This window comes from Leiobunum rupestre, chromosome 10 (genome assembly GCF_980474605.1).
Source record: "Leiobunum rupestre chromosome 10, qqLeiRupe1.1.hap1, whole genome shotgun sequence".
NCBI classification, from domain to species: Eukaryota; Metazoa; Arthropoda; class Arachnida; order Opiliones; family Sclerosomatidae; genus Leiobunum; species Leiobunum rupestre.
Genome location: NC_143393.1, coordinates 31,269,485 through 31,341,573, shown reverse-complemented (window position 1 = coordinate 31,341,573; position 72,089 = coordinate 31,269,485). Strand labels below are relative to the sequence as shown.

The window sequence follows — 72,089 nt, the reverse complement described above, 5'->3', positions numbered from 1 at the left end:
AAGACCAAGTATAAGTATAGCAAGACCAAGTATGAATATAACAAGACCAAGTATGAGTATAGCAAGACCAAGTATGAATATAACAAGACCAAGTATGAATATAGTAAGACCAAGTATGAATATAACAAGAGGTAAAGTATGAATATAGCGAATGGTGAACGAATTTTGTCCGGTTTGGCGTGCCATATCTAAGGCTCTAGCCGACACCATATCGTGGGACTCTAAAAAAAAACAAAAACTTCGCTGAGAGATTTCGTGTGATGAGTGTCATAAGTTTGATTAGTCGTAACCTGCAAAGAAAATTACAATACTTTTTTAAAAATAACTTCACATCAGTAAAGGTGAGCAAAATTAAGCTTTTCAATTAGTTTCGTTCCACCGGAAGGAGATATACGAAGGTTTTTTTATTTAAGTATTTGGAGCTAACCCTCGGTCATAATGAGAAAGGCCTTTCTTAGGAACTTCCCGTTGGTAAGCCTAGTTGATGTCATTTTGGCGGGAAAAGATAGGCTTAGTTGTCCCACGGCCAACTTCGATTGCGCGCTGTTCGCGCTATAGCGGCCATATCATTCGCGTAAGTTCCAATGTAATCGAGTGAGCAGAAAAACTCCCGCTAGGGCGTTCAAATCATACACAAATTATATCTTTTTTTATATTGGATAAAGGGGGGAAATTCGAACCTTTCGAATCAAAACTGTGTTTTCGTCGTTTTTACCCAAATTTCAATCACAAAAATTTTATTATTACTAAAGTAACATATTTAACATATTCTACCGAAATATTAACGCCAAAATATACCGAATTTTTTAATACCGTGAGAAAAACGCGTTAATAAGCCAAGTGGATTTTTTTTGGGCGGTGTTCTTGGCGCTATTTTTAAAGCATGTATATGGGAGACGCGTTTTTTATTTACCAAACATTAATATAAATTATGTAAAATCTTAAAGTTTTTTGGTCCACAGTTAGGTAAGATTAATTGCTGAATAATTGAAAAACTTTAAAAATGTTTTTTAATGGTTTTTTTTGCATACTAATTAGAGAAAATGCCATCTTGTTGTGTGCCAAAATGCACATCCAACACGCGAAACAGGAAACATTTAGCATTTCATTATATTCCCACGGATGAAAATCTTCGCAAATTGTGGCTTAACAACATTAGAAGAAAAGACTTCTCATTAAATGATAAAAGTGCATCAGATGTTGTATGCAGCTTGCATTTCTTGCCTTCTGACTACTGTGAAGGTTTGTGAATATTGCTTTATCCTACCTCTCTCCGTGAACCTTTATACCTGAACCATTTTATTATAACATTTAGACATTATAATTTTAAAATTTTAATATAAACATTTACATTAGCTAGATAAATATCATATTTATTTTAGGTCTCAAAGTGCCTAGACTGAAAAAAGGGAGTATTCCAAGTAATTTCCTGGGATATCCTTCTTATCTCCAGCCTAAGATTCCAAAAAAGAGAAAACCGTTACATTGCGGTTCAAATCCAATACCAAAGAAACAAGTAAAACCTTCTTTAGCCTCCTCAGAGCCAAGTTCTTCTGACATTCCCCAAAATTTAAAAGACCCAAATTTAGATGCTGAGCAAGTTTCACAACTTCAGAAACAAGACTATGTAGTAAAACCTTCTTTAGCCTCCTCAGAGCCAAGTTCTTCTGACATTCCACAAAATTTAAAAGACCCAAATTTAGATGCTGAGGAAGTTTCACAACTACAGAAACTCAAAATTACAATCCATAATCTGCAAACAAAAATATGGCGTCAAAATAAAAGGTTGCAAGACCAACAAGATCAGATTGACACCTTAAGAGAGAAAATTATAATATTTCAAAATAAGCCATACCAGAAACTATCAGACATAATAGAAGATGCTGAGCAGTCTGGGGAAGACGAAGCGATAGTTTTATTAGATCTAATTAAAAATTACAAAGCTAAGCGTCCTTCATGGAATACAACTACTGTGAGACTATGTGCTGTCTGGAATATTGGGTCTCCGAAAGGTTATAAAACACCTAGAAAACTGGGATTTATGAAACTACCTTCTAAGTCAACTTTACAAAGATATGTTGGTAAAATTGATGGTCAAACTGGTTTTACTAAAGCGATAAAAGAGAGGCTAGTATCTGAAGCAAGCAAGTTAGACCTACACGAGCTCTTTGTATCGCTAATTATAGATGAAATGGCAATAAAGTCTCAAATTATCTATGATAAAAAATTGGATCAAATATTCGGATTAAAAGACACTAAAAAACACATAGAAGACAAATTTGCTTTTGAAAACTGATGAATTTCAAACTGAGCAGCAAAAAGAACCTGTTGTCGCAAATCAGCTCTTGCTTTGTTTAATAAATGGTTTAGCAACATCTTTCTCTATTCCAGCAGCATTTTTCTTTTCGAAGCAACTAACCGGGCATGACCTGTATTTGTTAACTCTTTCTGTGATTAGAGAAGTAGAAAATTGTGGCTTTTATATTATTAGAATTGTCACAGACAATCACAAGTCAAATGTAGCTATGATGAGAAAGCTCGGAGGATCAAGAGATCTAAAACCAGAAATTCATCACCCATTGGACAATCAACGCACATTATTCCTTAGCTTTGATCCCAGCCACATTATTAAGAACTGCAGAAACAAATTAATGGACACAAAATCAGAAGAAGGATCAAAAGAAATTTCAGGGAAATATGTCAACCAACTTTATGAAATGCAGAACCACGAGAACATCAAAGCCGTGAGGAATTTGACCAGGAAATGTGTAGAGCCAACAAATTTCGAGAAAATGAATGTCAAAAGAGCTATTGTCATTTTTTCACCAGAAGTCATTGCAGCTCTAAAATACTTAGAAAAATACAGTTTTAGTCACCCTAAAGCAGCACATTTCAAAACCGCAGGACCTACCATCGAGTACATGGAAATAATTCAAAAATGGTTTGATATCCACAACGTTTGTAATAGGCATCACGGCATTGAATCTAGGAACCCCAACAAAAATCATTTTTTCTCCCTCAATGATGAAAGACTTTCATGGCTTCAGACAACCTTTTTGGAATATTTAAATCAAGTTATATGTGTTCACCAGCAACAAATATTAACTAATGAAACTTACCAAGCAATTAAATTGACAACCGAGTCTACAGTAGCCTGCACAAAATATTTACTGAAACATGGATTTGAATTTGTGTTGACTCGGAAACTAACAAGTGACTCTGTAGAGATGTTTTTTAGTATTTTGAGACAAATGTCAGGAGCCAACGACATGATAGATGCTAGGGCAGTCGTTTTCTCCATAGAAAACATTCTTAAAAAGGGAACCATTATGTCATCAGTGATTTCTTCAAATGTAGCAGCTGATAGTTTTTGTGCAATTGAAGCCTACAGAGATAACTGCGTGGATTCGAGGATTGACCAAAGACCACTTGAAAATTCTAATAGGCAGATTTCTGAAGATTGCCTAAAAATTTTAGACACCCTTTTAGTGTACCCCGAAAACCAACGCTCTACCTTGAAATTAGCTAGTTTAGCTTACATAGCTGGATACATTTTGAAAGAACTGGAGAAGAAGGATTTATGTAGCTCTTGCATAGGTAACATTTCACAACCATGTGGTAGCTCTCCTCTTCTTAACTTAATCAAGGATGTAGACAGAGGAAACCTTCGATATCCCAGTCATCAATTTGTGTTGGTCATATCGACAATTGTTACTTTTGTAGAACATGCGTTTCCATTCATAAAACATTCTCAAGGTATGTACTCTGAAATCGAGTCGCATGTATTACCCAAACTAGAGATATGCCCTATATTAACTTCCCTTCACGAAAACCATGCCAAAACCATTGCCAAAATAATCTGTAAAAAATTAATTCTACCCATATTAGATAACATCACACGTACAGTTTCAGCACGATTTGAAAAAGTTAAGGAAGTTAAATACAAACCTCTTTCAAGAAAAATTCATAAATTGAATTAATTATTTATTTTATATTTATAATTCAGTATCCATTATTTATTTTGAGAAACATGTGGCTTAAGATGGTTTATGTTACCATGATGTTACTGTGCAATAAACTTTGAGAGCATCATCTCGTGACTATACACATGACTATTTGTTTTACTTTTTAAAATTATAAATATAATAAAAAAATTACAGGAATATAAAAACTATTTCAACGACATTTAAAAATTAACATTTACTTTGTTTTAATAAAATATAATTAAAAACGTGTTTTTAAATCTTGTTTTGGTGGTTTCGACACCAGTTTTTATATAGACGCCAATGTAAAAAATGTGTATGAGTGCAGCAAAAAATTTCCCTAGCGGGAAAATCCTCGCTCACTTAAAATACGCGAATGATATGGCCGCTATAGCGCGAACAGCGCGTGATCGATCGAAGTTGGCCGTGGTTGTCCATAGAATATGAATAGGTCAACCAAAGATAATTTAAACTAGTACCCTAGATTCGAATACTGAGAGCTTTCCCATTGACGGCTTTGTTCCGAAGCGTTTACCCTTTTCCGGCACGTGACCTCAGAAAAATCGGGCTCCATCGGTTGTGGCACGGCGCGGCAGCGCGTGATCGAAGTTGGCCGTGGTTGCGGTAAGGCGCAAACCATGGAGCGAATTTTTTTCTGAGTTCCGGCGGGAAGTGGTTAAACGCTATCGGCAACGCGCGAGAGAGTGATTTCGAATCTAGGGTACGAGTTTAAATTATCTTTGGGTCAACCAAGGAGGATAGGAAGGGAGGCGAAGTAGGAGTATGGCACGCCAAACCGGACAAAATTCGTTTTACTCTCTTTCGCTCTCAGAAAGGTAAATAGGCCCTCTCTCCCAAATTACGAATATATCGCTCTCTCTCTGGCATCCTCTAGCGCGCTCTCTCTAACATCGTCGTTCACCCTCTCTCTAATATCCTCTAGCGCGCTCTCACCCTCTCTCTGACATCCTCTAGCGAGCTCTCACTGACATCCTCTAGCGCTCACTCTAATATCGTCTTTCACCCTCTCTGACATCCTCTAGCGAGCTCTCACTGACATCCTCTAGCGCTCACTCTAATATCGTCTTTCACCCTCTCTGACATCCTCTAGCGAGCTCTCACTGACATCCTCTAGCGCTCACTCTAATATCGTCTTTCACCCTCTCTGACATCCTCTAGCGAGCTCTCACTGACATCCTCTAGCGCTCACTCTAATATCGTCTTTCACCCTCTCTGACATCCTCTAGCGAGCTCTCACTGACATCCTTTAGCAGGCTCTCTCTAACATCGTCTTTCACCCTCTCTCTGACATCCTCTAGCACGCTCTCTCTAACATAGTATTTCACCCTCTCTGACATCCTCTAGCGAGCTCTCACTGACATCCTCTAGCGCTCTCTCTGACATCGTGTTTCACCCTCTCTCTGACATCCTCTAGCGCACCAAAGCGGACAAATTTCGTATTTGGTCTCTTTCTCTCAGACTGCATTTGCTACGTAAAATCGCCCGTTATTTGACGTCGTATTTTTTTTCTCAATAAAAAAGCCTTTAATTTTTTAAGTATAATTTTCTTCAATTACTGTAGGATATTTAATTTATTCCAACTTTTTCAATTGTCTTTTTAATTTGTCTTCCGATATTTCAAATATTTTCTCCATAATAAAAAGGTCTATTGTATTAAGGGTCATTCCATGTCAATTCGACTAGCGGAAAATTTGCCTAATTTATAATTTTAATAATATTTTTTCTACGAGTATAGTAGCTTAAGAAAACTAGTTTCCCAAAGTTTTAGACTTGTAATTAAATTATTTGAAAAGTTATAATTTTTTTTAATTTTGGGTTATTTTCGATTTTAAATCTTTAAAATGAGTTTTTCTCGAATATTTTGGTATCTAATAGACACATACCAAAGATAATAAGCGAATTAAGTAAAATTTAGTGCTGAATCCGAATATGGGAGTCAAATTTCGCTAAAAAAATTACGAAACGAAATAATTGACTACTTGAGGGGTCCAATAGACTCCCAGATTTCGACTTGTACTCCACCTTCGAAAATTTTATATTTTTGGCCCAACAGGCTAGTCACTTTAAATTATAAATGGCATCAATGAGAAATTATTTTAAAGCAGAAAAAATAATTATTATAATGTTAAAAAAACACGAAATTAAATACTTTACTATTTGGGGGATTCAATAGACTCCCAAATTTCGACTTGTACTCCACCTCAAATTTTTTTCAAAATTTTATATTTTGGGCCCAGCAGGCTAGTTACTTTAAATTATAAATGGCATTAATGAGAAATTATTTTAAAGCAGAAAAAATAATTATTATAATGTTAACAAAACACGAAATTAAATGCTATTTTTTATTAAATATTTCGAGGCTTTCTGGAGATATAGAAAATTTCAAAGTGTCCGTGGGAAGTAAAAAAATAATGGAAACATCCGCACTCACAGAATTAACACTTGGGAAATTTGTTGCCTGCGTTTACGATGGAAAGATATACTTCGGTGTTTTGGTTGAAATTTCAGATGAAAATGACGAAACTTTCGTAAAATGTGTGCACCCTCCTGGTTTAGTAACATCATACCACCGGCCAAGAAGAGAAGATTTGTGTTAGATTCCTGAATGCAATGTTCTTTGTGAAGTGCAATGTCCATCAACTTCAAATGGGCTTCAATACAAGTTCCTAAGAAAGTCTACAAATCTCATCAGGGCCATCTTTACCTTTCAGGTGGCCCGGGGCTAATAATATCAGGCACTCTTTTTCATATCACCGCGTCTTTATTGAATACTTTACTTTAAATTATAAAAAATATAAAGTGCCGGACGGCGCCCTAGGGCTTAGCCCTTCCAAACCCAATGGTAGAGATGGGCCTGAATCTCGTGGAAAGGGTACTAGTAAAGTACAATATCCAAAAGAAAGTTTAAATAATTTTGTTTCCTACTTTCCTTTTAAATATTTGATTCTTTATTGGAATAATGAAATAAACATTCTGGTTTAAAATAATTTCTCATTGGTGCCATTTATAATTTAAAGTAACTAGCCTGTTGGGCCCAAAATATAAATTTAAAAAAAAATGAGGTGGAGTACAAGTCGAAATTTGGTAGTCTATTGAACCCCCCAAATAGTAAAGTATTTAATTTCGTGTTTTTTTAACATTATAATAATTATTTTTTCTGCTTTAAAATAATTTCTCACTGATGCCATTTATAATTTAAAGTAACTAGCCTGATGGGCCCAAAATATAAAATTTTCAAAATTTTTGAAGGTGGAGTACAAGTCGAAATCTGGGAGTCTATTGAACCCCTCAAGTAGTCAATTATTTCGTTTCGTAATTTTTTTAGCGAAATTTGACTCCCATATTCGGATTCAGCACTAAATTTATACTTAATTCGCTTATTATCTTTGGTATATGTCTATTAGATACCAAAATATTCGAGAAAAACTCATTTTAAAGATTTAAAATCGAAAATAACCCAAAATTAAAAAAAAATTATAACTTTTCAAATAATTTAATAACAAGTCTAAAACTTTGGGAAACTAGTTTTCTTAAGCTACTATACTCGTAGAAAAAATATGATTAAAATTATAAATTAGGCAAATTTTCCGCTAGTCGAATTGACATGGAATGACCCTTAATTAAGTATATTTTTCTTCAATTGGATATCTTTCAATTTCGTGTCTTATTTATAGGTTACGAAAGACAATATTTGAAATCATACGTCTTAAATAAGTTATTTAAAATAGAAGAATTGCACAATTTTAAAAACTTAAATGCGACGTTTGTAAAATAATAATAAAATTTTCGGAGAAGCTTTCGAGCTCGTGGCTCTTTGTCAACTCTATTTTAAATGATATATTTTAAGGCGAAACCCGTCAAATGTTTAGTACTGAAAATAATCACTAGATGGAAACAGCGTTTTAAATTTAAAATTAGTTTTTCTTAGCGTCACGCTCTACAGACTGATACTGAGTGAAAAATTTGCTACCAGAAATAAATTGTACATATTTTTCTTCAAATTGTAGTATTTTTAACTTATCAATCTCGGCCAAAAAGGACGCAAATTATTTAAAAAATAAGAGTTGCTACGTGTTTTGAAGTGACAAGTGTTGAAACTGTAATACGTCATACATAAACAGAATTTATTAGGCGATAAATGTATCGAAAATGATGATTAAAAAGTTATTTAAACTCAGTTTTCAGTGTAAACCGATTTTTGATTAACTCTTTTGTTAACGTAATTTTTTCACAATTTTACGGACAACGTGAGATAAAAGTATGAGATAGAAGGCTGTGGTTGGTTTTATTTTTGATAAATAATTAGACCAGGTTTCAGAGTATTTCGATTTTTAATTTAGGGCATTATTTATTGTCTAACAAATATTTTATACCAAAGTTTAAATAACTTTTTAATCATCATTTTCGATACATTTATCGCCTAATAAATTCTGTTTATGTATGACGTATTACACTTTCAACACTTGTCACTTCAAAACACGTAGCAACTCTTAATTTTTAAATAATTTGCGTCCTTTTTGGCCGAGATTGATAAGTTAAAAATACTACAATTTGAAGACAAATATGTACAATTTACTTCTGGTAACAAATTTTTCACTCAGTATCAGTCTGTAGAGCGTGACGCTAAGAAAAACTAATTTTAAATTTAAAACGCTGTTGCCATCTAGTGATTATTTTCATTACTAAACATTTGACGGGTTTCGCCTTAAAATATATCATTTAAAATAGAGTTGACAAAGAGCCACGAGCTCGAAAGCTCCTCCGAAAATTTTATTATTATTTTACAAACGTCGCATTTAAGTTTTTAAAATTGTGCAATTCTTCTATTTTAAATAACTTATTTTTAAGACGTATGATTTCAAATATTGTCTTTCTTAACCTATAAATAAGACACGATATTGAAAGATATCCAATTGAAGAAAAATATACTTAAATAATACAATAGACCTTTTTGTTATGGAGAAAATATTTGAAATATATGAAGACAAATTAAAAAGACACTTGAAAAAGTTATGAATAAATTAAATATCCTACAGTTATTGAAGAAAATTATATTTAAAAATTAAAAGCCTTTTTTTATTGTGGAAAAAAATACGACGTTAAATAGCGGGCGATTTTACGTAGCAAATGCAGTCTGAGAGAAAGAGACTAAATACGAAATTTGTCCGCTTTGGTGCGCTAGAGGATGTCAGAGGGAGCGCTAGAGGATGTCAGTGAGAGCTCGCTAGAGGATGTCAGAGAGGGTGAAATACAATGTTAGAGAGAGCGTGCTAGAGGATGTCAGAGAGAGGGTGAAAGACGATATCAGTGAGAGCGTGCTAAAGGATGTCAGTGAGAGCGCGCTAGAGGATATTAGAGTGAGGGTGAAAGACGATGTCAGAGAGAGCGCGCTAGAGGATATGAGAGAGAGAGAGAGTGCGCTAGAGGATATGAGAGAGAGAGCGCTAGAGGATATTAGAGAGAGAGGGTGAAAGACGATGTTAGAGAGAGCGCGCTAGAGCATTTCAGAGAGAGGGCGATATATTCGTAATTTGGGACAGCGAGAGAGCTAACGATATAAGAGAGAGGGCCTATTTACAATTCTGGGAGCGAAAGAGAGTAAAACGAATTTTGACCGGTTTGGCGTGCCATATAGGAGGGATGAACGCGCCAGCATCCTTGTAAGAAGCTTAGCGCGCGCTCGGCGGGAAAATGGCGGCAAGATTGCGGCCGCTACGCTACGTGTTGCCGCCATTTTTCCTCTAAGCTTCTTACAAGGATGCTTGCGCGTTCATCCCTCCTACTTCACCTCCCTTCCTATCCTCCTTATGTCCACGTGACGATTCTACTGTTACAGTGATGCCAGATGACAAAATTTAAGTTTCTTTTTCACTGCGATAAAATTTCCATTTTCGGACCAAATATTCCTTAGTTCTCATAAACCCGAGAAACATTGCTATTTAGTATTTACATAAAACCATGGAAAGTGTTTTTATTGTTTTCGAAATAATTATCGCTGTAGGCCCATAGTATAGAGAAAAGCGCCATCTATACTCTCAATAATTAAGCTCTAATAGTTTGATTTTTCAGTTAAGTTCTTTAACGAAAGCTTAAATAAAATGCCAAAGCAAGATTGCCGGGGTGTCGACTTAACCATATTCGGCCAAAGCCTCAAGTTCCCTAGATCTGGCATATTTTGTTAGCGGTATAGAAAATGCGCTTGGCTCTAAAAGTTTGAAATATATAATTTAGTTGAATTTTAAGTTGGAAAGTCTACACAAATCTATGCCAAAAAAAGTAAATATTTTAATTAATATATCTTGGTTTTTGAACTTTTTGTTAATTTAGGATTGAGGAAACATTTAGCTTCATGGGCTTAATGGTTTTGAAACTGACATACAGTTTATCAGTTTCAGAACTTTCCATTTAAAGCTCAATTAATAATATAATATATAATTTTCACGCATTTATGGCTATGCCAATCAATAGCTGATACGCACCCTGCGATCATGACATTATATTGGTATCCATGGTTACTTTTTCAATTAGACGCTGATGAATAGAATTGAGGAAACAGATGATATTTTAACGGTAAGTTCATGAAACCCTGTAAAAAATAGTCTGCTTCCCCAATTCTATTCATCAGCTTCCAAAATTCGCCACTTGGAGGAGATAAGAATAACGCATATTTATGGTCCCCTAATGTATGTTCCTTCTGAAACAAATTTTCATAACATTTTTTCTTGGAAATATTATACAGAGGCATACTTAATGAGTGATTATGTTACATATGGTTCGGAATTCTAGCAGATTGACGATGGCTTAAAAACGCGAACGAAAATGTGAAATAAAAACGAATATCAATTTCAGGAACCACTTTTTGAGTCGTGATTGGTTGAAACTTGTCGATCGTCTGCAACGGCACTCTCAGTTATATGAGATCATAAGTAACATAATAACTATAAGTATGGCAAATCGCCTAGATTATCACCGAACTTTCAGCACAGAATCCCCTAGTGTTTAAAATACGCCCAAATAGAGATAATACTAATGCCAAGGACGATAATTCAGTTGCGAGTCCAAGTCGGACCTAGGCGGGATGGTCAGTGTTGAAAGTAGGTTCGGTTAGAAAATTAGAAGCGATAGGAAGTGTCATACTGATGGTTATTTTAGAAACAATTTATTATTGCTGATATTGGAATAATTATAATAACAAATTAACAATAATAATCAGCTGTGTTAATACCCTAGGCCCAAGTCATCAAGCGACTTTTAAAGCCATTAATTCAGGTGGCTGGGTTACAATGCGTAGAAGGGTGGTGGCAAGCCCTTCACGCCACGCAAACCAACAGCTCCCTATACTAACTATTAACGTTATTTAGTCCTTTCCAGAAGTGGTTTTCATCCACGAGCAACGCTGATGGACACTAGCCGTATTAGCCAGAAAAGTCTTCGAACTGAACCAATTGCCAAGCGGAGAAGTGCATAGAGAGTGCGTGTACGCCAGGATTCACAAGGCTCATTGCATTGAACGTGAAATAATTACGCAGAGATAATCCATCTACGTGTGAATGCACTGATCACCACTAAGTGGTCCCTTTGTCTTCAGCACCAGAGATCGCATTCGGGGAAATGCCCTTTAAATGTAACGAGTGCGAGCGTTTAAAGGGTTTTCATTCTCTGGTGCTGAATCAAATAAGATGAACGTACAGATGCGTAGCTGCACTGGTCACATTAGAAAGGTTTTGCCAATAAGGGGCGGCTTTAGCTCTCCCAGGAATTAGAGCCGAGGCGCGACGAGAACTTCGTAGCGAAAATAACCATTCAAGGTCACCTTCGAATTTCCCGCAAACCTATGTGACTACGACCAGTCACCACCCAGAACCAAGGTATCGGACACCGTCACGATCACTGCTACTCACTAAGCCTCGTCGTTAAACGGAAGTTATGTCTTTGGCGCAACTACGACGTCTGATCTTTCAATATTTCTCCAGGGTTGCCACACGTCAGGGAAAACAGGGAAATCAGGGAAAAGTCAGGGAATTTAAAAATGGGCCTAAAAATTCAGGGAAATGTCAGGGAATTTTAAAAATTGGTAAAAATTCAGGGAAAAGTCAGGGAATTCAATTTTATCTGGGCACTTTTTTAAGGTAATTTAACTCTAGATCTATGACAAATTCCACGATTATCATTTATTTCCTTGAAAGTTTGGCTAATTTTTTCAACATTGCAATAACCTTTTTACTGAAATATAAGTCCATATAAATTTATTAACTTCTGATAAAAGTAAAATATAAAAGAAAAAATTTGACCTTAATAAGTCAGGGAAAATCTCTTAAAATGGTCAGGGAAAACAGGGAATAGTCAGGGAATTTGCATCTGAAAATTTTGTGGCAACCCTGTTCTCGGACAAATCGGACTTCGTCCACGTCTTAACAGCCGATGTTCCAGGACATGTCGAGATATCATACAAGCAACTCATCGAGGGAGAAATGCTATTCGACATACCTCAAAGCGGATTTCAGCTCCATCAAAGAGCCAACCTGCCACTTCATAGAGCTAGTTCCGATCTCGCCAATAGTGAAACGCGAACAGTTTTAAGATCGCCATTTATGGGGTAATCAAGATCGAGTTCTCTACAGAGGAAGATAAAGACTGATTACTATAAGAAGCGCTCCAGCTGTTAAGATATATATTACGAAATATTGTTTTCTATTCATTTTCGTATTTGGTTTTGTTCTTAATGAAATTAACTATATTTGTGTATAACCACCTTTATATCATATAATTTTTTAACTTACGTGATTATCGCATTCGACTTAAGAACCGTCGAGATGGCGTGTGTCAAAAACACGCTAAGCCGACATGTCATTCGATGTATAAAAAGGTTGCCACCTTTCAGGGATTTTAAAAGTAGGCCTATATGGCCCCGGAAATTTTAGAAAAGGCAGGGAATTAAATTATAACCTGAAGAGTCACATACTCTAAAATGAAACATTAAGTAAAAATATTAAAATCTGATAAAAGTAAAATATCAAGTTCCAAAATGCCAAATTTTGCCCATAAAAGGTTCAGGGAAATTTATAAAAGTGGGCAGGTAAAAGTCGGGGAATTTGAAACTGAAATTATTGTGGCAACCCTGTATATACTTTTTTCTCTCGGCAAACGAACGAGTCTGAGTTGTATTTAGATATTTTATCTTCATTAAATGTATCGTTATTTAATCCGGAAACGTAACTAACTTCAACACTAAAATTAGATAATTAGAGGATGACTATGCAAAATACACCTCCGAGCTCGGGCATCTCCAAGGCATGTTTTTATAAGCATAACCAGTAGTTTGTAGGGTTAGCAATGCTATCCTCAAGGAAGACATATTAGGCGTTTTTAAAATTTGACGAGATTTTACGTTTTTTTCATGTATTGTTTAATTTCATTTTTACTAATTAAAAAGTGATTTCCCACAAAGTTGCCCTCTTATTCTTGTTACAGTAGGGGGACATAAATTTATAAACTTCTGATGCAAATAAAATGTAAAATAAAATTTTAGCCTTATAAAGTCAGGGAAAATCTCTTAAAATAGTCAGGGAAAACGGAATTTGAATCTGAAGATTTGGTGGCAACCCTGGAATTTTGTCAGTTCGTTAGATGGTTTATACGGTCGATCGGTATAGAAATTCCAAATAAAGGATAACATAGAAATTCATTTCTGGATATTAACATATACTAGCTGGGGTTTCCGGTATTTTCTGGGGGAATGTACTATGTAGCTGTTAGTTAAGCCAATCAAAATGCACCAGTGACAACGGTCTGGCATTTAATAGGTATTAGTTTGCATGTTCATAAGATATTTCCATTACTAAAGTATCTATTAAGAAAAGGTCCATTTCGCTGTGAATAACGTTTCATTATGGATATGACACATGGAAGATAGTAAGTACATCGACATTTTTGAAATTAATAAAGCCTAAATTGAAAATGAGATTTGAATAGATCCGAAGTTAATCCCTATTGGACAAAGTGAAAGAAACTCCAGCAATAAGATAGTTTCAATAACAGTACCGCCATAAATCAGCTTTAAAAATAAATATTAGGATGGCACTTTTTCATAACAAAGAGAAGCCTTAATTGATGTCTTGATGAAGTCACCGAGGTCACGCTGAGGTATGACGTCAAAGAACCATCCTCGTCTGCTTTTTCGTCTAACTGCGCATGTGTAAGATGTTATTGCTACTTGCTTATTTGTTTGGTGAAAAAATATTTATCTGTAGATGGCGCTTCACAAAACTAGAGGGCTTCGGTGCTTCTAGTTAATGACGGAGCGCCACGCTTTATTGATGGCACATGTTTTTACAACATGTCATCGATCGTGAGTAGCTCTCCGTTACTTAACATAAGCGCCATCTACAATAGAGTCAATTTTTGAGTTTGTACGTCATATTAAATAATAAACAAAAATAAGTAATTGAAACAAAAATATAGATTTCGCAGTTTGTAATATTTGAATGTTGCTACTTCACATGAGTACCTCGGTGATTTAATTCAAAGTCCAAAAGAGTAAATTTCAATTCACGGCTTCAGAATCGTGATTAAGTAAATTAAACTTTAAAATCATTAAATAGACATCGAATTGATTAGAAAATCAGAATTTTTTTAAAAATTCAGTCCAAATTTCTGGTAGCTTCCGTACGTTGTGATAGCAAACTCAACCAATCATAACTTGGCGGTTTTCTGGCCAAATTTAAACGCTTCTGTGGCGGTTTAAATATCTATCGAAATAAACCAAAGTGGTCAACTTTAAATTATAAATAAATGATGGAAAATGATTGAAATAAAGTTATTGAAACGATCAAAAATGATTGAAATAAAGTTATTGATACGATCAAAAATGATTGAAATAAAGTTATTTAAACGATCAAAAATGATTGAAATAAAGTTATTGAAACGATCAAAAATAATTGAAATTATTAAATCCGCAGTTAAAAATGGTTCAATCATGATTTGGAAATGATCAAATCGTGATTGAAATATAAAATCGAAATTAAAATATAGAATAGTCATTGAAATAATTCTTAAAGCTTTTAAATTAAGTATTTGAATACTATTTTTTAGGTGAAATAACTTACAGCTCAGTACGAAAGATTAAATTATTTTTGAAATTAAATTAAAATAAATTTAAATCAATTAAATTGAAAAATTTGCGTTTTTTCTTGTGTATATAGATATTTAAATAATAATCGACTTTTTCACAATAAAAATTACTTTATTTTTAACAATAAAGCACTACACCTGACGACGACGTGGGTGCACGTCAAAACATTTAGTGCTTTTTTGTTAAAAATAAAGTAATTTTTATTGTGTTAAAGTCGATTATTATTTAAATAAATTTAAATAATTAACTAAAGCTTAGGGTTAAAAGTGAAATTATCCTTTTAATTCAAACACGCGTAACTTAAAAATTATTTTAAACCACAAAAAATGTCGAACGTTTCAACTTTTAACTTCAATAATAGATTATGGAAATTACGCTAACACAATTTGAAAACAGAATAATCTCTTCAGGGTTATTTCATTCAGTTTAAGAAAGATTACCTCAGGCAAAAAGGCGTGTGCTTTGATAACATTATGTTGGGTTTTTTTATAGCCAAGCTATTACTATTACTTCGATTGATCACTACCGACTCTGAAAAAGTTTTAAGAGCATCAACGAGTTTATCAAAGTTGACCGTGGCGAGACAATTAAATTCGAATTAAGCTTTTTATAACCGAGTTAATTTACGAGATTTTTGTTTGAGGCACTTGCATTAAACTCTGCTAGTATCGCAACCGATTGGGGTAGCTTAACTTTTCTAATATACTATCACTAAAGAGATTAGAATCGGGAAAGTACAAATTACTTTACAAATTAAACGAGAGAGAAAAAAATGTACAGAAGATTTTAGAACACATGTCACCCATTCAACCTTATATAAATAAAATCTGAACTATTTAATAATTGTGGATTTAAAAAAAAAAATTAAAATATTTCCGCGATATATGGACCGATCGACCTTCTAAGCGACATCAATCGGGACCAGTAGTTTCAATAAATTTAGTTATTAAGTATGGCTAATTACGTAGTTTTTATAATTTTTATCTGATTTGTTTGAAGAGTTTCTTAGAACTGAAAGGCGAGCCCGTTAATGTAAATAAGTATCCGTTAATGCAAATTAATCAACTCTTTTTTTTCTGTGAAAAAACGTTAAGAACTTTATTCTTTAGTCTGTTTAAGGAATGGGCCAATCGGTACAAATGTACGGCAAACCTTCCAATGACGTTGTACTGAAAAATTTGCTTAATCGAATTAAATTGTTGTCCGTTGGCATTTGTGTTTATTTGTTGAGACGTAAACAAAACAAAAGTAAACAACTAACTAATTTAATTATTGTAAACATTTAGGTAAAAACGTTAATTCATTGACAGGTTAAACCACCCTCAAAAACGTGTTGAACAAACTTGTAGGAATGTAGACGAAACCTTAACCTGTACAACATACTATCACAAAAGAGATCAGAATCGCGAAAACGTTAATTCATTTGCATTCACAAATATCCATTTCCATTGACTGGCTCGCTTTTCAGTTCTAGGAAATTCTTCAATCAAATCAGATAAGAGCTATTAAAACAACGTAATTACCCATAGTTAATCACTAAATTTATTGAAATTACTTGTCGTTTAGAAGGTCGATCAGTTCATATATCCCGAAATATTTTGAATTCCATTTTCAAAAACCACAATTATTAAATAGTTAGATTTCATTAATAGTAGGTTGAATGGGTGACACGTGTTCAACAATCTTCTGTACTTTTTTTCCTGTTTAACTTTAAAGTAATTTAGTTCTTTCGTGATTCTAATCTCTATTTTTTAATAATGCGTAGAATTTAATTGCTGAGCCTTTTGGAGGGTTGAATGGCTCACGTCTGAGGTGTGACTGTCAGCGGTAGGGTCCTCCCGCTGCCCATGGCTATTGGTCACCAGTCCGAGCTGTGGACGCTTGCGCGGGGCACTTCTATGACTTGTAACTTCGCCTTGAAGGCCTATCGGCCGAAGTACCGCGTATCGGTTTTTTAATAAATTAATAAATAAATAAATATATTTTAGTTTCCACAAACGCTGTTGATCTTTTTTACCTTTTCGGCGTTGTTTATTGTTAACTCTAGACCAACGGTGGTTCTCGTTTTCTTGCATTATGATGAGACTACCGGTGATATAAGATGATATGATATCAATGCTGACCAACAGTGGCTGTCGTCTTTGTCTCACGAACTTTCTCTACCAGTCCAGAAATTGTGCCGTCCTTGTTAATATTTTTTAAAAACTGCAGCAGCTAACTAATACGTTTTGGTGATGTATCCGAAGTTAGGAAACATTTAATTACAGTTTGTCAGGGTTGGAAAAATCTGTGTTTTTTTTCAAAAAGAACAAAAACACTGTTTTTTATTGTTTAAAACAGAATTCGTTGTTTTAAACTGTTTTTAATTTAATAATCTGAATTAAAGAAAAATTATAGAAGCATCTAATTTTTATAAGTTTCATGAAGAAGTTAATAATATAAACTCCAGCTGCAGGAAAAGTATCTCACTCCAGCTGCAGGAGTTGTAGTTTTGTTTCTTGGTTTTGTATACGTAGATCCTACGGTTGTTAGCTAGTCTGACGTACTATCGGAATCAGGACCTTTTTGCATAACTCTCCTTTTTGAATTATAATTATCACGGAAATGCGCTGGAAAAAGAAAAGTTTGTTTATGGGTCCACGTACTATTTTTGACTTTTTTTATTTGGTCTATTCAAACATGGACGACCGCGAGTCACAACTCGTCAAAAGGATGTGAAAATGTTTAAACTATAATCTTTTGCTAGTGTCTATATCTTTTTAAAATTTTATGGCGTCATGAATATTTTACACAATGTGACTATCAAAATGAACCAACATGTGGCGTATTGAAAACTATATTACTTCACAATGTTACGAAAGACTTCATGAATTTTATTCTAACAAAAACCAGAATCTCTGGAATTCAATAAAACAATATATCTATATAGGTTTTAAACGAGAGCCAATTTAATAGCAGACCTTTGAATCAAACTCTTTATTATCACGTCCTTTACCTTTTTTGTCACAATAGCAATACATCAATCGATCAATTTCTTTTCTTTATTAAACTTCATTACTTTAATAAACCTTCTAAAAGAATGTAAAATCTTCCTTGAGAAAAATTATGTTTAAAACGTTTTAAACATATTGTGTTTTGTTTAAAAGGTTGGTATAAAACCAGTTTAAAACACTTGTTTTAAACATTTTGCTTAACCCTGCAGTTTGTTTAGTAATATCCTTTTATATTTTAATTTTAAAATTTCGTGGGAATATTTTATCGGCTCTAATTTTTACGATAGCTTCGTAATCAGATCAAATTTGAATATATATAGGTTAAATTTTAAAGCACACCGAATGAAAATAAAGTTCGTCTAGTGGTTTATCTTAATAAGAAGGTTTTATTTCATCCTTTTCTCGTATATTGAAGGATTTAGATAATTAGAGAGACGATATCTAGCAAAAACTTGTTTTTAAATATCGATCTTTGTCGCACTTTCTTAGACCTTTGACCTATATGCGTCGTATCCAAAATAAGCGATAAATAGATCATTCGACGCTTTGCTCGTTAATTTAAATTATTCAAGGCTAAGCCGCAAAGTTACTTCGTTTTTCTAGCTATGACCTACATAACGCGGGACCTATACCTTCCTTTTACGGCTATATTAGAAAGCAGGCAAGTTTTACGTTTCCTTTGAATCCTTTCAAAGAGAAAAATCGTCTCCAAATGTTATTTTCTTTAGATTGAAACAAAGATAAGGGTTTTTACTAGTTATTTTATGCATAAAAATAATGAATATTTTTTTTTTAAATGTTACGATGGTTTCTACGATAAAGGTTTTTCTTTGGATTTTAGTTTGGAACCTACCGTAATAAATTTAAATTTAATTGATACGCTAAACATTTATAGTACGATGTACGTTTTACTTGAGTTTTTTGGCTCTGTCGGTTTTAGTAAAAGTGTATAATATATATTGCGCTTCGGTAAAACACGGGGTGAACAGGGTGTCGCCTCCATACATGTATCTACTAAAATTAACTAACTAACTAATAATCAGCTAGGCTAATACCCAAGGCACACCTTAGGCCTAAGTCATCTAGCGACTTATAATGCCTTAAACAGGTGGCCGGGTTACAATGCGTAGGAGGGTCGTGGCGAGCCCTTCATGCCACGCGAGCCAAGAGCTCCCTACACTCACTATTGCCGTTAATTAATTCTCGCTTGGATGTATTAGTCCGCCTGACGATGGATTAAATAACCTTACATGGATAGTTCTTTGGGGTACAATATTTGCCCTGGTGGCCAGAATTGTCAATGACCGGAAGTCTTGATTATACCGACACACGGGGGGGGGATTTCAATGGGGATGCAATATCGTTTTAGTCTGTTGTTATTTGTATCATTGATGGTACATTTTAGGTCGCATTTTCGTTAACAAATTTAATAAACCTCAGACAATGTTTTCGGCCTATACGTACGAAACCTGAAAATACGGATGATTTATGATAATATTATTTTTGTGGGCCAAGGCCAATGTATTGATGAAAGCCTATAAACAATTAAACGAAAAATTTGGTGAAATACAAAAATGGCTGAAAAACAATATCAAAAAGGTCGCTTACCGAATGTATTTCCCACAATTAACCAGGAAGATACAGAGCCACTAAGGTACTGACCACGATTGAATATTTCAATTTCAAATGATATTAAAACAAACCGTTGGGAAAATATTAAATTCGCCGAAAGTCACCGCCAGATGGCGGCGTGTCATGAAATCTTGTTCCGGATTTATATCGGTAAAGGAGTTAAAATTGAGGGGACGGCAAAAATATCTGGCAGCCTCGTTTGAAACAAACCTCTTCAACTCGTAGTATAGTAGACAGTGTAAAAATTATACTTTGGAAATAAATTTTTAAGTTCACTACCGCCATGTCTAGATTCGTTGTTGTACAATCATTTATCAGAAGACCTTTCAATAATTCAGAGATTAATTTAGGGATGGTGATCGGTTAGAGGTTTCCATGACACGTGGTAGTCTTATTTATCGATTGAAGAGTCACATAATACATCAACTAGTGAAACCAAATATGAAAGGTTTTCATAAAGCACCATTGTTCGGAAATCGCGTGGTGTCCGTCATTTAAACGTCTTTTCAGAGCTATTCTTACATCTGGTAAATAACACGAAATAACGACAGGAAATATATTAAGAAAAATACACTCGTAAAATTGCACCTTGGCAAACTAATCAATGAAAATAAGATAAAAAAAATATCGCCTCCGAAATGAAAACGTCTACAAAAGGCAGTTCCATTTTCGCTATTTACGCTTTTTTGACACAATAGTTTGATGTTCGTTACACGAGAGACATGGACTCTACTACCGCGGAAAATAAAGACATTTAAACGATCTATATTAAATATTACTTTAACCTTGTAGCCACTGGAACACGCGAAGAGTCGTCACGAAAGCGTCGTTGTCCACATCCAGTTAATATATATTTTTATATCATGCTTTCTACGTATCCCAAAGGTTTTAATAAAACTTATCGCGAAAATTCAATGAAGCAATGCTATATGAGTCAATATCTCGAAAAGGATTTCAAAAGTTTCTTGAGGTTAGTAGTTTTTGCAAATAAGCAACGGAAAGTTATTTTTAAGACCCAATTTCGTTGAAATAACTCGGTGCTTCTGCACTTAATGCTTTCAAGGCGAGTGAAAGACATTGATACTAGGTTTTTTTTCACCTTTTCAATGTTTATTTTTAGTATTTTTATTTTAAATGATTAACCTTTTGCTACCCCAGTCAATACTTTGCCAAATCGGCCCCAAACATTGGGCCCCGAGGGACGGAATGCCTCTTCCGTAAATATTACCCTTGCTACGACACTGAATTCACTTACTCAGGGCGAATAGAGCACACTTTTTGCTATTTTAAGACTATTTGTTTTCCAATATAACACTGACTACACTAACAACACTACACTGTGTGTAGTTGTTAAATTATTGGTCGAAATCCGGAAAGGCAGCCTCCATAAGTTGCAGAATTAATAATAATAATAATAATAATAATAATAATAATAATAATAATAATAATAATAATCAGTTAGGCTAATACCAAAGTCATCAAGCGTCTTTTAAAGCCATTAATCCAGATGGCCGGGTTACATGCCCTTCATGCCACGCGAGCCAACAGCTCCCTACACTCACTATTTCCGTTTACCTCGAAAAGTTTCTATTGAATGATTTTAATTTTATTTGCATATTTATTTTAAATACGTTTTGTATAACTCAACCAACTAACATCTAAAGTATAAAACGGATATATAATATTGTTAATTTTTTTCCTTGTGTGTGTTTACTGGACATTTCAATTAAGATTTTAAATTACAAATGTAACAAAAAAAACTTGATTTGCTTTGATTTTGACAGTGAAAATCAACCGAACGATAGTGCTGGAACCAATACCAACAACAGAGAAGACGCCTCCAAGGCCAGATGGGTGCGATGGGGAAACGTAGCCATTCGTCTGATAATGGTGGCCTCGTTCCTGTACTACACCATCAATTTCTTGAACGACTACTTTCAGTACCCGACCGTTATGGCTGTGCATAAGGATAATCGCGAGCCAGCTGTTTTTCCCACTGTTAATTTCTGCAATTCCAACAGGTAGGTGACGGGTTATATTTCAAATCTTCCTCGGTCTAAGCCAGAGTTCCGTCTTTTCAGAATTCGTCGGTCCTACGTGTGCGACCACGCTTCGAGACCTACTTTTGAAGACTACAAGTGGAAGATAATAGAAGGGAGTTCGTGGATGTCAAGAAAATGGTGCAACCGAAGTCAAAACTACACGGTAATTCTGTGCCTGCCAAATAAAATAGAAATGTATTATTCGTAAAAAGCTCATAAATGATACGTCGGTTACAGTTCGAAGAGTTTGACGATAATGATTTCCTTTGTCCTGAATCGGGAAATAAAATCTTGAACATGTACCTGGCCTTGATCAATTTCTATGTGACCCTTACTCCCGAGGAGAGAAGGGATGCTTCCCACAACATCTCCCATTTCCTCAAAATGTGCCGTTTCAATTCGTACGAATGCACTGAAAGGTAATTTCGACCGGTATATGACAATTGGGATTTTACGAGGGGAAATTATAAGGTGGATCCACTCCAGAATACTTCTTTCCATAAAATACCCCCTTAATATGTCTGGCTTCTCCAGGGCCGTGCTTAGGGGGTGGCGAGCCGGGCGGTCGCCCAGGGCCTCTAAAATTTTACCATAGTGATGTATATACCGGAGGGCCGCTACAATCAGTTTCGCCCATGCATTTCGCCCGGGGCCGCGAGACCTCTAAGCACGGCCCTGGGCTTCTCTGACGACCGTTGCTGCATGGCAGCTAGGAGGAACAAACACAGCACCCCACACAAAGAGAACGCAACCCGTCAAAAGTCGTGCATTTTCTTGTGAACAACTTTCATTGGTTAGACGCTTTAGCGCCTGCTGCCGTCGGAAGGGGAAAATTTGGAAATTGTCTTCCCCCCTGCCCGTAAAAAGTTCAGCGTCAAAGTTCGTTCAATGGAATTTGTAAACAACACTGCGTTAGCGTGTTTAAAGGCTAGCTGCGTTCTCCTTGTGTTTGTTGGTCATTACTGCCAGCTAGGAGCAACAAACACAGCACCCCACACAAAGAGAACGCAACCCGTCAAAAGTCGTGCATTTTCTTGTGAACAACTTTCATTGGTTAGACGCTTTAGCGCCTGCTGCCGTCGGAAGGGGAAAATTTGGAAATTGTCTTCCCCCCTGCCCGTAAAAAGTTCAGCGTCAAAGTTCGTTCAATGGAATTTGTAAACAACACTGCGTTAGCGTGTTTAAAGGCTAGCTGCGTTCTCCTTGTGTTTGTTGGTCATTACTGCCAGCTAGGAGCAACAAACACAGCACCCCACACAAGGAAAACGTAACCCGTCAACAGTCATGCATTTTCTTGTGTACAATTTTCATTGGTTAGGCGCTTTAGCGCCTGCTGGCGGCGGAAGGGGAAAATTCGGAAATTTTCTCCCCCCCCTGCCCGTAAAACGTTCAGCGTAAAAGTTCGTCAAATGAAATTTGTAAACAACACCGCGTTAGCGTGTTTAAAGGCTAGATGCGTTCTCCTTACGTTTGTTGGTCATTGCTGCCAGCTAGGAGGCTAGGAGCAACAAACACTGCACCCCCCACAAGGTGAAGCAACCCGTCAAAAGTCGTGCATTTTCTTGTGTACAGTTTTCATTGGTTAGACGCTTTAGCGATTGCTGCCGTCGAAAGGGGAAAATTCGGATATTTTCTTCCCCCTTTACGTAAAACGTTCAGCGTAAAGGCTCGTCGAAAGAAATTTGTACACAACACTGGGTTAGCGTGTTTAAAGGCTAGCTGCGTTCTCCTTGTGTTTGTTGCTCCTAGCTGCCAGTGACAACAGCTCAGGCAGTACAGTGAAACATTGGTTTTAAGCAAACTCTCTATTTTACTTTTATGGAATGTTTATGAAAATATTTATTGGTTGGTCGACTGTTTAGATCTCAACTTTCAAAATGCCTAACTCGAAAGTGTATTTAAATCTTATAAAAAAAATTCACTTATATAAAAAGAAGGCGACTTTGACCTTGAAAATGGTGATCTCGACCTTCAAAATTACGATCTTTTTAATTATAAAATTTGGACGACATTGGTGTTGGAAATGCGCATTATTATGGACATTATTATTAATATATTATTGTAGGGAAATCTAATGTAATTACCCTAAAGATATTATCGGTTTATAATTTAAAATGACTAGCTAAAGGTATTTAAAGCTTAATTATTACCATAAATCCGTGTCGAAATTTTCCAAGACAAGATGTACTACATCTTGTCCGTTTGTGTCCCTAGTCCCTAGGGAATCAGTTGCCTTGTCCCCTCCAACTTCTCGAAACACCCATTTCATTCAGTAAACGATAACTAGCAGATTTTTGAAATAAAATTGATTTGTTTTCCTAATTTAAAATTAGTGTTTTACAGTTGTAAATTACCGCGTCAATTATTTATCTTTCTATGAAAATAAATGTTATTTCTTTAGAAATTTCACGGTCGTTTTCAGTGGAATTTCTGGATCCTGTTACCGAACCAATTTTAGCGAATATTTGACAAGTTTCGGTTTAATTAGCGGTAAGTTTTAACCACTCATTATATCAACGAAATCTGCGTTTATCAATTTGTAAATCAATTTATGACGTAGGACTGACCTTGATTTTCGATTTGGAAGTCGAAGAGTACTTGATTGACCCTTTGAACAATATCTACGGAATGACTCTCGCGACCAGCCCTGATAGAGACCACATTCCTAGAATTGGCACGGATCTCTTTGCAATCAAACCTGGACGGAGAACAATAATCGCTGTAGAACAAGTAGGCTATTTTGAGATTATCAAAAGTCAAATTTAGGTCAGAGATTCTAACAGTAGACCGGTTTCGCCCTTTTGGGATTCATCAGTACTGTGTAGGAACTCTGGCTATCCTCGGAAATCTGCCGATATCAGCAAAACTAATATACATTCAGCAGTCCATTGCAACTTATAGTGAAATTCTTCACCAATTATTGCATGGCGGTCGCTATTCAGCAGACATCTTTTACGCTCGGGCTTCCGTTGAATACCAACGTTAAGATATTTATATCAAAAGTCCAAATTTAGGTCAATAATTGGTGAAGAATTTCGCTATAAGTTGCAATGGACTGCTCACATATAGGGCACTCTGAATGTTTATTTATTGAGATTATTCGACCCCATCTAGTAGGTCAAAACGTTATTAAGAGAGGAGAATTGCTATAATGAGAGTATAAAGTGTTTGTAAAACGCTCCTATTTCGCACTCTGTCAAATTATCACTCGTATATGAGTATAAGTTGGGTGGCGGAGAGGTTACACACTCAAAACTTACTGTTGAAAAAACAGCAAATACGGTTTATAATTTACAGCAAGGTGCAGTTGAAGTGGGTTAACAGCAGTTTGTAGTAAAATTTACAGCTTTCTGCTGTATTTGGAAGAAAACAGTAGCGACTATAAAAATTCATATTCGTACTGTTTTTAAAATGACAGTTATATTAAAATAAACAATATGAAACCGTGGTTGACGTTTTACTTCAAAAATGCGTAAAATTTACCACACGTTGCTGTTATAAACGGGAAGCGCTAGTATATAAAACAACTAATTATTATTTAGTTGTCAAAACATTTTTAAAATCGCACAAGTTTAATTTTAGTTTTAAATACATGTATAATAATATCTGATAAAAATATTTTTATATATTCTTTTGTATAAGTAGCATCCCACGCAAAATGCTATATTAATTACAACCCTTGTTCATCGTGTGCTTAATAATTTGAAACCAAGTTAATAGTTTACTTTCCTTTGGTTTTCCCTATAACTCTAAAGTACAAAGGCTCGAGCTAAACATGATCAACTAGAGTTGTAGTCAGTTTTGATAATATCGATTCAATTTTTCTTTTGCATATGACAATATTTTGACAAAGTTATTGTTATAATTTTTATGATAATTGATAGTCTTTTAAATATTTCTATCATGAATTAATTATTATAATATTTGTAATTTATTAAATTAAACCAATATGATCCGTAAAATTATGGATGAAATTTTAAGGTTAAGAGTAGGTTCTGTACTAAATACGTTTGATAACTAAAACTACTGCAAACACTGGAATTTTACAAACATTGGATTTTACTGTAAAAACTGCATGCATTTACCGTATTAAATACGTCTGGAATGAAGGTTAAATAAACAGCAATACTCTGTAAATATAACTTTATCTTGCTGTATTTTTAAACAGCAGAGTGTCCAGTAAATTTAACAAGAAGCATGACAATAAAAAAACCAGTCAGAGTTGGTTGTGAAATTAACAGCATTCTGCTGGCATCTATGCTGACCACAGCTTACTGTAAAATATACAATAATATTTTTCTGTGTGTAGCACTTTCGCCTCACAGCAAGGGGAGCCGGGTTTGATCTCAGCTTAAGGCACTGGGTGAAAACTCGGAACCACTCCTTCCGCTTAGAGTTTACAACGCCCCACTGGTTAAATGGGTTGTTGGATTTCTCTTTCCATAAACACTTTCTGAGGTTAACGGTAATAGTAAGTGTAGGGAGATGTTGACGCACATGATATGAAGCGCTTGCTACCACTCTTCTACGCAGTATAACCCGGCCAACTGAATTAATTCCGTTAAAGGTCTCTAGATAATTTCTACCCAAGATGGTGCTTTGGGTATTAGTTTAGCTAATTATTATTTTGTATGAGAGGATATTACTCAAAAGGTTTAGTCAGAACAGAATCATCTTCCGCTAAACCACTACAGACTTTGCAGCTTAAAATCAATCAACACACGGTTGGCATGGAACCACCCATACCGGGTATAACCACCTGGTTAAATCTGGCTATAGCCACTTGAGAAATCCAATTTTTTTTACTTTTAAAAAAAATAATTGTTTACAATTCTTTACTAAAATGATAGCTTTTATTTAGTTTAGCTTTTGTTTCATATTTAAAAACCAGTTTACTTTCACCGGTTTCTCTGCCTTTTCATAACTACGGTTTCTACATAAATTCAGTTTTTTAGTAACATATAAATATTTAGAACAACCGAAAATAGCTATATCCTACAGCAATTTGATAAAAAAACAATCTTTAGAAATAATTGTTACGAGTCAGGGAAACGTGATTTAATACTTCAGTCTTAATAACCAAATAATAGATGTTTCCTACTAGACAGCCACACCTAGACTGATTTTGGATTTACTTTTATTATCACACTGTTGGCTTTACCGCGGCTGAGTTCAAATTATCCTCTAATTAAGGGGAACAGGGGTAGGTTTAAAGTTCAAAAGTTCGCTGCCTCTCTTCAGTGCCTCGGTCGGCGCGGCCTTAACAAAAATTAACAAGGGGGAAATCAAAAGAATTTAATTATTTAATGTAGTTATTTTGCTTACTTTGTTTAGTTTCTAATAGTTCTTTTTATAAACTAACTTGGCCTTCTTGTTTAAATCTTGCTCTTATGTCACAGCCTCTTACTTTCACAAGCCTACTAGCGCGCGCTACAGTCGCGAGGAATATAGGTTTTTCTAGCGCGCACGTTCAAATCGCTCGTGCGCAAAATATACTAATAAAGCTGTGTCTTGTGACGTAAGAGCAACATTTTAACCATCTCGGCAAGACCAATTTTTATTTTATAAAATCAACTATTTACAACAATAACAGCAGACAATTTCTTACTTAGAAAGTGAATGTTATAAGTAAAAGAGGCTATTTCTGCTTTAGCCGGCTTTACCTAAAAAAACAGTTAAAGCCAATTAAAACCATTGGCTTTATTCCAGCAGGGCTTGTAGCGGCAAAGATGCTCCCTTTAATGAGGAGGGTTATCTCTCTTTAACAGATTGAACTCCGGTTAACTTACAATATAATATTTTATTGTGTATAGGTTAATGAAGAAAGGCTCGAGTCTCCATATATTGACAAATGTCAAAATTACGATATGGGATCTAGACAGGTAAACGTTTTTTTCTGTACCAACATAAAATCAAATGTCAAAAGTCTATTTTTTGCCATGGTTAATATATAAACAAGAACGCTCACCTGTCGTGCAGGAGGGCTCGAGTTCGAATCCCGCCCGATACTAACGTGTGTTGAAAAAAAATTATACTACATCCAATGACCAAAAGAGGGCTCTTTTGGAAAAAGCATTCCAAGAAACTGCGAACGCAGTGATTACACTTTGCCCCGAAAATGCGTACTTGTTCGCAGCCCACACAGACAGACAGACCCACAGACACGGTGATTGTAAAACCTATCCTAGGGTACATAGTAGCCTCGGAGAGGTAAAAACATAAGTAACATAATAACGATAAGTATGACAATTAGAAAAAAAATATCATCGAAATTATTTTATCTGTTATGGCCCAATCAAGGTTTACTCCATTACAGAATCTAATAAAGGCCAAGGCGAAATATACCACTATAATATACCTCTCAGTTCAGTTGCTAGTCCAAGTCGGAGCTGGGTGAGAGACTGAGAGTGTCAGTGCCGATAAAAGGTTAAAACAATAGGAATGTCACACTTATTGTTGTTTATTGTTTATTGTTTATTGTATTGCACAATAAACAATATTTATATTCTATTCTATTCTATTCTATATTTGGTTTAAAAAACAGCTACTTCGTGGCTTTATTTAAATCATCAACTCGTGATTCTAAATTAAGAAATAAATAAAAAAATGAAGTATATAGCGGTTCTTTATAAATTTATTTAAGTTAATAAAATTATAATGTTAACTCAGGACTGTACCTACATGTGTTTGAAAATGCGTACACTCGAGAGCTGTGGTTGCACCGAACCTTTAGCAGACCCAAGTGACCCCAGAATTTGTGACTTTATGAATAAAACTCAAAGTAAGTATTAATTTGGAAAGTTTCAATGAGATTAAGTAGACACCCAAAAAGACGTTACTTTCAGAAATTGAGAGATAATCAGTTAGTCAGATCAGTTTAATATTATACAGGGTGTTTCAAAAGCTTATGCAAAAATGTGAAGCAGTTGTAGGGGGTGAGTCAGCGCCGGCCCTAGCCCTTGGTCAGGGTAGAGCGAGATATTTTTTTCTATTGTTGCCACGCCGCCCCGCGCCTCTCAAAGGGAATTTTGGCGCCCCTTTCCACCTGGCCGCTCTACCCTAGGGCCGGCGCTTGGGTGAGTTGAGAAGTATGCCTGTTTTTTCATCTTCCTACGATGAGTTAAAAGAGCGCCAGAGAGCTTCAAAGTGTGGCATACTAGCCCCTGGAAGTAGGCTGCAACAAGCGCCAAACAAGCAGCAGGGACTTTAAATACTGTTTAAGTTGACTTTTTTACGCTGGTTACCTCGATTGGTTTACAAAGTCCCCTTTCACCTATCACACGAGCCCAAACCCCAATGTTCGCATTTCCCTGCTGCTTGGTAAGTTGTAAAATCGCTAACTGAAAAAATCTGAAAACTGTCTGTCGCTTTTCAAATGAATTCAGATGGGTCTTGGGTTTAAAATATCTGTTTTTCATTTTGAAAAATATCAACTGATCTGTTAATATCTGAGAGTAAATGTTGTAAAAATCACATCACCTCAGGCAGGAATCGAACCTGCAACCTTTGTCTTACCGTCCCAACGCCACTTTCGTGGTACTACCGAGATCAATAGTAAATTTACCTCGGACATCCAATTTCTGAAGGACTCGATCGGTTTACGGTTCGCTAGTTCTTTATTGGGATAAATTCATCCCGTTTAGATGACCGTGCCGAAGCATTTCAAAGTTAATATTGTTTTTTATCAGGTCCTTGATAGCCTGTAGTAATAGTTTAAGAGAGTACACTGCAAAAAAAACGTTCACTAGAAAATCACTAAAAGTGCGCAACAAAATCGGATCACTATACACCAAGAGATCACATTTGGAACATAGTACTTCGTGTGTGTGTAACTAGTGTACTATAGTGATCTACAAGCGTGAATAATACGTTCTTTAAGCAATTCAAAAGTGTGTACAGGTGGATCACTAAAAGATCACCAGCGCAACAAAATTGGCTCACTTGCTCACTTAAAGCACACTTAGGAAACACATAAGAGAACACTACTGTTTAAGTGTTTTTTGGTGTGTTTTTAGTGTTCCTGAGTGATCTTGTTGTGTTTTTTGGCATTCTGAAAGTGTTTCAAAAACAGTTCAAAATAGAGCACTAAAAGATCACCTGCGCAACAAAATTGGCTCACTTCTTCAATTAAAGAACACACCGGAAACACAGTAGAACACTTAAACAGTAGTGTTCCCTTATTTCTTTAAGTGAACAGGTGAGCCAATTTTGTTGCGCAGGTGATCATTTAGTGCTCTAATATTGAACGGCATTATTTTTGTTTGCAATTTATTAACGTGAATGATATAAGTATCTTTTTCTGCTACTACAGATATATCTACAAAAATAGTTTAGACCCCGTGCGTTAAAAATCTTGGTTTTACCGATATGGGTAGGAAATAAATATGTAAGGCAATAGGCCCCTAGCGTAGATTAGATATCTGGCAGCATTAAAGCTATCCGCAATGAGGAAAAATACCACATGTGGCTCTCATTTTCGTCTGCTTTATTAAGTTTACACTATAGTCCTTGGATAAATTAAAAGTTAAGCAGACGATTTTGAATTTACTTGTATCTTCTCTTTTCATGCACGGGGCCTATAGACGCCGTGCGTAGAAAAACAGGAATAAGAGATGGCGCCTACTGTCCGTGTTTGAAAACAAGTGTGTTAGCCATACTGAAACGAATCTAGGTGGCCCCAGCGACGCAGAAGCTTTTGCTTAGCTTCTGCTAAGTGGGATTACCGTGTATCAAACGTCTGTTAAGCCCCCTGTTCTCGTAGCTTTGACTTCATTACGTATTTGTATCCTCTACACGTCGTGGATGGCCGCCGAAAGGGGGTATAACGAAAGTTTCAGTAGCTAATGGGGATAAAACAAAAGTATGAAATTTCAATTCACTACCGAAATTAGACTAGGTGGCGCAGCGACGCTCAAGCTTTAGCGTCTGCTAAGAGGATATATATACACAATTAGATGTTACGCTTAGTGTACCAATTGGCACTATAAATTTAAAGTGTTCGAAAAGAGATTATGTGGTGTACCAAATTTTACAACGTGGTGTCCTCAAAGTGATAATTTAGTGTACCAAACCATTGATACTAGTGTTCTAAATGTGTTATGCGTTCTTTAAGGGCACCATGATGACTTTAAGATCACTGATAGGTGAAACGAGATCACTTATAAGCGATATTTTCAAAAGAGTGAACACTCAGAGATCGTAAAAGCACACATGGGATCACTTTGTAGAACATATACAGTTCACATGTATGTGCTACCAATGTGTACAATAGCGATTTTAAGGTGAACGATTTATTTGCAGTGTATCTTTAATTTTATGGCGCAGGAATTAATAGAATACACTAGGTCATTTCGAAGAGACCGTTAAACGCAGTAAGAGGACCTGGGTTAGATCTCAGCTTGTGGCACTGGTTGAAAACTTGGAACTACTTCTTCTGCGTTGAGTTTGAATGTTCTGCTCACTGGTAAAAGCAGTTTCCGCGCCCCGAGTTCTTCAATTTCCCCTTGCCATAAACACTTGTTGCGGTTAACGTTAATAGTGAGTGTAGGGAGCTGTTGGCTATTGTTGCATGAAGGGCTTTCCATCACCCTCCTAGACGCAATAATGAATGGCATTAAAAGTTGCTAGCTGACTTGGGTTTAAGGTGGTGTCTTGGGTTTTAGCCTAGCTGATTATTATTATTCTTACAACAAGAATTCTGGTTACCAGATTAATCGCGCTGATTTATACATTACAGGATGTTGTATGACACGAATGCGACAGCACTACATGCGGAATATGGACATTTGCCGTTGTCCACACGCTTGCAAGTAAGTGTTCATGAGTGATACGCGTTGATGCCAATAAGGGCTTTTAAAAGAAAAAATCATCTTTAGGTCTACTCATTATAATATCTTCCATTCCAGCGATATAATAGCCGTAAGATATATTATTATTATCATTACACAATTAGGTAATTTAATCAATTCTCTACATCTATTTCACTTTCAGCCCAGAATTTATAAAAATAAAGGCATTGGAATGTAAGCAAAAATTTCATTTAATCAAAACATTATTGTAATTGCTAAAATCAAAAATGTATTTAATTATACCATTAATGTATTTAATTACAGTTAGAGATAATAACTATGCTAAGTGGATTTTTAGGGTTGTTCCCAATCGCCCTCATGCTCCAAGTGTAAACTCTGTTCCCCTGAACAAAATCAAATCAAATCAGGTATCTCATTGAATTCCAAAAATTTACATTTTCAACGCGATTGAAGCAGAGATTAGTGACGATTTTCCTTCCCCACTCTCGTGCGGGGGGGGGGGATTCTAAACATAGTGTCGTGACCATCCTAGGTACCTTGGTCTAGTATTCTTCGTCACACTCGAAGGGGCTTGTGTTCGAATCTTTTCGAGGGAACCAATGAGATACCGGGTTGATTTGATTTGAATTTAATAGCGTTTTCCATTTGATTGCTTGAGATTCGCTCCGAATCTATCTCTGAAGTCATAGATCTCGCCCCGATCGATTAGAGTGAAACCGCAAATGGAACATTCCATGAACATATTCCCGCGCTTTGTTGTTTTTCGTCTGCTAGTAATTTGAATTTTCACGTCTTGGTCTGCCATTTTGCCAAAAAAAAAATCTAAAAGGAACACGCAATAATTTGCTCCGATCTCGATTTCAATCTGTTTATCTGTCGAAATCGGCAGATCGGTTTTGGGCGATCTCGGAGCACCCGCGAGCGGGAAATGGAACACGTGAAACTTGATCGGATTTGATCCGAGCACGCAAATGGAACATAAAATGTTGAACAGAGCAGTCAAATGGAAAACGCTTTGAGATGGAGATTGAAACGAAATTTTTTCCAGCATAGTCATTTCCCTAAGTATAAACAAATACAATCTTGCTAAAATATGTGACTTTTAGGATTCACATGCATATGAAAACTGCAGATATAACTTACTACAAATCAAATCCAAAATATCGGGTAAGTTTGAAACTTTAAGTGGATAGACACGAAATCAACCAGTGTTTCTAAAATATTGTACATACAGGTAACTGATTTCTTCAGTAATTTTGGCGGCCAACTTGGGTTGTGGTAATTATAGACAGGTCAATACTTCGGTGAATAATTTTGATGATCAGTTTTTTATCTACTTTTACAGGCTAGGGTTGTCACTATCCGAAGTGTTCAGTCGATTTTACAACAATATTTTAGAAAAATGCTTTTTTCAACCGAATAAACAAACTAACAAACGTAATAAACCTCGCCGCGTTACAGTCACAGTGTTTTAACTTCTTTTAATTAGAAAAAATATTAATACCCAAAAATACATGTGAAGATTCTTTGTAAAAAATTAAGTTAAAAACTGGAAAAACCGAGAACATTTTTACTATACATACAACCAGAAGTGTATAAAATATTTCTTATGAAAGAAGTATACAAGTAGGCCCGTGATATGAATCGTGCCTTGAGTGTAGCTTAAGGCCCTTCCTTAGCCACTAATTACCGATTTCAGCCACTAGATGGGGACACCGTCGATTATACAGACTAAAGAATCGTAGTAATGAATAGTACGGGACAGATAAATAATGGGTGGATACCCGCAACATGATTGATTAACATTTTAAGGGAAAAATTAAGCAACTTTAAATTAAATTAACAAATAAACCTTACACCCCAGACAAACAAATGTAACATATTCCTATAGAGCGAACGTTTTTTTTCTAATATATTTGAAAACTATTTCGCTGAACTATATGAACAAAACGTTATAACGATTTTGGAAAAGCGTGAAATCAGGTTTTTGCTAAGGAAGGGCCTTAACGGTGTAAAATATAAAAATTCACTCTGTTGTTATATCCTTTTATATTCCATTAGCTGTATAGGAAAATGGACACTTTCCTGGTAAGACAGGTATTATTTACTTCTGTTAACGAGTGATTATGTCTAATTAATGGTTTGCATTAAAACTAGTTCCAATACTACATTTTAATTTTAGACCTAGAAGAATCACTATTGGCAATTCGGTAGCACTGCAAAGTTTTTAAAAAATAAATATTTGCTCTTCATTTTAAAATTCGCTTATTTAATTTATCTTAATCATTATTTTAAGAAACAATAGCTTCGTGCAATCCTTTTTTGAAGGTATGAAATTATTAATTTTTCCAAATGCCAAAATTTCCATAAAACTGGCGACGTTGGAAAAACCGATTTTTTAAAGTTTTTTGAAATGCCATTCTAGCAAAGACTTTTTTTTAATCCAAAATCCAATCTTGACACGTAGCTTAAAGTGTTGACAACGTAAAGGGCTAAATTTTAACCCCATAAATAAATTATTTCGAAATAATTTATTTTGGCTCAATTTTGGTATATTGCCAAACCATAACTACCGGCTATAGACTAATTATTTAATTATCTATAGACCATTATATAGAGATTATATTCAGGTACACATATGAGTGATTGAATGATTAATTACCCAGATTAGTTAATAGTTGGAACAGCCGCTTTTATAGCGAAAGCACGAGCGAAGCCCTTTCGCATCGCCCGGAGACATTTTACCCGTTTTCAACGAGCGAGAAACAAAAAAACATAAAATTAACTATGCTGAACGCAACTTTCACATTTCCCCCCCATTCACCATCGGCGGCTGTTCACTCAAAGTAAACAGCTTACAGCAAAAACGCATCAAGTGCCAAAACAAAGTTTCCCATCAAAATCGAGTTTGAAATTTTGTTTAAAAATAAATCTTCAGCAAATGATATCCTACGTCGCTAGAATACGATATATTTAGAGAGGTAGAATTTCGGAGCTTTCTCTATCACCACCATTTTGTAGGTGGGATTTTGTCTATGGGAAAAAGCGCGGGTGGCGTCTTGTCACGTGAGAGTGGCGTTTCTTGAATCTGATAACGTATCGAAGCAATTTTTTTGTTCGTCATTTAGTAAGATTTTATTTAAATAACACTTAACATAAGCTCAAAGATATATATTTTTTTAAATTTGAATGGCATACGTTCTATGGATGGTGGTTGATAGTTTTACTCGGTATTAGATAAGGTTCTTGAGTCTTTGGTACCTTGGGGTTTATCCAAGGTGATTGTGTAATAGTTCTACAACATAACATTTCCAATTTAACTTCATTAAATTGTTTAATAGCAATTATTTAAAATGCAATTTTTAACTCTTTTCCCGATGTTTTTATTGCGTAATAAACATGGTTTTATATTAGAAAAAATACGCTATCAGCTCTTCTAAATATCTAACAAAATATTTTGTTTACATTTACTTTGCGGTGGAAATATGTTAGCATTTAAATTTGATGTTTTCGAAATGCAAAAGCTCTTGAGTTATTGAAAATTATTATAATAAATTTTATATAAATTATATAAATTATTAACTGGGAAACACATGAACGTTTAAATAAATAAATTTTATTTTATTTACTTTATTACCGTCGTTTTCCATGAAACCAATAAAGAATTTTAACATTTATCGTAAATTATTATTTAAACCGCCAAATGGAGTGGGCCCCTTACCCCCTCTAGTGACCGTTGCCAACACTAGGTTTCACGTGCAAATATATATTAAGTAGCTATAATTGTAATTAGAACGTTTTCGCTTTAAGGCATCGTTGTACTCTTGAATAATAAATACGGCACTCTCACCCCGTTTCGCTAAGACTGTGAAAAATGAGATACCCGCTGGGTATGGCTTTCTTATCGAGAAAGCTCTCTCCATACCCCCTTCCATTTAATACCGTTAAAGCAGCGAGCGGAGGTCAACCAGCGCCTCTGGCGGATAATAACTAAAGCTCTATCGTCTCGGCGTGTTTCCATACAAGCGGTTCCGTTTTTTATGTCAGTCAAATCTAGGCCATAATAAGGACTGAACCATTCTACAATTAAAACAGTTCGCCCTAACGCCGATCAGGACGGAAATCAAGAGTATCCGCTCTGACAACCAATCGACCGAATCGATTTGCACTTTCCGACGATTTCGTGTTTTGCAAAACGACTCTCCACGTTTTTCTTCTGATCACGAAGGGTTTTGATTTCAGTTCAATTAATAATATTAAAACTATATCAACGTAATTTCGATCGCGTTTGTTCGATTGAAAGTAGTCGAATGACTGTCCCAGTGGATAAGATTACATCCTCGCAAGGAAGATAGAACAACTTCAAATACACTATGGCTTTTATCGCCAATGCAGTGCTGGCCGCTGCCATTACAGGTTAGTCTCTTTTTAATTTTGTTGAAATTGACATTGTCTATTTGACGATGATACAGTTAAGAACATATTATATGTATTATATTATATTTATTATTTATTAAATATTATGTGTTATATTGATTATTTATTATATGTATTATATTATGTGTTATATTTATTATTTATTATATGTATTATATTATGTGTTATATTGATTATTTATTATATGTATTATTTATTATTTATTAAATGTTAAATATGTGTTATATTTATTATTTATTAAATGTTAAATATTATGTGTTATTTGTATTATATATTATATTTATTATATATTCTATTTATTATTTAATATATATATATATATATATATATATATATATATATATATATATATATATATATATATAATTTAATATATATATATATATATAATTTAATATATATATATATATATAATTTAATATATATATATATATATATATATATAATTTAATATATATATATATATATATATAATTTAATATATATATATATATATAATTTAATATATATAGTATATATTATGTATTTCTTATTTCATATATATTATATTTTATATTTTTTTATTCAATTATATTATAATAAATATTTGTATTTATTATTTAATATATATATTATATTATATAATATTATGTATGTATTATTATGAAATATATAGATTATTTAAGTATTAATTATACATTATATATTATGTACCTACATATTAAAGCTAAATATTATATATTACATTAAAATTTAAAATACACGATAACGTTTATTTCAAATAATTATTAATTTAAATAATTAATGTGTAATTTGAAAACAATTTTTATCGTGAGCTGTAGTTTAAAATATGAATCTATGAGGTGTGATGTTGCTAGTTCCCAAGAATAATAGGCGCAGTTAGTTAGTTTTTTGATAATGGTTTATTATAACTATAATAAGAAAAATGCTTGTCATAATTTAATTATGTATTTTCAATTCCGTTGTAATATGTCCTAGATTTATATTATTACCAATTGAAAATAAGGTTAATATTATTATTCTTATAATTGGTATAAATATTATTGTTAATCCTACGCTATATCATAATCGAAAGGTGAAAGTGAAACTAATAAGATTACGAAATATGTTTACCCTTTAATTATACGAATGGTGTGTTATTTGATCATTACCAATCGCTAATGCGAAGAAAAATTTCTGAACTTAAACGCTTATAAAGCAGTAGGATATTACGATGTCTTATGTAATGCCACACGTAAAAAAGTGAATGCTTTGTAATTTTTCTAAAGAAGCTCTATTCTCAAAAATCTCAAAATATTTCAGGCCTTTTTCTAAAGAAGCTCTATTTTCCAAAAATCTAAAAATAATTCAGACATTTTTTTAAAGAAGCTCTATTTTCCAAAAATCTCAAAATATTTCATTCCTTTTTCTAAAGAAGCTCTATTCTCAAAAATCTCAAAATATTTCAGGCCTTTTTCTAAAGAAGCTCTATTTTCCAAAAATCTCAAAATATTTCAGACCTTTTTCTAAACAAGCTTTATTTTCAAAAATCTCAAAATATTTCAGGCCTTTTTCTAAAGAAGCTTTATTTTCCAAAGATCTAAAAATATTTCAGACATTTTTTTAAAGAAGCTCTATTTTCCAAAAATCTAAAATATTTTAGATATTTTTCTAAAGAAGCCCTATGTTCCAAAAATTTAAAAATATTTCATTCATTTTTCTGTAAGAAACATTTTAATTGCAACGAGTTTTGGCGAATTATTTTATCCTTCGGTTTGTCTCCTTTAAGACTAGTCTCTATTGGAAATTATCCGTATATCCTCCTAGTGAAATAGCTCGTTAACGCTTATAGAAATATTATGTTAACAATCTTTGAATAATTGTTTATTGCTAAACCGTGTAAATATGCATATATATTTAGGTTAATTGGACACCGGTGACATTGAAGAAAACGACAAATTTTATTTTGGGCCAAGAGAATTACGCTTCTGAGTTACGCAGAGTCAATGACTTTTCTATTTACTGGAACCGATTTAAAAAGCAATTATTTATTTTGAAATTTACAATTATAGCGCAACTTTAACTGCTTTCATCAATTTGTTTAAAAAACCTTGGTCTTAACATTGTTGCTAAATTTCGAGATAATACTTTTTAAATTAATTCGTAAATATTTTGGACAAAAAATTTACAATTTGAGGTAAATCGAGTTTTCTAAAATTGAAGTGAAATTCGGGTTAATCTTTTAAACTCAGAATTTTTTCAGAATAAATTGTCATTCGAATTAACCTTTTCAATCAATTCAGAGTGTTTTTGAAGATAAATAACTCCCGAAGTTTTTAAACCAGTTTCTCTTAAAAATTTCCTTAAAATTTTGACGATTCGACCTTGAATTTGGTAACATAAACAAGACTGATATGGTTTTTGATTAATCTATTAAGTCGAGGAGGTAGGTGACTTTTTATGGCTCAAAATAATTAGGCATCTACTCATTTTGCCACGAATATGATTTCACTAAATAAATGCTTTTTATTATTCTATAAATAGATACGTGATATTGCTTCAGTGTTACTTAGTTTTCAAAAAATAAGTAGGTGGGTAGATTGGGTTTTCTGGTAGACTGGTAAAATTTAAATTTAAAGTACATTTATCCCTGATTTCATCAAAAGATTATTTTGATTTCTTAGCTAAAATCCAAAATCGGCTAAAGCCAAAACCGATTACGACAATGGTAGAAGTTAACCTAATCTTCTAATTCACCGACAATGGTAGTTTTGAATAATAATTAAAATAATAAAATATATTTTTATACAAACGAAATGTTATGTAATTTTAAGCTATTAATTAGTATATGAAATAAAAAATTACTACTGCTAATTTACAAAAAAGTCAGTTTATATCACCGATTAATAATAATCAATAATAATCAGCTAGGCTAATACCCAAGGCACCACCTTAGGCCTAAGTCATCAACTGACTTTTAAAGCCTTTAATTCAGGTGGCCGGGTTACAATGCGTAGGAGGGTGGTGACAAGCCCTGCAAGCCACGCGAGCCAACAGGTCCCTACACTAACTATTACCGTTAACCTCATTAAGATCTCGGGGGAAAACCCCTTAAACCAGAAGGAGTTGTTCCGAGTTGTCACCCAGTGTCTGAACCTGGCCCCTCTTTCTGCGAGGCGTAAGTGCTAACCACTCCGCCACCCCACCAATCAATTAAATCGAAGTAAAATAGTGGTAAATGACAAAAAATGTGTTTTAGTTTTGTAATATTATATCAGATCTTATTAATGTACTGATTTAGAACCGTAAAATATTGCGAAAGTTGCCAAAACGGCGAATACCAATGGTTATGTTATCATAAGTCACATAATAAGATTAGGTATGACATTTCATATTCTCCGAACGTTAACTTTTTAATGATAGTCTGTGTCACCAATGACCGTATAAATTATTACGTGGTTAAGTAGCGAGCAGCTTCTAGTTTTAAGAAGTGTTAGGTAACGGTGTGCGCCTATTTGTAGAGCCAGCCAAGGCTTATTGAAGTTTGTAACGCTCACAAAACCAACTTTTACAATTAAATAATCTACTTATGTGCCTGCTAAGACGGGAAACTAGTTGTCTCTAAATGGTTTAAAATATTTTGGTAATTTTGTTTTATTGCGTAATTATTGTTGTGATTTTCAACTTAGTTGTTATTTAATAACTTTTATTAAATTAATGAATTGGAACATAAAATTGATTATTATAAACAACCCTTTCGTTTCTGAAGGTAGTTATATTTTGAATACCTTACCGTGCTTTTTATCGACACCACACTAACCTAGCCGTAATTTGGCACAATGGGACGAATTTCCTCTGCGGAAACTTCCGATTACGAAACCCCCCGCGACACTCGGAGACCGACAATCATTCGCCCAAAATCGTTCAGTGTCACAAGTAAAATGTTATCATTAAAAAACCTTTAAATACAAATTATACGTTCATTTTTAGAAAAATCATAAATAACCGTAAAATACACCAACAAACTTCTAAAATGAAATTTTGATCCATTTTATCATTAAGTGAAATATCGTTACAACTCGCCTTCGAACTTTTCTTGTATTTATAGTCTACATGTTTCATACAGTTGTAGTAGTTGTAAAAAGCTCAGGGTCGAGTCATTCAAGACGCATGGCCTTAAGGAAGGGCGTTTACCGCGAACAAGAAAGTTCAAACTTGGTTGACGCCATTCGATACCGACTCCAAATTTCCGAAATAAAAATCAAACGCCAAGTTTTCGAAATTAATCCAACTTTGAAATTCAAATGATCAAACGGCTTTCGATTATAAGAGGGTTTTGCTCCGCTGATTCCGATAATTTGAGGGTGACGAAACTCAGCCCGCGAAACTACGGAAGTGAGCCGAGGAAATAATTAATACAGTGGCGAACATTTCGCTAACAAAAAACCCAAACTGTCAATATATTAACATATAAATGCATTGGGGAAATAATAATTATTTGCGAATAATGGTTTATTTTAATTAACAGACAACGCGAGACCTATATGTATCTGACACGAGAGAAATCTCGATATAAAATCAAATTTAAAAGTTTCAGAATCTCCTTAAATGGGAACTTAATTATCTTTACTTTGAAGTATTAAATATACAAAACAAAAATATTCAACTTCTGATTTAAATTTTACTGTTCCACAAAAATAACGTTATTGGGTGGGCTTATGAATTGAAATATACACGCGTAGTTTTATTATATTTAGTTTTGATCTTTTCAGCGACTGGGCATAAAACAGCCCCTCCCTCGAAACCCGTTGTTCATAATTTCCCTCAAGAAACGCGACCTTCAAAATTAAGTCCGCGTTATGTCGAACTAATTAACACGATGTACGCATACCGATAGATATAAATAGATGTAATTTGGAACGATATATACATATTCAAGACGTTTAAAGTTAAAAAGGGTACCATATTGCTTACAAATTAGTCTCCGTAAATGCCCCGTTGTTTTATTTTCAGATTTTTGGGGATTTGAATATTGGTTTTGTTTGTGAATAATATCGTGTGGTACGTATTGTCCTATAAATCGTCATTTCGGTAATAGATATGAATGGTATTGTTCTAAAATCTCTGGGGAAACTAACTATATAAATAAAATAGTTAGTGTAGGGAGCTGTTGGCTCGCGTGGCATGAAGGGCTTGCCACCACCCTCCTACGCATTGTAACCCGGCCACCTGTTTAAGGCATTATAAGTCGCTAGATGACTTGGGCCTAAGGTGGTGCCTTGTGTAGTAGTCTAGCTTATTATTATTATTATTATTATTGTTGTTATTATTATTATTATTATTATTATTATTATTATAATAAATTTTAGTGTTAAACTAACATGTTTTTATACAGAATAAAAAAAATTTGAATTCAATTATTATTAAAAATATTTATTTATTTAAAACATTATAAAATTTAATTTTAATTTTAATTTTAAAATATTTTAAATAAATAAATATTTTTAAAAACAATTTACTATGCAAGAGTGGTAGTTTTATTTATATAGTTAACATTAGTATTATTAAATGCAAGACGTTTAAAACAATGACGGAACTTAATAAACAAATAAAATTATTGGTGCTGAGCGGATTATGACTTAAATCCTCATTACGAATATTTCTAATTATAAATAAAATATAATCCAACCAAAATGGGTTGTCTGTGGCCTAATAGTAATTTTCTACTTGAATAATATTTTTAATACCGGTTAATTTTATCGGTTTATTTCTATACCATCCGGTGATATCGGTGCAAAAAGGAATATTTTATAAAGAATGGTTTATTTTATAATAAAATGAGTCTTCTTTCTGACAGTTCGGTAGCTTGGCTTCGTAATATTTCAAAAAAGCGAATATTCTGTTCGAAACCGGTTCGATTTTTTTTGTAGAAGTCGCGCGAAGCATTCAGCCCCGAATATAGCTTCATATTTTACCCACAAACTATTATATTTCGGGTATTTCTTTCAAAATATTCGCCGCGTCTTCCTCGCGCCGCCATTCGAGACGCACTTTACAACTTGGCGTGTTTGCGGAAGTCCGCGCAATTCGTCTCTCTCAATCGCAAGATAATCGTAGTTCCCAAATTAAACGTGTTTTTCTTGTCAACATCTATTTCCGTAGAGAATCACCATACTTCATGCATTTCGTTTATGTATAGGTGCTTTTATATTTTAGGAAATGGCGAAATGATTGGGTTTTTAGTTTCATCCAGGGCCGTATGTCCGTTTCACAAATTTGAAGGGGGCTAGGCAACTCAAACCCAGAGTTCGAGGCTCGCTTGAAAGCCAAAAACAGATTTCTTTTTTTATTTTCTAAAAATGTTTCATTTATCTAAATGAGGAATCCATACCTCTACTTGGAATGCTTACCCTGCCGTATCGCGTATGGTAAGACGAAAATCTGCCGCGATAAACATTACAAGTAGAGATATGTATTCCTGTCTTAATTAGGCTATAAATTAGTATTTTCAGTATAATTTAGCAAGCAACAAGTATAATTCAGTAAATTTTAAGTATAATTCAGTAAATTACAAGTATAATTTAGCAAGCAACAAGACAGTATAATTCAGTAAATTACAAGAATAATTCAGTAAATTACAAGTATAATTTAGTAAATCACAATAATAATTTAATATATTACAAGTATAATATAGTAAATTACAAGAATAATTTAGTAAATTACAAGAATAATTTAGTAAATTACAAGTATAATTCAGTAAATTACAATTATAATTTTGCAGATTTAAATATTAAGGGAAGAGTAGCTTGATTATGCATTTTATTTCTGGAATTGGTCAATTTGAAGCGACCAAAAAAATATTGGGGCAGTTATATTAGTAGTTATGGGAGGAGAAGTACCTCGTTTACTGGTATATCGGGATCCGATCAGTTGGGTAAAAACATTTAAGCAGGCATAAGTAATTTTTGAAAAATAATACGTAATCATAAGGTAAAATATTTGTGGAAAGTTTGGAATTACAATAAAATTTACAGTAATTTGATTTAATAAATTATAAAACTTTGAATATAAACTATAGCCTGGTCGTACTTCACTACGAATGGTACACAAATATTTTAAAAATAAAACGGTAATATTTTAATCAAGCTGTTGAGTAAAAAATTGACAAGTTAATTGAGATTTCCAATTTTCAGATATATTTAGAATCACCGATACATATAACTGATGCACGTGATTTCCAATCTAAAAGTACATCTTCTTATAACTTTTTAAACACAGAAAATAACACATTTGACGTTTCTACTTTATTGTTTTTTCTAAGGAACATTCTAAATTATGAAATAAAATGATGATTAATAAATAAATGTACACAATAAAATAACGTTAATGGCTTTTGATCACAAAAAAATTGGGGATTCTAAAATTATGTTATACTACTTACAAGGAGACTAGACTACCCGAGGTGGTTATCACCGATTTTGTTGAAACTCGGGGGTTCGGTAGACCTTATGGTAGTATGAAAATTCCCAAAGGGAAAAGTTGCAATGGGCTTTTGTTTTCCTATGGAAACGGCGAATTTTTTCGACCTCTCCATTTAAAAAAGCATGGGATTTTCTAGGTTACCCAAATTTTGTAAAAATTTTACCAAAATTGATGAATTTTACCCAAAATAGGTCCAATTCATCTTTTTGGGTAAATTTTGAAAATTTATTTTTTTAATTTTTTAAGTAAGTAAGTACCCCGTTAAACCGAGAATATCCCATGCGTTTTTAAATAGAGATTTTTCGTTTTGAGGGGTCAAAAAGTTGCCATGGCAAAACTAAAGCCCATAGCAACTTTTCCGTTTGCAATTTTCATACTACCATAAGGTCTACATAACCCCCGAGTTTCAACCAAATCGGTGATAACCACCTCGGGTAGTCTCCTTGTTAGTTGAAATAGATTAACGCTACAAAACGCGTATATTTATTAAAATAAGAACTTATCTAGCGAACATCCGAGCATTGAAACACAGAGGCCAAAATATGTTTTTCGAAGTCGTTAAGAGAGCACGTACTAAATAAAAGTAAAAGCGCTTATCTGCGTATGCGGAGCTTAGATTTATTCCTCTTTTTATATGTTTCAACCCACGCGAGCCCGAGTTCAGTCAGTTCGCCGTGTGCCAGTTCTTTTTAACATATCCATTAAGTTTTCTTTCACCCGTTTTGATATGGATTTTTTTTTAAACATCAGTCCTTTAAAGCAATCCTACACCGTTAAGGTAGAAAATTTGAAGATTTATCGTTCTTGGGAATTGTATAATAGCTAGGTTATACGTAAACGCGACCTTCAGAGCGACGTTACCCTGAAATTAATCTTCGAGTTACAACAATGCGATTCGTTTTCCTCCTTTTATACAACTTTTAATTTTCTAACACTGTAATTTTTTCATTGAAGCTGTAAATAGTTTCGTTAAATTCGCTATTTGAGTTAAAAAATAATTTAAAGAGTTTAAGCCTGTAAAATAACGTGTAGGAAGAACGCTCGTTTCGTGTAGGCTGTTCTTCGATTTCCAGATCACCCTTAGAGTTTTTTGCTTTGTACTTGTTTAGTCTCTCAACTTTAGTTGACTCTCTATGCAATCATTTATTAATGAAAACGCCTTTGGAATATTGAACCAAAATTTTATCATCATAAATTCTAGGGAAAGTATTTAACTTCTTAGTTGGCCAATGCTAATAACGTCTAAGACAAAGGCTAAGCAACTCACGTGGCGACAGCGAACTGCTCAGTACGGGCGAAGTAGTCTTTGTTGGCTTTGATAATAATACAGATTTAGCTGTCGTCTGTAATTTGTCGGACTTTGAGATTAAAACACGCAATTATCGAAGCACAAATATTTGGTTTTGTCTTGGACGTTTGCCAGTCACTAACCCAAAATCCGTACAACACATCCCGGCTTATAGTTTAACTCCGGTATACGCGATTTACGAGGTAACCGCCCCCTTTTTGGAGGCTAGTGCTGTGGAAGCTACCGGCTTCGATGCACCGACAAGGAATGTTAGCCAATGAAAAAGGCGTGCTGACATCTTATGACGGCGCCCACAGAAATGCTCTCGTAAATCCCGTATAATATAATAAATATAATCAGCTAGGCCAATACCCAAGGCACCACCCTAGGCCTAAGTCATCGAGCGACTTTTAAAGCCTTTAATTCAGGTGGCCGGGGTACCAATTCACAAGAAAGGCGATATAACGGATGTAAAAAATTACAGACCTATATCGATATTACCTTTTATAGCAAAACTATTCGATAAAGCCTTTAATAACCGAATGCTCTCTTTCACCAAAAAACACAGATTACTCTCTGATTCTCAGTTTGGTTTCCGAACCGGACTGGGAACCCTAAATGCAATATCAGAAGCATATCAATCAATAATTAATTATCTAGATAAAAAAGAAATCTGTGTCGGGGTGTTTTTAGATCTTCGGAAAGCCTTTGATTCCATCCCGCATAAAAACTTGCTAAACAAATTAAGTCATTTGGGAATAAGAGGTGTCGCAGGCAGCTGGCTAGAAAGCTATTTAGCTAATAGAATATGTTACACTAAAGTAAACGACGTATTATCTACACCTAAGACATTACAAAACGGTACCCCACAGGGCTCAATAATATCACCATTACTCTTTAATTTGTACTTAAACGATATCACCGACGTCATCAAATCTGGTTTAATACTGTACGCGGATGATACTTTGTTATTAATCGGGGGGAAATGTGCTCAATCTGTTTTACAAAAAGTTAATCTAGTATTAGATAAAATAAATTTATGGCTAAAAAAAAATAATTTAACACTAAACCTTTCAAAAACTGAATATATTATTTTTAGCAACATAGGAAAAAATACAAACACCTCAATTGAATTAACCATAGACAACCAAACAATAAATAGAGTATACACGTACAAATACCTAGGATTAATCTTCGATCATAACTTAAACTGGAATTTCCATGTCGAGAACATATGTAAACCTCTAAGAACGATAAGTGGAATTTTATACAAATGTAGAACAATAATGACTCACAAAATTTTTAAAGAAGTGTACTATGCCCTCTTTAACGCTAAAATGAGCTACGGCTATTGTATATGGGGGAATACAAATAAACACAACTTAAATCGAATCAGTATTCTTCAAAAACGTGCTATTCGCGCTATAAACAACGTCCCCTACCTAGCGCACACAAGGGAACTATTCTTAAAAGAAGCAATTTTAACTATATATCAATTATACGATTACTTATCAATGTTGTTCTTATATAAAGATTATCATGGTGAACAAAAAATTATAAAAATTAAAAAAAACCCTATCAACTTAAGAAATAGTTATATGTTTGAAATTCCACACTGCGCCACGAATAAAAAATTTACATCTATTTACTATATTGGAATAAAACTCCTAGACTACTTGACAAACAAAATAGACATAAATAAAAAATATAATGAATTTAAACGTTATCTAAAGTCTGTCCTAATGGAAAGAGATGTATAAATTTTATTAAATCAATTCTTTTTTGTAACCTTTTTCAACGCGGTATTTTCTGTTTTAATATTTTCATTTTGTTATTTATATTTTATGTATTACATTTGATAACCTTTAAAAAAAAATGTTACTATTGCCATCAAATTATAAAAAATATTATTTAAAACAAACAAGGGCTTACAAGTCAAACAATGACTTAGCCCTACATCACATTTGTATCTTAATAGAAAAATTCAATAAACTTGAAACTTGAACAATGCGTAGGAGGGTGGTGGCCAGCCCTGTAAGCCACGCGAGCCAACAGCTCCCTACACTAACTATTACCGTTAGCCTCAACAAGTATTACAACAGCTATCTTTGAAAAAGGTCAAAATGACACTGATTAGGATTATTCACTAACTTATAAGCCATAGTTTCTGGTTTGAAACGTCGTTTAAGACTATCAAGGTACATGTTTCAAGCATATAACATTATAGCAGAGTAAGAGATGGACACTTATCACGTTTAATATACTTCTGATGCTACTTTATTATAGATTTATGATCGAATGAAAACTTAAGAAGAAAGATAAATTTACATATAAAACCTTTTTTCTATTTTTTATTTCTTTTCTAATTAGTAATTTGAAATGAAACTGAATTCTAAGTATCTTACGGTCTCTGTTGAAAAATTCCAAAGCACTATGAAGTGTTTGATATAGCGAACCTAGCCTAAAATAAAATATGGAAATAATTCGTGATATGTTGATTTTGGTAATTTAGACGGCGAAAACCTATGATTGTATAATTACGCAAAATTATACGTAACTAATGATGAAAGTGAAATTTTCAAGGTGGTTTAAGAAAAGTTCTATTCTTTAGACAACTCCCAAACGGCCTTTAAAGGTCTAGTATATTGAACGCTTAAGGTAAACATTTTCTCAAGGCCGACATTAGGTAAGAGCACCACACGATTCTAAGGCTCATTTGCTGGGATGGTGCAGTTTTTTAAATATATATAAAATAATCTTCTACAATTACTCACCGTATAGTACCATCTTCACATGTAATATGAATTCTGTCATCGTGTTACCTTCTTTACTAAAAAATCCTTTTTTAATTTTTAATCTAGTGGTCCGTGGGGGGGTACCCGGTGCTTGACTTTACCCTGGGGCCTAACATTCTGTTAAGCCTTGTACTTTTTCGCAGATAGTACATAATGGATTGCGTATCTTAATGCAAATGGCGGCTCTAGTGGTGTATCTCGATGCCTCAATCGATGTCGTTTTCGGAAGTGCGTCCAACCTAGCGTACTAGGCCCTAAATAATTACCGTATATTTGCAACCCCCGGTAAGTATTTATTAACGGTACGGAGGTATATAAATCAAATAGTGTACGTATATATGCAATGGGGTAGGCAGCTCCGCTTTGAAGTCATATTCGAGTACTAGTCTCTCGTATTGAACACGTTCACCATCTTATGACCGAGGCTTAGGTTCACGTTTTATTTTCTGAATTACAATTAACATCTTTTCGTTTGAACCAAAATAAATTAATTTATGAAAAGGTGCTCACGTTTAGTAACCGAGATTCTAGTTGATTAAATACTGTTTAAAGAGTTACGAGCAATTTTCAGAAATCACTTCTCGTTGGGTGACAAAATTCGAATATGTTGCGCTGCTGTACAGATTATTAGTAGTGTAAAACGGTAAAACATTCAAGGGACTTTCTTTGGAACCGCCACTCTCTTTAAATATTTAAAATTGTTGTGTGTTATCAGGTAAGTTTATAGTAGTGTTGTAAGTCGGAAAATTTCCTTATTTTGGCGAAAAAAAGTTTTCATTCCATGATTAGTCTAATACTGTTTGCCAATTTAAATAAAGCGGAATTTTCGCATTATATTTTCGAATTTAGAAGTAAAACTAAACCTCTAGACTAGTTTTAAACTGATTAACAATGTAACACTATTAATGTTTGGTAGTATGTTTACTGCTATTAGACATTTTATATCGATAAAAAGTAAAAAAAAACTCCTAAAATGTAATTTATGTTTAAATTGTTTATTTAAAAATTTCCGCAATTCGGAAAATATCCCGGAAATTTTTCTGGAAATTTTTCCGCATTTTATTTTTCCGGAAAATTAACAACACTAGCTTATAGCAAGTCTACGAGGAGTACGTGAAATATTTCATTTTTGGCTATCTTAATTTAATTGATTTTATTTTCAATAATAACTTAAAAATGATTGCGATTTTTCCCATGTAAAAGATAAATAGAAGGCAGCGAAAAAATATTGAAAATAAAATTATGTTTACCATGCAGAGATAGATGTAACCGAATTTGAGCCGTCATATTCCAAAATGGCGGCGAAAACGCGCGTGCTGCAAAGCCTGACAGCTTACCAAGTGTTAAGAAAACCTCAAAAATATACAATATAGTTACAAAATTAAATCTTTTCAAATTTCTTACGGAAATGCGCCAAATAATGAATTATCGATACAGCTTGGCTTTGTAAGCATACTTAAGTTAGGAATATATTGAAGTATTTCGTTTTCTTAATGTTTGAAATAAATTGGAAATGGTATACTTGAGGACAAAATATTTATCTAAAGTCGTACGATTCGGATCCCCTCCAGAGCTTTATACATTTCGTACAATTGGCGTGTGTGAGATATGAATTATGATTTGAAAGTAAAAAAGAGTGTCGTTTCCGAGACTGGGGGCGCAATTTGACGCCTTGGCTGCAACGAAGGCGCATTTTCCTCCAAAAGAGAAAACTTAGTGGCCCGTGGTGAAATTCGCGGTATTGAAACACGCTGCCGATACATTTATCTCGGAAAATTAATTGAAATAATAAGAATGAATTTTTGACTTCCTATAACGCTCAACGAGATTGTTAGAACGAAGCCGTTAATTATTGGGTGTGATAATATTAATTTGACGCGCCGAACAGAAAAAGAGGTATGGCTATTTATAGAATAGCAGTCCAAGGGGCATTTTTAAGAAATTAACGAATTAAGTTGACATATATTAATAAATTATTCCTCTAAAACATTAATTAATCACGTTAATTTAGTTTTATACGAACATGTAGTGTCCTAATAATCATGATTACAATTTTAATCACTTTTTATCAGAATTTAATCTTAGTGCAGTCAAAGTCGTTAAATCACCCATGACTACAACCTAAGAAAAATTGGAAAATTTTAATCATAATTAAAACAAATTTTTAAACGGATATTTTAAAAAGAATCATTGGTTTTGAGCGTTTTAAATGTTTTTAATCAGTTTTGAACAGTTTTAAATGGTTTTAATCAGTTTTGAACAGTTTTAAATGGTTTTAATCAGTTTTGAACAGTTTTAAATGGTTTTAATCAGTTTTGAACAGTTTTAAATGTTTTTACTTTCAAATAATTTTTCAATAATGTTTTGTTAGATTTTTTAACAGCAATTCAATTTATACGCAAAGTAATGTATAACAAGAAGTTTAAAATAGAGTTTTCCGTTTGATTGAAGAACAGTTTAAAACACAGTTTTCAGTTTGGTTTAAAAATAGTTTAAAACAGTGAATCGTGTTTTACACAAAAGAAACAAATGTGTTTGTTTGTGTTTACAAAAAAAATAAATTTTAAGTGGAAATCTATGTAAGCTAAACATTCTACAAAAATATTATGTTTGACTATTTCACCACGTTTATATATTAAACTATTAATCGTGATTATTAGGGTACCCTTAAATGATTAAATAATTATTAAATTGTATAGAAACCAATCGTCACCTTTGCCTGAATAATGAATCCCGATTATGTGTTATAATTATATATTTTAATAACAACAATACTCATCCACAAATTGTTTTCGACCAACAAATTAGTCCTTCTCAGATCAGTTTGTATTTGCAAAATATGAAATTATATAGTACAGCTAAAAATGCCAATTCCACGCGACATAAACAGGGCAAAGAGGAGGTTAAGAGGCGCGAAACACGACAGATCTTGATTTTTGTTCAACGTTTATTATAAAACAGATATTAAACCCTAATATATAAAAGTCACCCACATGGTGAATAAGTGTTACCAATCTGGTTTTTTTTCTCGTAGCGCTTAGTATTTTGAAAGAGGCGGCCAGTGTGCCCCGAAGGAAGCCATTTGAGAGGGTTGATAAGCACCATATTAGCCTCTTTACATTGATTTCGGAAATTTATGGTTAAGCGACTTTTAATAATTACTGGTACAGGTTTTTGACATTTCAAACGGTATTTTTTTTGTTTTGAACACCGGATTTTTTTCATTATAAAGATACGCTGTCATGATAATAATCTTATACTCATATTTTTATTATATAGAACTAGTTTTCTTTGCAAACTTAAAGTGTTTCGCTGCCAGGCCGAAAAAAAAAACACTATTTATTTATATTATAAAAATTAATAGTCTTTTCATAAGACCGTGCTTCGTGGTTGGGTCATTTTCTTCGGCATTTTATACAAACTCTATATAATAATTACTGTTAACTTTTAAGTGTTTATGTAAATAACGAAATTTTTGGAAAATAGATTTCAATATTAAAATAATAGTAATATACAAAAATATTAATTGCCTTTTGAATTTAAAGTAGTCACAAAATCGTTTGAAAAATCTTGAATAAAATTTTCGAAAACTACTAAATACGTGCCACGTTACTAGGTGCCGCTAACAGTCTGAAACTTAATACATTTTATCTTTATCGTATTTGGTTTATCAAGAATATATTTATTTCTACTAATTTATTTCTACTTATTTATTTCTACTAATTTATTTCTACTAATTTATTCCTACTAATTTATTTCTACTAATTTATTTCTACTAATTTATTCCTACTAATTTATTTCTACTAATTACAGTTGTTCGCGAAATTTTCCGTGGAAAATTACCGAGGCTCTTTTTCCAGAAAATTTGCCGTATTTTTCCGCGAGAAAAAAAGGTTTTTATTTCAATATTAGCCTAATAGAGACTTGGCACTCCGTAGCTTTGGCCATGGCCGCCATTGTGGTAACATTTTTCTCCCCACGATAAAAACTATTGAAAAAAAAAAGAAACTGTGACGTAGTACTGCCAAGTCCCTATATTGTTCGCAAATAGTTTTTCGAATCCAAAAGTGAAACCAAACCTTTAGACTAGTCTACAATAAAAACCCTTAAAAAATGATATACGTTTATTATTATTTTTCCGCATTTAATTTTTTTGGAAAATTAACAACTTGAATACTAATGGACAATGATCATTTTGAGACGGTCCGTGGGTATCATGGTCTAGTTTTCTACTGTCACGCGAAGGGGGGAAGGGAAAACGTCACCGGCGTGAACTTCAAACGCTTCAGAAGACGTCACTTTTAGGGAGCCAATGATATACCGAGATGAATTAATTTATTAGATTCATTTTTAGATTTTTTAATTAATTAATTAATTAAAGAGCTTACTCTTAGAGCGTGAAGTAGATGGGGATTAGCGCTCAAAATCATCCCAACACATTAATTATTTCTATGTTTAAATAAATACTTTCTTGGTGTTATTGAAGATATTTTAATTTTAGCATTAAAAATAAATATGTCATTAATAATATTAATCTTCCTACCTTTGGTCTATGGATATTAAAACTAAACTTGCTCAGACCATTTTTAAGTTTCAAAATGTTTAAGGCAAATATGTCCGGAATTTAACAGTTACTGCTTGGTCGTGTGTAATAAAAACGTATATACATATTTTAAATATGATTGAACCCTTGAATTTTCCTTGAAGTGAGATCTCTAAGACCATAACAAATCTCTCATTACTTTGTGATTAATGCAAAAATTATCTCAAAATAGCATTCGAAGTAATTATTCGAAATTTTAAAAAGTAACTAATGTTTTCCACCCTCTAATATACGCAACTTCCGTTATGTTTTTGAAAAATCTTCATTCATTCTGCTAAAAATTTAAATTTCTGTAGCAACGACATCACAATTTAAGGACTGTTCAACCAGGCTCGCAAATGAAAAATGAAACGTATTAATTTACCTTGAAAAATCAAAAGTTTTCAGTCCCAATATTAGCATCGTTTTTGTAGTTTGTCGAATTTATATTAACAATCTGCTTCTGGGTAATAATAATAATAATAAACAATCAGCTAGGCTAATACCCGAGGCACCACCTTAGGGCTAAGTCATCAAGCGACTTTTAAAGCCATTAATTCAGGTGGCCAGGTTATAATGCGTAGGAGGGTGGTGGCAAGCCCTTCATGCCACGCGAGCCAACAGCTCCCTACACTCACTATTACCATTAACCTCAACAAGTTTTTATGGGAGCGGAAACCGAAGAGCTCGGTGGAAAACGCAACAAAAACCAAAAATAAACCGGATATGAGTGACTGTAAATTATCATGATGGCGTAGCGGAAGTAATCTTAGGAATATGGTCAACTTGACGGCGTGTTCCATTTCATATTTGGTTACTCGCTATTAATTCAATGACGTATTTGGCGTTATGGAGTGTCAAACAACCAGTCAACCGTAAGCGAGTCACTAGTGTAGGGATATTTAACCGATTTAAGCACTTTGACAAGGCAGCGTGATCAAGAAATAAACTTCTTGAACTTTAAACGATAAAAAATTATTTTAAAAACTAAAAGATTTTTACGGCATACAACATCAGGCTAAAGTACTCGGTAAGATATAAAGTTCAAGTCTATCACTTCGATTCAGCTAAAATAAAGAGCTATACATTTTCGTTCTAGCTTAAAGCTAAAATAACACGCTGATAAAATCTTATCTCCTAATACAAGGGGGCGGATGGAGGGGGTCGCTAAATATACGAAATGAAATTGTGACCGAATTTCCCGGACACGGAACGTCATTCGCAATACCTTGGCAAAAAAAGGATTAAATTGATCACTATAAAAAGCCGTTTTCTCTAACACAAGTTCGTTGGTTAATTTATTATATGAAAATCAGTTCAGAGAGATAATTTACGAGACATATTTTTAACGGAACGCGTACAAAACGTCGGGTCAAGGCCTAAAACGAAATCTCTAACGCGCAGGCTCGAGCCAAAAAAGTGGAAAGTTAACTAAGTTTTAAATATTATTCTAAGCCGTCCTTTAGCTCTGGTTTGGAGTGACAGCTAACTAATTAATCAAGCTCTCATTTTTTTGCACTTTCTTGTTAAATCATTCAAAAGATTCATTATCATAGCAAACTAAGCAAAGTAGCGCTCAGAGGCGGGTGTAATACAGCTTAGAACAATCGCTAATGAATGACCTAAAATAGCTTTCTTATTTATCTAGAGGAAAAAGGCGATTTCGAAACATTTAACGCGGCGTTAGTGGTTAATGAGAAACTGGAGACCCCGAAAATTGATTGATGAGCGAAACGATTGCTACAATGCTTATGAACAGGTACGCTCTACATAGTCTCGTTTCCCAGCTTGCGGCACGAGGTGAAAACATGGAACCACTCCTTCGGCGTTGGGTTTGCAAGTTCTCTCCATACTGCTTAAAGGGGTTTTTACACGAGCTCTTCGGTTTCCCCTTCCTATAAAAGCTTGTGGACGTTAACGGTAATTGTTAATTTATGGAACTGTTGGCACGCGTGGCATGAAGTGCTTGCCACCACCCTCCTACACATTGTAACCCGGCCACCTAAGAGTCGCTGGAAGACTTGGATGGTGCCTTTGGTATTACCCTAGCTGATTATTATTATTATTTTTTATGACGTCTTTTATTTCAACTTGAGGCGATACAATTTATAAAATTTACATTAATTTGCACAAAAGGTACATTTTTGTACAATTTTAGGTTTTAGGATCTTTAGGAATTGACTAATGGGTTTGAGAGCTAAAGCGTAGAAGGATAATTATTAAAGTGAGGATATTTAATTTAGGTAGATCTTAGTTAAGTACCTAGAAAAATGTTATAAAAGGCTGTGTTATATTATTATTATTTATTAATGTACTTCCCGTACACGTTTGGGTTGATCTCTCTGAGACGCGATAGACACAATTTTTCAAATCACCTTGTATATTTATTAAGCGTGAGCGTAATGGGAAATTGATGATTATGGTGACTTCGTTCTGAGATGCACTCATATTGGTGAGTTGGGCTCCGTGCGTTTATTGGTAAAGTGCCATCATGGGAGTTGTAGAAGCACTAAGCTACAGTGACGAACTAACTACCTCCCGAACTCTAGACTTTAGCTTTATTAGGGTCACCATGACCTTGCTTTGGCCTCGTCTTGGTACCCTCTAGGCTTAAACCTAATAAACCTGTTGCTTAATTCATCACTGCTAAGCGATAGTGCTTAGACCAAAGAGCAAGAAGTCTTTTTAGGGACAATTACCAATTTGCCAAGACAGTAGGCGTGACTTAGAATCAGCAAGAAAACGAGAACCACCGTTGGTCTAAAGATAACAATGAACACGGTTGATCAACCACGTTTGGGGAAACTTAAATATATTTATTTATGAAATTAAACCGATACGCGGTACTTCGGCTGATAGGCTTTCAGGGCGAAGGTACAAAGTTAAGACTAGCTAACTATCTTATAATCAGAACTGCTGACTCTGTACGTTATGAGAAAGATGTGGTACTTCCTCGATCGTAGTTGCTTGGTTATACTCGATTTTGACGACAATCTACTTTCAAAAATGTGCTTTACAGCGTTAAAGTAGTGAGAACGTCCATACGGATATCTTAGTCCATGAGGTTGCCAATTGCCAATTCTTTACTGGTTGAAAACTCGGTGCTACTCTATCCACGTTAAGTTTACTAGTTCTCTCCCACGAGGTTTTTGGCTTCCCCTTTCCATTAAAATTTGTAGACGTTAACAGTAATAGTAATTAGTGTAGGGGGTTGTTGGCTCGCACGGCGTGAAGGGCTTTCCACCACTCTCCTACGAAGTATAAACCAGATTGGGTCTTGAATATTAGACTAGATAATTATTATTATTAAATGAATAATGGACGAAGAAATGCTTAAAGGAGAAAAATTGGGCGTCATTGCAAAATGGAGAAATGGGCTTACTGACGCTGTTGACCGTCTCGGATGATGGCTGAGCTTGTGTAGTGGCGTTGGAAATATTTTATGACATATCTGATGAGAGAACGTCTAGATCGAGGGGCTAACCACTTTAATTCTGTAGACCGATTACAGCGAGTACAGCCTTTGGTAGTGCTAAATCTGTAATCGATTACGTAATAACTTTAGTACAGTCAAAGTTACGGGCTTGATCACCGATTACGGATAGTGGTAGAGGATTTTCAAAATTTCGGCTACTATGCAAGGACTATTTACAATTGTAACTTCATTTTTTTAAAATCAGGATAATATTTTTGAGAATCAAATAACCTTTTAAACTCGGATTTCATAGTCAAGGGTTCTTGAGCGCAATCTACTCTCTCCGATAACGACACGCTTGAGCTTGTGGGCATTGACTGCAATGACCTAGTTATGCCACTGAAAGAAGCAAGGACCAAAACCAAGAAAAACAAAGCTTCATTGGCAAAAATAGTATAAAATATTTTACAACCTTCAGAAGTAAGTGCCACGTGTTGACATCTTGGAGGCCTTTAAAGTAAAAACTAAATAAGCAAATTTCTCCTTCGACTGGTAGCACTGCTTTGAGAAGGAAGATAAAAGTTGTACACATGTACCGATGCATTCCGTTACACCACTTTCCGCGGGAAAACCAGTCTATTAATTGCTGCTATGAATAATAATAATACGTTAAAAGTCAAACCTTTGCCGATATAGAGATTATCTGTATTGTATAGGTCTACGAAACGCGTATTTCATTTCATATTTCGCTTCATTTGATATTATATAATATTACTTAATCAAGGTCGTAATTTTCTAAATTATTCAATTTTTTTTAAATAGCGTCCTTGCCAACGTTACCAAGGATAATGAAGTTAAATAATTAGAACGGATAATTTATTATTTTTACCAGAATGAATTACGTAGCTATCACTGTAACGTAACTTCGGCGTTTCGCCCTGGGCCCAGTTAAGTTCTTACCTTTGAAGCGTGCTGTTCATTTTACTGCAAAAACAGGCGTTACAGCTCGAGGTTAAAAGCCAGGTTTTATATTTAATCGTAATGTGTGCTTCGAAATCACGTGGCGTTGTGGCATTTGCTGAGAACATTCGTTACCAATTCCCTATTGTAGAAATGGGCTCAAACTTCATATCATACATTGAATTTGATGTTCATAAATAACTATTTTGTCTCTCAAACAAATCTGTTGCATCGTTTAAGAAACCTATTTTTCCCTTGATACCACTGATATTTAAAAAATCGGTCAGTCAGCGAATAAAACTAGCGAAATTTCTGGATATATTTCATTGGTGTATTTAACTTTATATTTTTTACGCGGTCTTAGCTTCCTAGCTATAATAATTAGCTAGGCAAATACCCAAGGCACCAACCAAGTCAACCAACGACTTTTAATTTCATTAATTCAGGTGGTAGCTCGCAATACGAGCCAACAGCTCCCTACACTAACTATTACCGTTAACCTCAGCAAGGAAAGGAGAAACCGAAAAACTCGAGGAAACCCTTTCAATAAAAGAGGGGATAGCTTGTAAACTTAATGCAGAAGCCGTGGTTCCGAGTTTTCACCCAGTGCCACCAGCTGCGATCGAATTCAGCTCCTCTTGCTGCAATAAAATAAAATATTCAAATATTTAAATCAACGTAGTAATTCGAATTTAAATAAAATCGGTTAACTTTTCAAATTAAGTGTATATTTATTTTATACATGGTAAGTGGTCTTTACCATGAAAAATGAAAATTTTGCTAACCATTTTACTACACCACCGGAAGAAGGACCTTTACGGTATCATATTATATAGTTCAACAGAGCCATAATCAATTCAAATACTGCTAACGTTCTAATGGAGCTTCAAGTTGTGGTTAAGGTCCCTAGCCAAACGTAACAATCAGTAGCTTTATAGCGCGTTTGGACAGATTTAAGAACTGGTGAAATGTAAATTTGGAAATTGAAATATGATTCCTTAAATTTGATTGTTTATCTATAATTGAAATATCATTCCTTAAATTTGATTGTGTATCTAAAATTGAAATATCATTCCTTAAATTTGATTGTTTATCTAAAATTGAAATATCATTCCTTTCAAATTTGATTGTGTATCTAAAATTGAAATATCATTCCTTAAATTTGATTAATTGTTTATCTAAAATTGAAATATCATTCCTTAAGTTTGATTGTTTATCTAAAATTGAAATATCATTCCTTAAATTTGATTGTTTATCTAAAATTGAAATATCATTCCTTTCAAATTTGATTGTGTATCTAAAATTGAAATATCATTCCTTAAGTTTGATTGTTTATCTAAAATTGAAATATCATTCTTTAAATTTGATTGTTTATCTAAAATTGAAATATCATTCCTTAAATTTGATTGTTTATCTAAAATTGAAATATCATTCCTTAAATTTGATTGTTTATCTAAAATTGAAATGCATTACTTTCAAATTTGATTTTGTATCTAAAATTGAAATGCATTACTTTCAAATTTGATTTTGTATCTAAAATTGAAATGCATTACTTTCAAATTTGATTTTGTATCTAAAATTGAAATGCATTACTTTCAAATTTGATTTTGTATCTAAAATTGAAATGCATTACTTTCAAATTTGATTTTGTATCTAAAATTGAAATGCATTACTTTCAAATTTGATTTTGTATCTAAAATTGAAATGCATTACTTTCAAATTTGATTGTTTTTCTTTATTGTTTCCAATTTTATTTTAATATTGCACAAAACACAAGGTCAAATAAGTGTATACACTGAAGTAAACTCATGTTGATTTTGGGTTTTTTTCGCTCTAGCTTTATTCCTCATCCCAGTGAGTCATTCTGCACCAGGATTCGAGGTAACTACCATCCGCACATTTGTAAATTATTTATATTCACGTCATATCATAAGTTTGTAATTTTGTTTCATAAAAGTGTGTCAGTTCCTAATTTTCTGCGTGTGTAAAATTTTTATCGAGAGCCGTTTGCAGTATGACGTCAATTCCAGGTCATTCTTCACACTAACTAACTATTTCAACTATAACTGACACACTTGTGGAACCCAATTATAGACCTATGGTTATACTTAATGAGGTAGTGTAAACTAGAAACTTAGTTCAAATGTGCACCTCAGGGGAAAAAACAGACAGACATCTTTATTTTTAGCCGCTGGCGCCATCTCTCTGTAAACTCTAAATAAAACTACCTAATACCACTATCAAGGGCTAGGTGACTCCTTTATTTCATTACTTTTAGTCTTAGGTAACAGTTATTTTGATCGGTTGGCCTCTAGAAGAAAACCAAAGTAAACATGCAGATGATTAATTCGAAGCTAAGCTCATAAAATCCAATTTTACTAGATCTTAGGACATTTTAAACGTTGAGGGCAACTAATATCAATTACGTTTATAAACGGTAAGAAATTTTAAAGTTATAACATCTTTTCAATAATAAATTTAATAAGGAATATTTTGAAGTGCTGAGAAAATTGTTGAAAAATTTCTGAAGATTGCGCCAAGACGATTTGATAAAGTTCACTTTTTGACAGATATTTCTCCGCGAGTTAAATGACCCAAGTGTGATTTTAGATTTCTAGTAAATACTCTACCTCATTGGTCATACGACTCACTTTTCTAATCTCTAAAATTGCATAACATAGCTCTCTAAAAACAACGCAACAAGATCAACTCCGCTGATCAGAAAACCAAGACTACCAAGTTTACCATCCAGTTCGAGAAGCGCCAATCGTTACATTGCACCGGCGAAAATCAACGTGACAGTATCACGCGTCACTTTTACGACGACGGAAGCAACCACAACGATAGATTCCACGTTGAAACAAGCGGACATTTTAAAAATCAGTTCGTCCGACGATAAATTAGCCGTGGCTTGGCCCGTTCCGAGGCGACCAGCTTCGAAAAGGTTCCGACCACCTTCGCAAGCTTCGACGACGTTAAGTCCTCTGGAAAAGTTAAGGAGACCAAGACCGAGTCGACCAGCCATGTACAGCCTCGACGGATTTGTGCCGAAGCCATCTCTACAGTTTAAACCCACGACAGAAGCACCAGCTGACGTTCTGGCCTGGAAGCAAGATCTACAAGCCTTGGGTTCCATTACCAGGAGGAGAAAAGTACGTTTTTATCAAGAATGCATTCGGGTACCTAAGATTATGAATCTTCTAGAATAATTCGAAGCAAAAGATCGTCTGCTTTCGATTTTTTGTGAACGATCACCATCTATTATATAAAAATAAAGGAGAAACAACGATAGTTAAAAGTGCACAAGAAGAAATTTAAAATTTTAAAATTTTTTAATAATAAAAATTTCTTCTTGTGCACTTTTAACTATCGTTGTTTTTCCTTTATTTTTATATAATATTTCTGTGCAAGTTAGCTAATAGTGTTTAATTATGATCACCATCTATGTTTTGATTTCGTGATTTAAAAGCAGATAAACTTTCGCTACGAAGGTGATGAAGTTAATGCTACAGCCTTATATTATTAAGTACCTTATTTAATTTTTGCTTATCCAGTTAACCACAATAAAAGTAAATAGGGAAGAAACAAATGAATTGGGAATAGTACCACTAGAATTACATAGGCGCGTTCGGGAGTGGTGGTTTCGCGAAACTAATTCGGAAATTTCGAGTCAGCGCACTCAGCCGTCAACTCTATTATTATACGGTGGGGCCATCTATCACACTATGTCTTAACTTATATCAATTTCAAATTCCCGCTGACGTAAAAAAAAATATGGGATATAGTTCTCGCGTTTAACAGCGGATGGCGCCACCGACAAATGATAGATTTATCAATTTTGAAAAATTTGTTTCGCGGAAGGCAGGTTTGAAGCTGTAATTCTAGCGGTACAATTCCCAAATCAATGGAAAGAAAGTCTTGAACTCAAGGCGTACTCAATCTACCACTGCAGTTGAAACGTTTTTATAGAAGCTCGAGAACACGTAACTCAAATAGCCAATAGAATTGCTGCAAACTCACGTTGTTTACTTCAAAAAAAGTTCTTTTCTGGTAGAATCTGGGTAAATATTTGAGCCCATTGGATTATGCTAAAAATACCAAATCCCTTACTTACTATATTTTAATTTAACAATAGAATCAAATAAATGTTAAACATTGTAGAATGTAATGAAATCCCTGTAAACAGGTAAGAGTACGGAAGATAAATCTGGAAAAACGGTGTTCCCCCAAGTTCCAGACTTTATTTTTCCTTGTTGACTTTTTTTCACAGTCATGAAAACTAATAAATCATTCTCCAATTGTTGAAGGTCACCTTCGGAAACGAAGCAGCCGATGACGAAAACCCGAGAAAGTACAAGTCAATAGCGAAGAAGAGCAGCACCAGAAAACCATCGGCGAGTCGCGTCAGGCCAAACCGCAAGAAGGGTGTGCCGGGAGTGGACTTCCCGTCCTACGACTTCATTCCATTCACCTCGTTTGACTGCAACGAAAAGGACAGCATGGGTGGAATGTACGCTGATCCGGAAACCAAGTGCCAGGTTCGTAATGGGAAGTTGCGCTGGAACCAGAACTATGTAAAAAATATTACGAGAAAAGAATTCATCTTTCTCTACTGGGAACCTCATGTTCGTTCTACCCCTTTTAATATTTACAAAGTTTTAATTAAATATGTATCTTTTAAAGCTTAGGTGAACACTTATCTCGTAAGATTTATATTAAATAGTTCTGGTTTAACATGTATATAACCTGGAACAAACCTTTTTTCATGTAGCGGTAATCGCAAATCGACCAATCGATACCCTTATGTTTCTCCAAAATGTCTTTGAAATTGCGGTCACATGTGGGGTGTCGGCTGACATAAGTGAGAACTTTCCCTCTAGATCCGGCAGCTTAATACACATTGAACATAAATGTTTAGCAAATCCTCCTATTAATACACTCTAAGAAATAGGGGTGTTTAAAAGGTGTTAAGAAATTGTTACACCTCGTTTACACCGTTTTAACACTTCCAAAACGGAGCAACTTTTTAAAGGTGTAAAAAGAGTGTGACAACACTATACAAATGTTTAAATAAGATAAACATTCCAAGAAATTGTGATTCATTTCACACCGTTCTAACACCATTTCCAATCAATTTGATAAGGTTGAAATCACACCTTTAAAAGTGTTAATACGCCCTTTTGTTAGAGTGAAATCACACCTTTAAAAGTGTTAATACGCCCTTTTGTTAGAGTGAAATCACACCTTTAAAAGTGTTAATACGCCCTTTTGTTAGAGTGAAATCACACCTTTAAAAGCGTTAATACGCCCTTTTGTTAGAGTGAAATCACACCTTTAAAAGTGTTAATACGCCCTTTTGTAAGAGTTAAATCACACCTTTAAAAGTGTTAATACGCCCTTTTGTTAGAGTTAAATCACACCTTTAAAAGTGTTAATACGCCCTTTTGTTAGAGTTAAATCATACCTTTAAAAGTGTTAATAAGCCCTTTATTAAGAGTGAAATCACACCTTTAAAAGTGTTAATACGCCCTTTTGTTAGAGTGAAATCACACCTTTAAAAGTGTTAATACGCCCTTTGGTTAGAGTTAAAGCATACCTTTAAAAGTGTTAATAAGCCCTTTATTAAGAGTGAAATCACACCTTTAAAAGTGTTAATACGCCATTTTTAATAGTTAAATAACAATATTAAATCTACAACGCCTGGGCCAATGAAATGATCCATAACCAAGAATTTCACCATCGCGCAAAGCGTATCAACAACCGTGAATTCTATACAACAGACCTGGTCCGAGACGAGCAGCCATTACGCCTTAAGTAATATTTTCATCGAGGGTGATCACTTAAGAAAATTAGATGAAGGCATTTTTTGTTCTTAAGCTATCAATAATCAGTAGTTTTTTATGCATATTTTATCTCTCTGTCCTTCTGTTTTTTAGCAGATAAGTATACTTTTTGTCACGCTTGGTTTTCGGTATAAAACACCCGGGCATTATTGCTCTTTGTCGCAGTTAAAATTACGTCTTAGGCAAAGCATGTTCGTTGTGGCGTTGCTTCAGTTATACTTAACGTTTTTGTAAATTGTCTGCATAATTTTACCGCTGCGCCCGGTTTGTCGTGCTGTAAACTGCAACACATTTTTCTATGGTTTTTTTTTAACTAATTAAAGGTTTTTAGAACACTACAAAAATGACATAGTAACACCATTAAAATTGTTATTGGGCTCTTGTAGGTGGAATGTACCTTTCAAAAAGGCATTTTAACACCTTTATAGGTGTTATTTATCTCTTACCAAGTGAATTTACACCTTTGAAAGTCTGATTTTACACCTTTAAAAGTCTAATTTTACACCTTTAAAAGTCTAATTTTACACCTTTAAAAGTCTGATTTTACACCTTTAAACGTCTGATTTTACACCTTTAAAAGTCTGATTTTACACCTTTAAAAGTTATTTTACTCTTTATACGAACCTATTTACACCTATAGAGGTGTGATTCAACTCTCATCAGGTACAATTTTTATATTTAAAGTGCGAATTTACACCTTTAAGAGTGTTATTTTATTCTTTAAAATGGCTTATTTACACCTCTAAAGGTTACTTTTAACTCCTTCACGGGTGTGATTTTACTCTTGAAATGGGTGTATTAACACCTTTAAAGGTGTGATTTAAAGCTTACAAGTTGCAAAATGACTATTTAAAGGTGTTATTACACGGTCATTGGAAATATTTTGTGTCACAAACAAAGAATGATAAAACAGTGTTTAAATAGTGTGGAAAAGGATTTTTAAATCTCATTTTTTACACCGTATTTTTAAGACAAAAATCTTGAATGTGTTAATACGGTGTTTGATTTGTGTAATAAAACGCCCCTAGCAGTGTCAAATTTCGACTCATGAAAAAGTGTACAAATAGTGTTAAAACGGTTTGAATCAAGTTCAATCAACACCCCAATTTCTTAGAGTGTAAGGTGGGATTTATTGGGGATCAACGAATTCCGAATTTTTAACGTGAGGTTTAACAGAAGCTGGGGTTGATTGGCTCTAGTTACATTAGGGGTTTGTTCCCAGCGTTGTAGGCACACGTCGTAGCTAAGACCAACCTTGAAATGACCGCCATGACATTATTTAACGTCACAGATCAGGAGACAAACGTCACACAATCATGCGAAATAATCTCGTGATCGCCTTGGGCGTCTTAAAGCACGTGGCGGCTCGACGTGAAGTATCTCTTTTTTCTATAGATTTCACTACCATCGAAATCATAAAAGCGGTACTTATAGGTACCCCTGCTTTAATGTAATGGTCGACCTAAGCGAGTTAACATTAAAACTAACACAGGCCACTCCCACGAGCAAACTAGTTGTAACGCCAGTGTGGATTAACTACTAGCCGGGCCTCTAGGCTTGGGCTGTATCAGACCCTATGCGTCAGCCTACTCAATCGATTGGTTAATCCGTCATTGCTTATCGCGTGTTAGCAGATGATTATCCGATTTAGTTTTGACTCTCTTAAAGGATACTTCAACCAACAGCGTCTACAATATGTTACTAATTAACGTCCGTATTCACTTACAGGTGTGGCATCTCTGTCCAGGTGGAAGTAGTCAATACAGACACAGCTTTCTCTGTCCGAACGGAACGGTGTTCAACGAAAGGCGAGGTATCTGCGACTGGTGGTACAACGTGGATTGCTAAAACAAACGTTGTACTTCAATGAATCAGTTTTTATAAACACGAAAATTTCATACTGAATTGATCAAACCACCGCCTAAAAACTGACGTTTTGAGATTATATCGATTGTGGCGATTCCGCCTCTTCCCAGAACTATAAATTATCTGTAAATATTGCAAGCCACGAGTCACCCGACCAGAGGATTTCAGCTCCCAACCGTACCCCCTTGTACATAAAAAATATTTATACACAAATATATTTGAATAATTGGTTGAGGATTATTTTCTGACGCATTACATTTAAAAAATGCCGCTTTCTATTGAACCAATTGTCGTTCATTTTTGCTGCTAATTTTAAGAAATTATTTAGTCTTTGTTAATAAAATGTATTGTTATATATGTTTTACGTTCATTTGAAAACTAAAACAGCCATTGTCTAAATACAATAAATACCGAGCAATATTTTAAATTAAAGTTGGGAAACCTGTTAATAACAGTTAAGTTATAAAGGTGCATTTTAGTAAATGCGGTGATTTTTTAACTAAGCAGAGTGGCAAAACAAAAAGATAAGTTATTTTAAATTCCAGGTACGTAACTTTTGAGAAAACTTACTTTATACAAATCACTCAATATCTTAACCCCACTAATAAATAAAATCGAGTATCTGTAAAAGATACCCGTTTACAGATAGCCGAAACTTGAATGTAAAACAGCCTGTGATTTCTTTTAAGTATAATTGACATCTAGCGATTTAAGAATGCAAAAGATTTAATCCTTAAAGTAAAAATATAAAAAAATGTCCTTGACAATTTAACCTCCTAAGGAACGCACAATTTTAAGGTGTAAAAAACGTTAGCAAGTAAGCCTCTTTTTGGAATAGTTGTTATTGACAGAAAAGTTGAATTTCGATGAAAGTCATGAGTAAACGTTGATACGATAAATGTTATTGTATTCATAATGATAACCAACGTTATTAGATAGGTTAAATCATCTTTTTTTTATTTAGAGATTAGAACGTGTTGTACAACTCAGTGCTATCGTTTTAGTGATTAATTAGGGGTGAGTTACGCAGGGCCGTTTAACCATTCCGTAGGCCTGAGGCAAAAATCTCTCATTTACCGACTTTTAGGATCTTCGTAGGCCCTAATGTCTCCTAAACATTTCGTAGGCCCTAGGCACTTTGCCTAATCTGCCTTATGGATAAGGCGGCCCTGGAGTTACGTGCCAAGGCGACGTCAACTGGGGGGAACGGAACGGGACACCGGTGGCGGAAGTATAACAACGACCCGTTGGGAGATTGGTCGTCGCCACATTTTCTGCCTCCCACACGCATGAGATTACAGGACTACGCCACTAACCCCGGCTAAACCATCTTGTATTAGATTTGATTGCACAGAATTAACCAACCTCTACACGTCAATATTCTTTGAGGGGGAATGGATTAAATTGAGGGGGCAGGTGGGGGAAAATAAAAATTTCATTTGAGGGGGCAATATTTATTTTTGAGGGGGCATTGCCCCCGAATGCCCCCCGTGGCTACGGGCCTGCATATACTTCAGTTCCAATTCTAATATAGTTTTGTTTCACATTCTAACATAATTTACATAAATTCCTGTCATAAATCACAGTATTGCGTTATGTATTTATCTTCAAAAGATGTAAGAGTGTATATTTTGATCTTAAATTTGAGTATATTTCCATTTTGAATAAAAATGTCGGAGGAGCCTGCTTTTTGACCTATACAGTCGGACACTGTTAATTAAGTAAGTGGCAAAAACTTTGCGAAAATATGGCGGTTTAACTACCATCCGAGCCCCAATCAGATCTTCGGTTAGGGCTAGTTAGCTGCTAGTAAGGTTTCTGAAACGTTTCCAAAGCCCACCCCCAAAAAGAAAAAAATCAGTGAGAAAATACTCAGCTGACTGGTCATTAGGGGTACGTTCAGTCTAGGAGCAACAAACACAAGGAAAACGCAGCTAGTCTTTAAACACGCTAACGCAGTGTTGTGTACAAATTTCATTGGACGAACCTTGAAGCTGAACGTTTTACGGGTGGGGGGGGGGAGACAATTTCCAAATTTTCCCCTTCCAGGCGATAATGCGTCTAGCCGATGAAAAATGTACACAAGAAAATACACGACTTTTGATGGGTTGCGTTCTCCTAGGTTCAGTTACGCAAATCTGGGAAATCGGTTTTTGCTTGATGAGCGCTTGTCGTCATAGTGACGTAGGAAGTAACTGAACGGTGTTATTTCTAGTCCGCGCTGTTTTTAAAGATGGCGGCGATAAATGTTACGGGGCCCGAAAATCCGCGGAAGCGAAAATATTATTTTCAATAATTAATGAGTTGGTAAATGACGAAATTGTTGATGAAAATATGTTTTATTGTTGCATGGATTAGTCTTTTATTAAAAAGGCGAAAACGGCCATTGCAGTAGCTGAGGCATTCCAGGGGGAGGGGGAGGGGGAGGGGGGGGCGTTATAAGACATCTTGAGCTATGGGTGTAATAACAAATCATCAAGTCACATGCAAAGCTTAAGAGTCACGGGGGGGGGGGGTGTCCCCATATGTATCCACCACTACGTCTCCGATGATTGGTTCCAAGGAGTAATTTGTGTGGCCTTTGCTTTTACCTTAATAGTGAGAGACATGTTCGATTGGCATGAAGGGCTTGCCACCACCCTCCTACGCATTGTAATCGGTCCACCTGAAATAAGGGCATTGAAAGTCGCTCGGTGAGTAGGTTCTCGAGGTTTACTATTTAGTACATTTGGCGGTAAGATACTAGCATGAAATTCTGGTAAATAGGTGGCGGGAATTCCTAAATTTTCCTATTTTCTGCTGAATTCCTAAATTTTCCTACGCGTGTTATATTAATACATTTTGACAGATGTCTATTGCGTAATTTTCATTGTGATCAATTAATATTTAATGTAGATTATTATTTTTAAGCTTCATTATAGCGTATTTTTAGTATTATGCTCGTAAACAATCATCAAATCGCTTGTTTATATACGTCACCGTTGGAATATCGACAGTACCCGATCATTACGTAGCCTGGACTTGCCAAACGGAATTTTTTGGTATTCCTCAATAAATTATTACAACTGTTTTTAAATCTTATCTATGTTAGTTAAACAATTTATAACTTTGAAATAAAACGCAATAGACGGTATTTTCAAAAATTATATAACGTGTGCAGGTATACTTTGAAATTCAACCGCTAACAGGCCAAATTCGAAATTCCAGCCGCCGATATACCGGAAATTCGTACTAGTATCTTTTCGCCAAATGTACTAGATATTTTGCCTTTCTTAACCTGCAACTGAGTATAGAAGTTTCATTTTGGGGTCTAATTTTCTAATTAATTAAGTAATAACATCCTAAATAAATTAGGTTGTAGACCTTCATGCTAATATAGTATAAAAGAAATGGAACACCGTCATTTTTTGCATGAATAAAAACACTTTTTAATTACAATATAAAACTTATTTACAATACAAACTCAAAGACTAGTTTCGGGGTGACTATCACCCCATTATCAAGAGTAGGAAGTCTTGACAATGGGGTGATAGTCACCCCGAAACTAGTCTTTGAGTTTGTATTGTAAATAAGTTTTATATTGTAATTAAAAAGTGTTTTTATTCATGCAAAAAATGACGGTGTTCCATTTCTTTTATACTAATAACTAATTTTTTTGTTGATAAGAGGACAATTGTTATTATAATTCGATATAAATAGGCTATAATTATCACTGCTTATGGTAATTAACCGTTTTTAAATTTATTTCGCGGTTAATCGTACCCCACTTTTGAATTCTTATTCGTCCTCAAAGTGAAGAAGCTACAATTTTGAATACGCAGGATCTATATATATATATATATATATATATATATACATATTTTCCAAAGATGGGCACTATCATATCTTTTTTTTTGATCGATTTCCGAAATATACCTTAAAATTCTATCAATTTTCATACGATTTTTAACCCCAAAAATTCTTTACAAATTGATTGGTTGTGATTCCACGGATTTTTATTGATAGAAAATTTGAACGGAATAGTGATAGTGGCGTTATATAAAAAAATTGAGAGGAATAAAATTGACCGAGAAAAGTTACTCATCTTTGATTTTAAATTGATATTTAAACATTGCGGGGTTTTGAAAAAAATTGATCGCGATAGTGATATTGGCGCCATCTAAATGATTTTCAGAGGTAAATGATGGATAGGAAAAAAATTGCACATCTTGTGTCTGATGCGTCGTTCATCCCCACCCTCCCCTCCATCACTGACGTTCGAGAAGAGATACAAATTTTATGTTCACCTAGAATGTACTTATTTATACTCAGGAGTCTTAGGGAGAATGAATATGCCGAGATTATTTTTAGCGTTTCTCCAATTCCCCCCGTTGGGGCCCCCAGTATGCTCCTCCGCTTTAATAAAACCAAATAATACTTCAATCTCATTGGTTCTTAAAAATTACGTTTTTCGAAGCGATTAACGCTGCTGCGAGGACGCAAAAAATAAGACCGCCTCCTTTACCCCCCCCCCCCCTTAGCGTGACGGGGTTAGGGCCTCAACGTGTCCGTCGATAGTCTCGACATATTCATTCTCCCTGAGTATAAATAAATACATTCTTGGTTTCACCTTCTCTAGCAAACCAAAGAATATAAAGCCCAGGAGTGGAAAGTGGGATATTATTGGCCACGGTTTTCAGTGCGATAGTAGCTTCCGGAAATGAAAATAGTCGTCTGCAAGTAGTCTACTTCGACTTAGGCCTTTGTATATACTAAGTATAATGTATGCAGAATTGAAAGTGTGATTGTCAAAGGAACTTTTTCTCCGTGTTGAACTTAATTTGAGTCAACAACATGGCCGACAACGAATTAAAACGCAAATATAATTGTTTTTAATAAATGTAATAGTTAATTGCAGCATAAATTTATTATACTTTAATAGGTTCAAGCATTGCCTGTGATATACCATTAAGAGGAACACTTGAAGTTATAGTTAGTGATTTGAAAAGCTTTAGTCACTTAGAGGTCAACGATTTCCTAAAAGAGTTAATTTCTTTAAAAGATAATAAATATCAGCCTATTTATAAGTTAAGAATATTCATGAATCTCTTATAACCAAAAATCTCATTGCCAGTAAATCGCGGGAAGACTATTTTGTTCAAACCCACAGAATGTGCCTAAACCAAGTTGTTCATGACAATTTAAAAAAAAAAACGTTTGGGGCATTTGATTCATTTCAAAATCTAACTTCTACCTCAAAAAAGTCTTGCATTAACATGATTATGCAAGAGTTTTTCCAAACGTTAATTGTCGGATTAAGAATTGGTGTTTAAAAGTATTAAAAAGAAGGAAAAAGATAAGAAAGTAATAGATGAACTAGGTTTCCCTGCAGAAATTTTATTAAATAATGATGCCAATCAGCCCAAAGAGAACCTTGACACGTTGCACTACGTTACAGGATTTGTGTAGCTTATAACTACCATTACCTTCATTTTCGACTGACTACTCAGAAAAACATGGGAGTATGTTAATTTCGCTATGTTCTTAAATTTACCTTTGTCTCTAAGAAGCTTGTAATAAAGCTTAAAAACAACTTTTGAGTTTAGCGATTCCCCATTTTTCCACATCTTTCGAGTAAAAGAAAACAAAGCGTTTCTGACAGTCTTCATCAAATGAGGAGCATCTGATAAGAAAAAAGTTGGCCGGTCCTCCTCAAGCGAGTACATATTTTGGATAAAATAAGGCACATTTTCATTTTCCCCTTCTAAATTTGTATTGCTTGTTCGAAAAAAATTTCGGTTTGTAGCAGCTCCATCAACAACTATAGCAAGAATTCTAAAACCTTGCACTTCCAGCCTTCGAATTGCTTCCCAGATTATTGTGTACAATGCACTTGATGTAGCTGTTGTTGTTGGGAAGTGCGCAAAGGGAATTTTAAAACTTGTTGTAATTCCTCTCAACATAAGTTGTCCGGTGTTCTTGTTGCAAACCAAATCAGGTTTTACATCAAGCTCATCAAGTAATAATACAAAATATTATTGATGTTCTTGAAGCTCATGAAGCTTGATTTCTTCAACCATTTGAACGAGCTTCTCATTGCTAAATCCACAAGAATTATCGATAGTATGGTCATGGTTGTACAATGTCCTGGTGGTTGGCATTGGTAAAATCTTTGATTGTGAAGTCATTTGACTCGTTTCAAATTTCGAATTTTTGTTTAAAAGGTAAAAATTATTTTCATAAGTTATAACCTACTATATTATACTTGATATGTAACTTAAAGGGCCTTAGATAAAAATTGATAGGGATTTGATAGTGGTGCTTTCTAAAGATTTTTAAAAGGTAAAAAAATTCCTCAGGTAGGAAGTACTAAGATTTGATTTTAATTTGATTTTTAAACTTTGTGGGTTTAAAAAAAATAATTGATCGGGTACAAAGTAATTATATTTGATATTCACTTGATATTTAAACCTTTTGGCGTATTGATAGAAAATTTGATCGGAATAGTGATAGTGGCGTTATATAAAAAAAATTGATCTATAAAAGTTATTCATCCTTGGTTTTTAAATGATATTTAAACGTTGCGGGGTTTAAAAAAAATTGATCGTGATAGTGATATTGGCGCCATTTTGATGATTTTGAGAGGTAAGAAGATAGATTGGAAAAGAAGTGCCCATCTCTAAGGGTTCTACAGTTTTCAACTTAGGTCGATCACATTTGGTATACTTTCTCATGGTACCCTGACTGTGGTTTTCGACGCTTACGGTCGGCAAAACAACTTTGATTAATTGAATTAATTTAATAATTATGTTATACAAATTGGCATATTTCCCCGGGAAATACCGGGTACCCCAGCTAGATACTACACTTTGGCCTCAGCCAAAAGTCTGAGTTTCTTAGTTCTTTAGGCATACACACGAAAAAAGCTTAAATTATTGCAATTATTTGTAAAAGTCTTCTTCTACAGACACTAGGCCGTATAATAAAAGACAAATTATTATGTAGTCAACGTAAACTTGGTTAAAATTATCAATAACCAATTGGTTATATTGGGTACGGTGCCATGCGTGGAGACAGTTATTGCAGCGTTTTATTTCCGTTTTGAAAGTGTCGGAGTTTCGCCACTGGCGTGTTCTTGTTGAAACAAATAGGAGTAGTTTCCCGGGATATACTGCATACCTCAGCTAGTTTTATTTCAAATAAATAACGGTTATATTTAGTGGTGTAATAAAAATATTAATACTAACAGGTTAAGTGATACTTTAATAAAATTTAACACTAAAACAAAAATGCAGAAGCCTTTGCCAAAATATAACAAAATGTATTTAAAAGATAGTGTTAACAGGTTATAAACACGTTATAATTTTTCAAAATAGTTTGGGAAACACTGTCATAGGGAATCTCAAAACTGTGCAGAATTGATCCAGTCATGCACACTCAAAACTGTGCAGAATTGATCCAGTCATGCACACTCAAAACTGTGCAGAATAGATCCAGTCCTGTACACTCAAAACTGTGCAGAATTGATCCTGTCAGGCTGTCACGCACACTCAAAACTGTGCAAATTTTTTTTATTTATTTTTATTCGGGATTGTAACGTGTGGGACAAATTCAGTCCGCTCGTCCACCTGATTAATCAGGGCGAGATATGTGTAACGGCCACGCCAACGGGGCGATACGTGGGGACAACCGTGGCGGAAGTATTCCAACCACCCGTTGGGGAATTGGTGGTCGTCCTCACACGGCCATCCACAAACTCTGCCTCCCAGAGGAGTACGCCAATACTCCCGGCCACTGTGCAGAATTGATCCAGTCATGCACACTCGAAACTGAGCAGACGTTATGCTGCTTT

At 34.3% G+C, this 72,089-nt stretch overlaps 2 protein-coding genes across 2 annotated transcripts; both read left to right on the top strand.

The window, feature by feature from the left end:
* The first annotated feature begins 27,577 nt into the window (after nucleotides 1-27,577).
* On the top strand, nucleotides 27,578-32,893 carry ppk31 (pickpocket 31). Its single transcript, XM_090161742.1, has 7 exons — nucleotides 27,578-27,684; nucleotides 28,472-28,583; nucleotides 31,539-31,611; nucleotides 31,678-31,720; nucleotides 31,793-31,824; nucleotides 32,718-32,778; nucleotides 32,846-32,893. The coding sequence occupies exons 1-7, from the start codon at nucleotides 27,670-27,672 to the stop codon at nucleotides 32,891-32,893; spliced, it is 384 nt and encodes a 127-aa protein (XP_090017868.1). The 5' UTR covers nucleotides 27,578-27,669.
* A 2,823-nt stretch (nucleotides 32,894-35,716) lies between these two features.
* Nucleotides 35,717-64,545, top strand: LOC149925383 (uncharacterized). Its single transcript, XM_090160536.1, has 5 exons — nucleotides 35,717-36,027; nucleotides 58,387-58,430; nucleotides 59,231-59,701; nucleotides 60,857-61,087; nucleotides 64,121-64,545. Exons 1-5 carry the CDS (start codon nucleotides 35,985-35,987, stop codon nucleotides 64,238-64,240), a joined length of 909 nt encoding a protein of 302 aa, XP_090016662.1. The 5' UTR covers nucleotides 35,717-35,984; the 3' UTR covers nucleotides 64,241-64,545.
* The last annotated feature ends 7,544 nt before the right edge of the window (nucleotides 64,546-72,089 follow it).

Coding starts and splice junctions, on each gene's coding strand:
- ppk31 (XM_090161742.1), top strand. Junction 31,825..32,717: donor AAAAATAAAGGCATTGGAAT/GTAAGCAAAAAT, acceptor TGTGACTTTTAG/GATTCACATGCATATGAAAA. Junction 32,779..32,845: donor AATCAAATCCAAAATATCGG/GTAAGTTTGAAA, acceptor TTGTACATACAG/GTAACTGATTTCTTCAGTAA.
- LOC149925383 (XM_090160536.1), top strand. CDS start 35,985: ATGGCTTTTATCGCCAATGCAGTGCTGGCCGCTGCCATTACAG. Junction 36,028..58,386: donor GCTGGCCGCTGCCATTACAG/GTTAGTCTCTTT, acceptor TTTTCGCTCTAG/CTTTATTCCTCATCCCAGTG. Junction 58,431..59,230: donor ATTCTGCACCAGGATTCGAG/GTAACTACCATC, acceptor TGCATAACATAG/CTCTCTAAAAACAACGCAAC.